Here is a 72,089-nt window from a genome sequence, read left to right on the forward strand (position 1 = left end):
CCAGATAAGGAATGCAGATGTCATCCCGGAGCCCTTCCAAACACTCCTCCATACACCGCTGAAAAGCTGCAGGAGCGTTCATGAGGCCGAATGGCATCCGTATCCACTCATAGAGTCCCCACGGAGTCACAAATGCTGTCAGTGGTCTGCTTTCTTCAGAGATGAACCCCTGGTGATAAGCTTTTCCCTGATCTAAGAGGGAGAACCAGGAATTACCACCTAAACTGTCCATGATGTCTTGGACCCGAGGGATGGGCTGGAGGTCGGGATGTGTCTTTCTGTTCAGGTCTCTGTAATCTATACACAACCGGAGGGTCCCATCCTTCTTACGAACGCACACGACAGGTGAAGAATATGAAGAGTTTGACTTCCTAACCCAGCCCTGGGCTATGACGTCATAAAGGTAACCCTTCATCTCCTGATACAGTGGCCTGGGCACTGACATGTATGTGCGCTTGACTGGTTCAGAGTCCTTTAGAGAAATAGTCATTTTCAATCGTTCAATGCAGCCAATGTCATTGTCTGATCTGGAGAAGGAGTGACACTCTTCTCTAAGCATTTGCCTAACAACCTCTCTCTGCTCTTCGGTTAGGTGAGTTAAACCTACTGGTGGATCCCACTGTTCAGTAGCAGTACATGGGGTTCGAACGCTGGTGTGATTCACTGTGGCTGGGGTGACAGTTTTTTCAAAGACTTGGGCAGGTAACACAGTCATAATGGTTTGTACTGTACCGATTATTGTGCGTCCTAGCAGAGCAATGTCGTGGTCAGTAGGGTTAGAGACATCAAGCCTGATAACTGGAAAACCCCCTTTCCTGACTCTGACTAGTGTGTCAAAGAACTCAAGGTCGTCTGGCCACTGCGGGTTCAGGTCTGGCTGGAAAAGCATTGTCATGTCCTCTTTGAAAGGCTGGGAAGCTACACGGCACTCAATCTGAATGCTACTGTGTTTTGGTACAGCAACCTTCTCTTTCTTGGTTTTCACTGCGTATTCATCTGTCTGTTCTGCGCTAACAGCCTGTATAAAAGCTCTCACCTTGTTTCTTTTGAGGCTTGGGAAAGCTGTTTTTACTGTACTGTATTGTTTAGTCTTTTCGGTCATTGTCAGGATGTGCTCGATAACATTGAAACCTATGATGGGATGAGATAGGTGACAGCCTTTCATTACCAGCACTGGGATGATCAGTTCCTTTGTTTCGTCAGTTTCAGAGGCTAGCCGAAAAGTTGTTTCAATCCATCCCAGGTATGGCATTTCAGTCCCATTTGCTGCAGTCAACCTGAGATCAGCAGGTGAGTCCGGGATTTCTGAAACATCTCTCAGCCTTGCGTTTGGGAGAGATTCCTCTTTCCATCGTTCATCAATGACCGATACCTGAGAGCCTGTGTCCCATAGAGCTTGGAGGTGGTGGCGATTCAGGTGACACTCAATAAGGCACTGTCTGCCGGCTAGCGAGGTGACCTTACGGGGGTGGCGACCTTGAGCTAGGGATGGTAAGGAGTGGGTATTTTCCTCTGTGCAGGAAAACCTTTCACTGGTAGAGTTAATTTTCAGGTGAGTGCATTTTTTCTTATGTTTAATCCAATGTTGGTTTTGACATACTTTGGAACAGTACAGTGTCTCTTTACATGATGAACATTGTTTCAGGTTCTCAAATGAATCTTCTCTGGCACAATTTGTACATTTCTGGGACTTTTTGGTAGCTACGGTTAACACTCGTCCCTCAGCGGTAACCTTTGCCCGTTTAAAGGGGCCTCCCTTGAAGGTCTGACTCCCCGGATTTTACATCCAGCTTGAAAATGTTCTCCACTCCCACATCGGAAGCAGTGTGGGCAGCGTGCATCTGTTCTGGCCTGCTGGCAGACAAAACACCTCCTTGGAGCTTGAGCAGAGCGGTTGGCATACCGGTTAGGTGCATATTGATGCTGCACAGGGTCAGGTGCTTGGGACTGACTGTAGTTGCTGTAATACTGCTGCTGGGACACCGGTGGCTGGGGGCCCCAATCTGGCCTCCTAACTGGAGGTGGGGCATAGGCACAAGGCGGTGACTGAAACATAGGCTGCTGTAATGTCTCCTTAATCTGAGCAATCTCTGCACTGAGACCTTTTAGAGAAGCTACACCTGTCTTAAGTTCAGCTAACTCTGTTAACAGTTCTGCGGGTATCTTAACTTTGGCTTCCTTCACAGGACACTTTGTGGATGGCGTATCTTCTAACTGGACTACACTTACAGTTGTAGCAGGCTGTGGGGCATGAAACCGCTTTTTGTTTCGTCTTTCTATCTCATTAGCACAAGCAATGTTAAGCTTCTCTAGCAAAACCTCATCTGATGTTTCGCTATCTAGCAGGAGAGGCTGCATGTCTATCCTGATACTGTCACTCTGGAGACCTGTAAACACTGTGTGTAAACACATGCGCTGGACTAGAGCAGGGTCATACTTAAGCCCTGATTCTGACTCCTGGGATGCGAACAGTACTTTCTGCCTCAAATCTAAGACACGCATCAGGAAGCTTTGAGGGGTCTCCTTGCTATGCTGTGCTTCTGAAGCTAGCTGTTTGTAAAGCTCTGTGGCACTCTTCTCTTGGAAGTGGGAACGCAGGATACATCTAAGTGTGGGAAGAGTTAGCTGGGGTTTACCTTCCAAGTAACTGCGTAGCTGTGAGCCTGGAGAAATAGCCCTGACTACTGCGTCTACTATTTCTACCTCAGGATAGCCTCTGTTAAGTCCACCCTCGATCTGATGGGCAAGGCTGGAAAAAATAAGTTTATCTTTCTGGCCCGGTTCACCTATCTGACCAGAAATTTTTAACTCTTTGCGCCAGTATGAGCTGGGCTGTGCATTGGGTGAGAGCGGCACGCTCCCCTGAAGACTGGCATGGGGTTGGGGCTGGCGCAGAGAATCACTGGCTTTAGCTGCAGTAATCTGCTCAGTTCCCACCCTTTGTTGTGGGGTTACAGTTCTCAATTCCTCTATTCTGTGATGTATTCCGGCTGTTTCAATATCATGGTCAGTTTGCCATGTTTTGTTCTCTATGCCACTGATCATCTCAGTCATTTTGTCTTTAAGTAGCAACAATTCCGACATGCCGCCATCTTCTAACTCTGCAATTTCCTCTCTTTCAAGGAACATCATAATGTGAGTCATCAATGATATGCGGGATTTGTCTTTAACATCTCTTCTCTGTTCGCCTGATATGTCAAGGAAATCACATATCTCTAGTAACTTGTCTTTAGTCAGGGTGCGCAATTCTCCTACTCGATCAATGGCCTCAGTTGACACGTACTTAACCACCAACTTCCAGCTCTCCTCGAACAGCAACACTTTCCTCACTGCAGCCTGCCTGAGTTATTATGTGGGGATTTAGCTGGCTCGGAATTCAGCAACCAGGATGTGGAAACTGAGCAGCTATCTCAGCGGAGCCTCCAAAAATGTTACACCCCTGAACAAGGGGGGAAAGAATCACAATTGTGATGCGGAATGTTTACTTATTGAACTTTTAGTGCAATGAGAAAAAGACCGCGAATTCTCTGTGAACTTGAGTGGAGACTAGAGCAATCGATCTCAGGCTCATAGATTAAGAGCATTTAGTAGAACACAGATTAACACTTTTACCCACGACAACATAAAGTAATCAACATAACGTTTACACATTCCCCTCACAATTCGTACCCTTTGTATGCTTGACGGATTTTAACACAATTATATAAATGTTATCAATCTATCAACTAATACTGAATGCTTGATCTTCTTAACCTTAGATGTTTTAAGATCCTCACATACTATGAATTTACTAATGCTGTTTAATGTATAACAGGCTATTAGTATTTCCTTTAACCTGTCACACAAGCACATTGAGTTAACCTCTAAGAGCGTTGTTGTTAGGACAATGTTTGCTTTTTCACGATTCTTTTGGGGGAGCTGTCCAGTTCCCTGGTGTTGAAATCGATGCAGCCTGCGTCATAATCAAACACCACTAAAAGTAATTTTATGCTTGATCTGAAAATGTGGTCAGATGCGTCGTATGGATGGCGTGACGCAATCGCGGAGCCTCTGGAGGCATGCAGAGGCCAAATTGAGCTCTGTACCGCATCACTGTGCGCCGCCCACATTTTGTAACAATGCGGGGGCTCCATATAGCTCCCCATTGACATGATTTGTTTGACGGTAGGTAAGGGCGGAAGATCCAGTATAAACACAATCTCACTTCCTTGAAAACTTCCTTTGCAACAGCTCTGCCACTGCAGAGCCTTTAATAGCCCACATTTCACGTGAAACGTAGTCTAGGCCTATATATTTCGCAGACTCGTTTTTATGAATAACACCATAATCTCCAAACAAACCATTTTCGTTATGTAATGTTGATTTGATTTGCACACTGCATCACAATGTTTAGACTTCTGTGTTACGTCCTGATCTGTTTTTTGTTGTTTTGTTTAACTGTATGATGTGTTTCTGTTTTGTATATAATGTTTCCATGTCTAGATGTAACCCCGTGTCTTGATGTTTTAGGGATTACACATGGAAATGAGCTATTAGCTAAATCTGTTGCGACACATGTTTTCTCAGTCATCTGAGACTTAGCCTTGGTTTCTGTTGCGCAGTGTTTCGGACAAATAAATTAATAATAAAATAAATATCTCCTCTCAGATAGTTTGGTTTTAGCCCACAGCTATATACAGTAGCCTAACTGAACCTCTACTGCACACGTTGTTTTTTTCCATAAAAAAAAAATCTGAGGATGTATCCATCCAAGGATTTGGCGAAAACTCCCCACTGCGTAAACGCAGAGCAACAATCTGCTGAATAGCAGCCATATGTTTTGGCCAAACCATTGCCGCTGACATCTGGCAATGGTTTGGCGTTTCCAGTGTTCCCAATTTGAACCGGATAAGATTCAGCTTGGGATGTTACAACAACATTTTTTTAATATTACATTTGATCCAATATATTACCCAAATAAAACATGTATCATTGTATGATCATGCCCATTTACACAAAACTCTTATAAATGGTTTTAGAATTATATATTGTGAGTTAAGGCAGAAAATAAGCCTAATGGTGCACTTTGGCTGCTCTATGCGTGGTCTGGATCAGTCATAGATCTACAAGGGTTTCAGAGCCACATTAGTAACGAAGACTATGGGAAACACCTCGACTACTAAAGATACATCGTAAAATGGTTCTAACGGTGATTTTTACACTATATGAAGGCTCTGGGAAATGAGGCCTAGGCCTCGATTTTCCAAAAGCATCTTAAGGCTAAGTTCATCATAAGAACCATCGGATCATATGGTTCCAACGATGAACCAAAATGATTTTGGGAAACAGGGCCTTGGTCTTTACCCATGGTTGTGCATTAGCGAGTTTCAAATTATGTGTCATATGCTATAGGTCAATTGACAGAGCTCTTTAAAAAAAATATAATACCTTGTTATTGATGTACCTTATAGGCTCATCACAAATGGCCAGATTCTGACATAGACCAAACTAAAAACTGTTTTCTATTGGTCATGACAGGCACATTTAATCGGACTGACTGCCCATGTGGTTATGTCGTCTATTCTCATAGGCACTGAATCTTGTAGTGATCGGTGGCATGCTATAGAGCGGGGTACTTAACTCTTACCCTACGAGGTCCGGGGCCTGATGGTTTTCTGTTCTACCTGATAATTGATTGCACACACCTGGCACACACCTAAATCAGTCCCTCATTAGAGCGGAACAATTTGAAAGTGAGATTTTTGGGGGACTCAGGACATGTCACATGATCCACTACAGCAGGGGTGTCAAACTCATTCCACGGAGGGCCTTGTGTCTGCAGGTTTTTGGTCTTTCCTTTCAATAAAGCCCTAGACAACCAGGTGTGGGGAGTTCCTAACTAATTAGTGATGTTAATTCATCAATCAAGTACAAGGGTGGAGCGAAAACCCGCAGACACTCGGCCCTCCATGGAATGAGTTTGACACCTGTGCACTACAGTGCACTGTCAACCATCAAATCATAGGAATCATACATTAAAAAAATATCTAAATAACGTTTAATTGTTTATTCGATTGCATATGCAGATCAAAAACATGAAGACCCATTTATCATTTTCTGTGTTGTCAAGAAACCACGATTATTCATTGACCAAAACGAATGGTGCAGGGGTCGAATCAAAACCGTTAATTAAAAACACAACATTTGAATAATCAAATAATTATTCAATTTCTCGTTATTTAATATTTCCTTTAGACAATAAAAACCAAAAACATAACCGTTTATGCGTTGTTTGATTTCTGATTCAAATCAAATAAACGAGGAATTACATTTTTTTTACTAGTTTTTTATCTTGTCATCTGATAGGAAATATTAATTGGACAAAAATTACCCGGACCCATTAACTCAAATCTAGGTTATGATTTCGAGAAAATGAACAACTAAGGAAGAATTTTTCGAGTCTCTCATTGACTTCTCATTCAAATCCCGGTCTGCTTGGTCTGTTTCGCAAGCGTCCCCGGAAGTCTCGCGATGTTGCGCCAGTGTTTCGATTTACGGTGAGTATAGAAAGCAGTGACAGGAAGAAACGAAAGTGAAAATGTGAACATATTATTCGAATCCGAATGCAAGATATCGTGGTGGCTCTCGTCATTTAGTTAATCATAAAATTAATATTTGTTACCTTGGAACATTTTGTATAGACTACGGCGTAGTCCTACATCATTATCTTGTGCGCAGCTCCGGAGTTAGTGGGCTTCTAATGATAATAGGAACAGGTCTGCGAGCAGCGCTAAAATTGCTAAATTGAGACGACATGTCTAGGATGTTTCCCGGGATTAAACGGTTTAGGCACAAACGCACTTTATTACTGGTTCCAGTTCTCGCTTACATGGGCCTGCGCTGGAAGTCGTTCATACCAAATTGTTGGCCTTGGCTGGAACGCATCTGGAGATTTATCATGCCAAGTTATCCTAGTCCGAATTCCCTTCCCAGAGATGAAGTGGAGAGTCAAGAGTCTCAAGTAAGTGTAGTAGTGGAGCCTTCTGATTCCCTTCCCAGAGATGAAGTGGAGAGTCAAGAGTCTCTAGTAAGTGTAGTAGTGGAGCCTTCTGATTCCCTTCCCAGAGATGAAGTGGAGAGTCAAAAGTCTCTAGTAAGTGTAGTAGTGGAGCCTTCTGATTCCCTTCCCAGAGATGAAGTGGAGAGTCAAGAGTCTCAAGTAAGTGTAGTAGTGGAGCCTTCTGATTCCCTTCCCAGAGATGAAGTGGAGAGTCAAAAGTCTCTAGTAAGTGTAGTAGTGGAGCCTTCTGATTCCCTTCCCAGAGATGAAGTGGAGAGTCAAGAGTCTCAAGTAAGTGTAGTAGTGGAGCCTTCTGATTCCCTTCCCAGAGATGAAGTGGAGAGTCAAGAGTCTCAAGTAAGTGTAGTAGTGGAGCCTTCTGATTCCCTCTCCAGAGATGAAGTGGAGAGTCAAGAGTCTCAAGTAAGTGTAGTAGTGGAGCCTTCTGATTCCCTTCCCAGAGATGAAGTGGAGAGTCAAAAGTCTCTAGTAAGTGTAGTAGTGGAGCCTTCTGATTCCCTTCCCAGAGATGAAGTGGAGAGTCAAGAGTCTCAAGTAAGTGTAGTAGTGGAGCCTTCTGATTCCCTTCCCAGAGATGAAGTGGAGAGTCAAGAGTCTCAAGTAAGTGTAGTAGTGGAGCCTTCTGATTCCCTCTCCAGAGATGAAGTGGAGAGTCAAGAGTCTCAAGTAAGTGTAGTAGTGGAGCCTTCTGATTCCCTTCCCAGAGATGAAGTGGAGAGTCAAAAGTCTCTAGTAAGTGTAGTAGTGGAGCCTTCTGATTCCCTTCCCAGAGATGAAGTGGAGAGTCAAGAGTCTCAAGTAAGTGTAGTAGTGGAGCCTTCTGATTCCCTTCCCAGAGATGAAGTGGAGAGTCAAGAGTCTCAAGTAAGTGTAGTAGTGGAGCCTTCTGATTCCCTTCCCAGAGATGAAGTGGAGAGTCAAGAGTCTCTAGTAAGTGTAGTAGTGGAGCCTGAATCCATTCCCAGTGGAGAAGTGGAGGTTCCGGTTCTCAGGTCATTTGATATTGAAGACACCGATGAATACTCCTGCATGTATGACTCGACATGGGAGGATCATCCAAATGAAGAAACAAGTGAAAGAAGGACCAAACATGTACGTATGCACTATGCAGGCCCTTGGGCCCTGATAACGTTTTTTGGTGAGGTCTCTCAACAGATGAGTTTCAGAATACTGTAGCTCACAGGTGTCAAACTCATTCCACGTGGGGCCGAGTGTCTGCGGGTTTTCGCTCCTCCCTTGTACTTGATTGATGAATTAACATCACTAATTAGTTAGGAACTCCCCACACCTGGTTGTCTAGGGCTTTATTGAAAGGAAAAACCAAAAACCTGCAGACACTAGGCCCTCCTTGGAATGAGTTTGACACCCCTGCTGTAGCTCATCATCAAACATCTCTTATTGGCACCATAAAATACAACTGGCATATTTCATTTCCCCCCCAAAACATTTCAATTTAAAACAAAATTCCCCAATCTATAACTCAATCTTTCAGAATTTTCAGATAGATATGTATTATATAAAATGCGTGCTTCAATGGCTCATACATTTGCTCTCTCATACAGTGCCTTCAGAAAGTATTCACGCCCCTTAACCTTTTCCACATTTTGTTGCGTTACAGCCTGAAGTTAAAATAGATTACATTTAGATTGTGTCACTGGCCTACACACAATACCCCTTAATGTCAAAGTGGAATTATGTTTTTAGAAATGTTTAGAAATTAATTAAAAATGAAAAGTTGAAATCTCTTGTGTCAATAAGTATTTAATCCCTTTGTTATACCAAGCCTAAATAAGTTCAGGAGTCAACATTTGCTTAACAAGTCACATAAGTTGCATGGACTCATTATGTGTGCAATAATAGTGTTTAACATGATTTTTAATGACAAGTTAATCTCTGTACCCCACACATACAATTATCTGTAATGTCCCTCAGTCGAGCAGTGGATTTCAAACACAGATTATATCACAACAACCAGGGAGGTTTTCCAGTGCCTTTCAAAGAGAGGCACATATTGGTAGATGGGTAAACATAAAAAAGAAGCAGACATTGAATAGTGCTTTGAGCATGGTGAAGTAATTAATTACACTTTGGATGGTGTATCAATACACCCAGCCACTACAAAGACACAGGCGTCATTCCTAACTCAGCTTCCGGAGAGGAAGGAAACTGCTCAGGGATCTCACACTGAGGCCAATGGTGACTTTAAAACAGTTAGAGTTTAATGGCTGTGATAGGAGAAAACTGAGGGTGGATCAACAACATTGTAGTTACTCCAAAAAAATGAAAGTAAATTACAGAGTGAAAAGAAGCTTGTACATAAAAATATTACAAAATATGCATCCTGTTTGCAATAAGGGACTAAAGTAAAACTGAAAAAAAAATGTGCCAGAGAAATAAACTTTAAGTTCAGAATACAAAGCTTTATGTTTGGGGCAAATCCAACACAACACATCACTGAGTACCACTCTTCGAATTTTCAACCATGGTGGTGACTGCATCATGTGCATCATGTCATCAGCTAGGACTAGGGAGTTTTAGGATGAAAATAAACGTAATAGAGCTAAGCACAGACAAAATCCTAGAGGAAAACCTGGTTCAGTCTGCTTTCCAACAGAAACTGGGAGACAAATTAATCTTTCAGCAGGACAATAACCTTTAACACAAGGCCAAATATACTGAAAATGCTTACCAAGATGACATTGAATGTTCCTGAGTGGCCTAGTTACAGTTGTGCATTAAATTGTCTTCAAAATCAATGGCAAGACTTAAAAATGGCTGACTAGCAATGATCAACATGACAGGGCTTGAATAATTTTTTTCAAGAATAATGTGCACATTTTTGGGGTCACTAAGAAAAGTCCTTGTTTTTGAAAGAAAAGCTATTTTTTTGTCCATTAAAATAACATAAAATTTATCAGAAATACAGTGTAGACATTGTTAATGTTGTAAATGACTATTGTAGCTGGAAACGGCAGATAGATTTTTAATGGAATATCTACATAGGTGTACAGAGGCCCATTATCCGCAACCATCTGTATTCCAATGGCACGTTATGTTTGCTAATCCAAGTTGATCATTTTGGAAGGCTAAGTGATCATTAGAAAACCCTTTTGCAATTATGTTAGCACACCTGAAAGCTGTTGCTCTGATTGAAGAATCAATAAATTGGGCCTTCTTTAGACTAGTTGAGTATCTGGAGCATCAGCATTTGGGGGTTCGATTACAGGCTCAAAATGGCCAGAAACAAAGAACTTTCTTCTGAAACGCATGTCTATTCTTGTTCTGAGAAATGAGGGCTATTCCATGCGAGAAATTGGCAAGAAACTGAATATCCCATACAACGCTGTGCACTACTACCTTCACAGAACAGCGCAAACTGGCTCTAACCAGAATAGAAAGAGGAGTGGGAGGCCCTGGTGCACAACTGAGCAAGAGGACAAGTACATTAGATTGTCTAGTTTGAGAAACAGACGCCTCACAAGTCCTCAACTGGCAGCTTCATTAAATAGTACACGCCAGTCGCAACGTCAACAGTGAAGAAGTGACTCCGGGATGCTAGCCTTCTAGGCAGAGTTCCTCTGTCCAGGGTCTGTGTTTTTTTGCCCATCTTAATATTTTCTTTTTATTGGCCATTCTGAGATATGGCTTTTTCTTTGCAACTCTGCCTAGAAGGCCAGCATCCCGGATTCACTGTTGACGTTGAGACTGTGGTTTTGTGGGTACTATTTAATGCCAGTTGAGGACTTGTGAGGCGTCTGTCCACCATGCAAAGCTTTAGTCAAGGGTTTAAGACTTCTGATGTTTTTATTACGTCTGTCTATGTGATCTAATAACTTCCAGATACATAAAATGGATATGACTAATAAAGTCTGCTAGGCCCGTCAGTAGCCAAGTAGAATACAAGCCGGCCTTTGCAGCTAGTAAAAGTTTCCCTCCAAGTTTGTTTTACTTTATATAGCTCAGACACGTGGGCGTATCAGTATTGTATCAGGTGTTTCCAGTATCTGCCATTTTGTGATCTCATGGAGTGAATGTGTTTTCAGTCAAATAAGTTTAACAGATTCAGAAGTGCAGCAAGGGATATGCAGAAGTACAGGCATGATTATCCAGTAAGTCATTATTCTCTTCACACAATCTTACACACTTTCTGCTATAAAATATATCCACCTCAATCATAGTATGTTACTGCTGCTGACTATCAATCAATCAATAGTTTGTACATAGTCTTTAGACCTTTGTTCTTGTTTCCACAGGGGCAAGGATCAAAGTTGTACTTTGGCGGGCAACAAGTAAGCAAGTCCTCATCTCTTTATGTAGTACATGGAAAAGCGGGATGATTTTAGTCATTTTACTGGCCAATTCCTCTGAGATTATTGTACTGTTTTAATACAGCTCTCTGAAATATCCTCATTTCTGAATTTGCATTACTCCCCCCCCCCCCCAGGATGAAATGCCTAATTTACAGTTCTACTGTGGACAAATACCCTCCTCCCCTGATGGTAATCTCTTTACTGTTTCTTTAAGCGCAGTTTCAATTTGACAAGACATGGACATGTTTAACTGTAAACTTTGTTCTGATTAGGTGTCTTCATTGAGGACTTTCACAATAAATGGCACAGGAAATATTCAAAACTGGAACAAGTTCACTCATACATCCAATGGTCAGTTTCCTTTACATTTCTAAGTTAAATTGTTTAAAATATTTGTTTAATACACAAACATTTTGTTTAGGTTGTTCCCACTTCAAGAACCAGGAATGAATTATCAAGCCAAGGAACTCACCAAGAAGGAAATTGAGGTACTTCTAGTAGTTTCTTTGAGCAAGGAAAGTGTTCTCTGCATACTGCATTTACATGTCATACATTATCTACTGACTGGGGGCATAGAAACAAATGAAAATATGTGTTCATAATCGTTCTGAATGACAATCCGTTTCCTCCTCAGGCTTTCCTTGAAGATGGCACAGCAAAGCAGAGGCTGGTCGCATCCTACAAGCTCATGCTGGACTTCTACGGCATAGAGCTGTCAAATGACATAACAGGGGAAGTGAAACTTGCGAATAACTGGCGTGAGAGATTTGACAATCTGGAAAGGTTAGAAATTTCTTCATTTGGTTATTTAACTTTTTATTTTAGTGATTGCAATACATAATAGCTCAGATTTCAGTTTTCAAATTAAACTTCTGAGAATAACAGTGCTTTTGAGGTTAACAGTACCCTTGTATTTTTGTTCATGGCAGAAACACACACAACAACCTGCGCATCACCCGCATCCTGAAGTGCCTGGGCACTCTGGGGTTCCCCCACTACCAGGCCCCACTGGTCCACTTCTTCCTAGAGCAGACTCTTGTCAAAGACAAGCTGTACAATGTGAAGGAAAGTGCCCTCAACTACTTCATCTTTGCTGTCATTGATAAGCAAGAGCGCAGGAATTTAGTTAAGTATGCCTACGCGCACTATGAGCCCAAACATGAGTTTGTGTGGTGCCCCAAGACAATCCAGAGTATATTTAGGGAAGAGACATTCCCAGATTATAAAAACTCAATTGATCTTAAACAGGTTAACATTGACAACACTGCCAGTTATCGGCAAAACGATAATGCACAATCCAGTTATGGAGCTTCTGATAGAGGTAGCTCTATAACTACCTCCAACCCTAGTCAACACCCCACCATCGATTCTCCGAAGCAATCAGATTATCAACCTAGCAGTGGACATCTAGAGGGAAATACTAATAATTGGAGAAAGAGAGCTGCAGATAAGCCAACAGAGCATGAACTTCCCAAACGTATCAACGTTTCAGAGGGAATGACTAATGTTGATCATGATGAAAGAAAAAATAAGGGAGCAGATAGTGAACCAAGCAATGATGTTTCAGAGGGAATGACTAACACCAATGGTCATGAGAGTACAGATGAGCAACCAGAGAGAGACAGTGGAGATTTTGAGGGAACCACAGACAGCAAAGATGATGGTGCTGGGGAGAATAAGGGAGCTGCAAGTAAGCATTTAGAGAGCGAACCATGCCCTGACGTTTCAGAGGGCAATATTAGCACATCCCGTGATAGTTAATTGATACCAAAAGGAAATATTCAGTGTTTGACGTAATGGTGACGATTGATTAGAGTATTCAACCATGTCATGCACTAATAAAGGAACATTATGTATGCCATCTATTCTAATCATTTCCATTTATATGAACAAATGTTAGTAAATCAATTTATTACTTCTGATTACATGTATAATATATCAGTGGGTTGTTATCCACATTTTTCAAAGCAACACCAATGTTATACTATTGATTACTGTTTTCAAACCAGCAATGATTATATTAGTGGTTTATTTTGTAATAGCATATTTTTAGTTTTGGGAATTTGTTATATGGAGTTTTGGGTAAATGTTCAGCTTTGAATGACTATGCTTGCCTCAGAAGGCATTTCAAAATACTTTCTACTGCTTAAAATATTGAAAATATCTTTAGTGCCTAACCACCAGGGGTGCCCTAATGATTTGTATACATTTGATTTTAATAAAATAATAGATAAACAGAGTCTATGTGGTGTTTATTACAGTCTTTGAACATGACATTTTTTAAGTCTGAGAAGTAATGGAAAGAACGAACCCATTAATGACAAAGATTGCCATAAAGAAGGTTTAATTGGCCAAGTTTGAACAAAATTAATGTCAACTGTAATTAGCAATACTATAGGTACATCCATTCAGTGGTAACTGCTGAACATACAAGCACATACTGTCCAATGACTTCAGACTATAGCAATCAATGTTTCCTAAATTCTTACATTATCCATTCCAGATATATGGCTTATAATTTCTCTACTTAGAAAAATGTGATTAAAAACATACCGGTATATACACAAATACATTCATATTTACATTAAAGGTCAGGGAGTTAATCAGTTGCTTTCATGTGTTTCTTAGAAAAGGTACTTTGACAGGAGAAAGGTACTTGTATGTAAATGACATGGTATCATAGTCAGATGAACTTAAATGACCTCAATATTAGTTTCAAATGTGATAACATTCATAAAATATGAAGTGGGGGGGGGGGGGGGGGAAATCAGACCTTTCGAACTACAAGAGTATTGTACCATGAAATAATTTGCCATGTAGAAACAGATTCCCAATGTCTATTTACATTTAGTTATGGTGCTGAAAGTAAAAGTTACAGGGTGATTGATTTACTACAGTGAAAAGTCCTCAAAAGTAAGACATTACAATGTGTTTTTAGCAGTTTCAACCTCTGCAGGTTTATCGCTCTCTTTTGGGACATCAGATTTGTTTGTTTCTTTTTTGTCTTCTCTCTTTTCTTTGCTCTTGCTCCTGTCGCGCCGGTTCCGGTCTTTATCCCTCTCTCTATCTCGGTCTCGTGCTCTGTCTCGGTCGTTGTCTCTCCTGTCAGGCTCTCTTTCCTTGCCTCTGTCCCGGTCTCTGCTCCTGGACCTTCTCCTGTCGCGGTCTCTCTCCCGGTCTCTGATCCTGGGTCTGTCTCGGTCGTAGTCTCTCCTGTCAGGCTCTTTCTCCCTGCCCCTGTCTCGGTCTCTCTCCCTGTCCCTTCTTTTGTCCCCCTCCGGCGCCCTGTGTCTGTCCCCCTCCGGCGCCCTGTGCCTGTCCCCCTCTGGCGCCCTGTGCCTGTCCCCCTCCGGCGCCCTGTGCCTGTCCCCCTCCGGCGCCCTGTGCCTGTCCCCCTCCGGCGCCCTGTGCCTGTCCCCCTCCGGCGCCCTGTGCCTGTCCCCCTCCGGCGCCCTGTGCCTGTCCCCCTCCGGCGCCCTGCGTCTGTCACCCTCCGGCGCCCTGCGTTTGTCACCCTCCGGCGCCCTGCGTTTGTCACCCTCCGGCGCCCTGCGTTTGTCACCCTCTGGTTCCCCATGTCGCTCTCCCTCCCTCCCTCTGCTGCGCTCCCTCTCCCGGCTTCGTTCTCTCTCTCCCCTGTCTCTCTCCCTGCCTCTGTCCCACTCTCTCTCCCGGCTCCAGGGCTTGCCCTGGCCCCTGTCCCATGGCCTGGCTCCATGGGGCCCCTCTCTGTCCCGCTCCCTCCTGCGGTCCTCAGACAGGTCCCTTTGCCTTTCCTCAGACAACCGAGAGGAGCCAGGGATTGGCTCCCGGTCTCTGTGGCCCCCTTCAAATCGACTGGGCCTGTCTCCACCGCAAGGTTCTGAGCCCTCTCTGGTGGAGCTGCTCCTTCTCATATCAGGCGAGTGTCGTCGCCAGTGGTCATCCCTGTGGGACTCTGGGCTGTGACCCCCCATGCGGTTTGGTAGAGGTATGGGGCCCTCTGGTGGGGTCGGGAGCAGAGGCCCACTGTGGCGAACTGGCCTTAAGTCCCCTGGACTGTCAAGGTGATACTGATCAGGTCCTCCAAAATGCTGTGGTGGGGCCCCACGGTGGTCCTGAGGGGGTCTCTGGTCATCATAAGACCCCCTGTGTGGTGGTGGGGAGGGTGCTATTGAGCCCCGAAACTGGTTAGGTGGATGGAAGCGCTGTCCACCCATATCTCCACTGGGAGGCGGGCCTCTCCGCCCCTCATACTGGTTGTGTGGAGGTCCTCTGTAAGAGGGGCCTTGTGGGGGAGCCTGGTTGTCTTTGTACATGTGTGGAGGGGTCTGACCCTGGTGATGGTCCATGCCCTGCTGGTAGGACCCAACACTGACATTGTTGTACTGATCTACAGGGCCTCTTGGTGGGTCAATCATGTGGGCTTGTGACCCATGATCCCCAAAATGAGAAGGTGGACCTCTGGGCCCAGGGAAGTGGGATGGAGGAGGTCCTCTGTTGTCAAAGTGGCCTGGGGGAGGCCCTGTGAATGGTGGATGGGGTGCTCTGGGTCCAGGGAAGTTGAATGGAGGAGGGGGTCCACTGTTCCTTGGTGGAGCTAAACCGTTTTGCCCGTCAAAATTAGGTCTGGGCAGGCCATGGCCCTCCATGAACTGGCCTGGAGGGAGGCCTTGCTGCCCCATGTGCTGGGGAGGCATGGAGCCCATGGGGGCATTGAACATCTGGGGAGGTGGGGCTCTCGGGCCCATCGGCTGGAATGGAGGGGGTCCCCTGGGTGGCATCATGGTCTGGGGTGGAGGACCAGGGGGGGGCTCATACTGCTGCTGAGAGCCTCCCCATTGGTTCTGATAGGGAGGATAAGCAGCAGGAGGCGGCCCATATTGGGAGTACGGAGACTGGTTGCTCTCCACTTGCATGGGTGGAGGAACTTGAATGGGTGGAGGTGGTCTCTGCATAGGTAGAGGACCTGACAAGGAAGGAATACTCTGCATGGGTGGGGGAACTGACATGGGCGGTGGCCCGAGCATTGGGGGCGGACCCTGCATTGGTGGTGGTACAAGCTGGGGTGGGAAGGTGGTTGTTGGGAGAATGTCAGGAGCTCCATAGTCCATGTAGCTTGATGTTTCCATATGTGACATGTGGGAGGATTGAGTGTCCACCAGGGTGGAGCTATCCTGGGTGACATTCTGAGACAGTACATTAATTGTAGGTGAAGCTAAGGAGTTGTTGTTTGTGGATATGTTGAAGTAGCCAGAGGAGGTAGGCTCTTGACGGTTCTTCTCAAAACTAGAGATCTCCCCTGTTTTTAAAATGCTGTCTGCATTTGGCCAAATACTGTATTTGTCCAAGTCACTCTTGGTTGGGTCGACTTCCTCAGATTCAACAGTTTGTTCCTCCATGTAATTGACCTCCGTAGCAGGTTCTACATGCTCACCTAACAGGGGAATGGAAACCTCTGTTGCGTCTGATTCCAGAAAGGGAAGAGAATCTGTTATAACCTCTTCTTGGGGCAGTGGTGTTTCTGGTTCTTGGACATCAGTCTGTGGTGGTGGCGTGGTGTCTTTGGCAGGAGGTATCTCCACTTTTTCTATTGAGTCTGAGGTTAGCCTCCTGGGATCCCTACTCTGCCTTGGGTCCCTTCTCTGGTTAATCAAAGGAGCAGCAGCAGAAGATTTCACTAACTCTTCAACTTTTTTGCCCAGCTGCAAGAGCCGACTGTTGGCCAGTAGGGATGGCTGTGAGATCAAACTGTCTGTGACTGAGAACGAGGCAGCTGATGTCCCTGTGGTTGACTTTTTTTCGTGGATGGATTCCTCCTGCTCCTCCAGCTGCTGTTTCTGCTCCTCAATCTGTTTGTTGAGATCCTCCACCATTTTCTGCTGTTTGGTCAGATCCCCGGTGGCCTTGGCTTGACCAGGAACCTCAGTCTTGACCTCCTCGAAGATGGTGTCATCCTCCGGGTCATAAGCCACATCATCCACATCCGTAGCCTCTGGCTGCTTGATGACCTCAGGTTCTTTAACCGACTTCTGGGGTGCTCCATAGCCCATGCTTGGGTCATATTCCTCCTCTGGGTCGTATGGTCTGTCATCCTCATCTTCCTCCACCTGCTTCTCCTTAGAAATCTGTCCAAATTGCTGAACAATGGGATCTAGCAGAGTAGCAGGCACGGCTGAGACGTCAACAGCACCATGCTCTGAGGGAGACATGGAGGCCTCAGAGTCTTGCCTCTTGTTCCCAAACAAGGTCTTCAAGATGGTCTGAAGGGGAGTGGCATTGGCAGCAGATGATGCAGCAGAGCTTGAGGCAGGTGACTCTTTGTCTGTAGCAGGGGCTTTGACAGAGGACAGGAAGGACAGCACTGATAAGGCTGCCATGGACGTGGAGGTCTCTGAGGAGCTGAGAGGGGGAGGAGTACCTGGGGGGGTTGTGCTGAAGGGAAGATCCTGGGTGTACCGCAAGGCTTTCTCGGCTTTGGCTTCAGCTTTGATGGTGGTGGTTGGTTTTGGAAGGCCAGTATCATCTAGGTCTCGGATTTGGATCTTGGAACGCTTCTCCTCAGTCTCCAAAGAGGCTCCAGCACGCTTCTTGTCCTTCTGGCAAATCACCAACCCAAGCAGGAGGTTAGGACGCGCTGGTTCAAGTCCTACAAGACAAAGTTAAAACAATTAGTGATAATTGAATAAAATGCATTCTAGAACATATCCTTATCCACTTACATACTTGTATACTGTATATCTCCGATAGATTCATCTGCTAAATGACAAATTTCCAGAGATACAATTTATTTGAAGTGAATCTGAAATGAGAGCTTGTTTCAAACGCCCGAAGCTATGGACGACAACAGACAAGAGGATTTCACAGAGACCGGGAATCACACAGATCACAACAAACCAAAACTGATCACAAAAAGGTTTGTTGATTTAAAGCCACAAGCTGTGGTCTTCACTTTCCATTTCGAATTGTTCCAACAACAAAAAATATGAGCACAAAAAGCCACCTGTATAATCAGCTTCAAGTATACAATTAAATTAAAATATTCATGTGTCAAAAGAATACAAACAAGAATTGTAAGCTACAGACAATCTTTAAGAGTGCTTAGTCACACTGCTGAGCAGTCTTAAACTCCCCATGATACTTTGAGAACTGTGACTGTCTGTGCACTGCATTAGACTGCATGTTTCTGTTGATCTAACATCACACCTTGCAGGTACAGAAAAACGCAACATTCGCCACTTTCACTAAGCTTCTCATCTTGCTAGATTGTGACTTCATGAGAATGCATGCTAATGACATGTCAATATTAGTAGACATTTCCATATTCTTTCCTATTCTATATAAAAACAGACAATATGTGTTGTACAGTGCATTCCACTGAACTTATATGCAACTTTTTTAATTATGACACTACTTATCCAACCTCTGCTGACAACTAATTATATGGATGGTTAAGTGTTTGTTTCTTCAATTCAGTGAGTGTTTGAGATCCATAGATTCTTCTCTTGTCCATCTTCTTTAAAACCCCAACATGAGTAGAACCATCTGTCCAAGGCTCTCCAAGCTGGACCTCTCATAATAACTTACCATGGCTTTCCAGGCATTGTTGGCGGTATGGGATGGACTAGGTGTAGGTCAGGTGCTGCCCATTCAGTTATGATGTGTGGGTACTGGAGATGCAGGTAGATCCACTAACACAGTACACCAAGTTGCAGTGAGGAGTAATTTAAATGTAACATTGTGGCAGTTGTCATTTTCAGAAACACCATCATTACCCAAACATTTCACACGAGTATCTACAGAATAAAAGCTGAGCCTTAAAAACAACAGGCTGAGACTGACGTCTAAGGCCGCACCAACCTGTGATGCACAACATCCTTTATTTAAGACAGACGTGTGATACAAGGTAATATACACACAGAGTACACACTGAGGGCATAGAACAAGTACAGAGGGATGTTTATGGAGGAAGGCAACAGCAGAAATACATGCTCGCCCCCTACAATGTATATCATAAACCAACTTCATGAAACAAGCTCTCCTTTCACACAGAGGAAAACTAAGTAAATGAACAAAATCCTGAACATAGTGACCACTCTGGACAAAACTATCGACTGACATTATGCCTAACTTAATTGTCTTGAGGTATAGAGACTTTGGCACATTATATTCAATCCAGTGTTTGGGTGTTAGGGTTATCGGAGGCCTCTGTGCGTCTCCCTGCAGATGCTTACCTGGCCCATCAAAAGGTAACAGTTTGGAGGGCAGGGGGTCCTTGGAGCTCAGGGGGATGAGGTACAGGTCTTTGATGCGGCGGTTGTTGTTGGCGACCACTCCAAAACGCTTCCTACTGCTGAAATAAGAGAAGAGAGAGACGTAGGCAACCTCTTCTTCCTCTGTGGCTGGATGGAACCGGATTAGACACAGCTCCTGGAGATGAGGCAAAAACAAAGAGAGGGGTGTGACTTTAGGATCCTCAACCAGGAAGTAGGTTATGTATAAATACCTCACATTATTAGATTGTGGTGGAAGCTTTACCTTGGACAGAGATGTCTTCAGTTTTCCCACATAGTCCCACACAGTGCTGGGAGAGATTCGGCCTCCAATGTGGATGGTGTCAGGCAGATCCTGTACAGGATTAACAATGTCACCTTTGTGTTAAATTCGGATGACACTACCATATATTCACAACCAATTCAAACAAGTACAGTGCCTTTGGAAAGTATTCATAACCCTAGACTTATTCCACATTTTGTTATTACAGCCTGAATTCAAAATTGATTAAATCTTTATTTTCATCTACACACAATACCCTGTATGGCAAAGTGAAAACATGCGTAGAAATTGTAGCTAATTTATTGAAAATAAGTCTATGAGCTTTGCACACCTGGATTGTACAATATGAGCTAACAATTCTTTGCAAAATTCATCAAGCTGTCAAGTTGATTGTTGATCATTGCTAGACAGCCATTTTCAAGTCTTGCCATAGATTTAAGACGATTTAAGACAAAACTGTAACTAGGCCACTCAGGAACATTCAATGACATCTTGGTAAGCAAAAGTGTATATTTGGCCTTGTGTTCAAAGTTACTGTCCTGCTGAAAGGTGAATTTGTCACCTAGTGTTTGTTGGAAAGCAAACTGAACCAGGTTTTCCTCTAGGATTTGCCTGTGATTAGCGCCATTCTGTTTCTTTTTATTCTAAAAAAACTCCCTAGTCCTTGACAATGACAAGCATACCCATAACATGATGCTGCCACCACCATGGTTGAAAATATGAAGGGTGGTACTCAGTGATGTGTTGGACTTGCCCCAACCATAATGCGTTGTATTCAGGAAATAAAGTGAATTTCTTTGTCACATTTCTTGCAGTTTTACTTCAGTGCCTTATTGGGGCGGCAGGTAGCCTAGTGGTTAGAGCGTTGGGCCAGTAACCGAAAGGTTGCTAGATAAAATCCCCGAGCTGACAAGGTAAAAATCTGTCATTCTGCCCCTGAACAATGGAGTTAACCCACTGTTCCCAGGCCGTCATTGTAAATAAGAATTTGTTCTTAACCTGTTTGGGCTGCAGGGACAGTATTGAGTAGCCAGATAAAAGGTGCCCATTTCAAACGGCCTCGTACTCAATTCTTGCTCGTACAATATGCATATTATTATTACTATTGGATAGAAAACACTCTCTAGTTTCTAAAACCGTTTGAATTATATCTGTGAGTCAAACAGAACTCATTTGGCACAAACTTCCTGACCAGGAAGTGGAAAGTCTGAAATCGAGGCTCTGTTCTACTTCCTGCCTATGAATGGGCATGATACGTATTAGTATACGTGCACTTCATAGACCTTCCCCTGGATGTCAAGAGGCGGTGAGAGAAGAAATGTAGTGTTTATCTTGGTCTGAAGTGGAATACAAGCTCTTTGTATGACGTGTCCGCCCATTTCCTGTTTTCTGGAGAGCGCGAAGGGGGACCTGGATTTGCCTTCTGTTTAGCTGCCGTTATAGGCGACTAATATCTCCGGCTTTGATTTTATTTGATACATGTGACCATATCATCGTAAAGTAACTAGTAGTCCAAAACTCTTGAACGTGCCGTCCTTGGCCAGCTCTCCTGCTATCTCTCTCAGAATGACCTTCTTGATCCAAATCAGTCAGGTTTCAAGACTAGTCACTCAACTGAGACTGCTCTTCTCTGTATCACGGAGGCGCTCCGCACTGCTAAAGCTAACTCTCTCTCCTCTGCTCTCATCCTTCTAGACCTATCGGCTGCCTTCGATACTGTGAACCATCAGATCCTCCTCTCCACCCTCTCCGAGTTGGGCATCTCCGGCGCGGCCCACGCTTGGATTGCGTCCTACCTGACAGGTCGCTCCTACCAGGTGGCGTGGCGAGAATCTGTCTCCTCACCACGCGCTCTCACCACTGGTGTCCCCCAGGGCTCTGTTCTAGGCCCTCTCCTATTCTCGCTATACACCAAGTCACTTGGCTCTGTCATAACCTCACATGGTCTCTCCTATCATTGCTATGCAGACGACACACAATTAATCTTCTCCTTTCCCCCTTCTGATGACCAGGTGGCGAATCGCATCTCTGCATGTCTGGCAGACATATCAGTGTGGATGACGGATCACCACCTCAAGCTGAACCTCGGCAAGACGGAGCTGCTCTTCCTCCCGGGGAAGGACTGCCCGTTCCATGATCTCGCCATCACGGTTGACAACTCCATTGTGTCCTCCTCCCAGAGCGCTAAGAACCTTGGCGTGATCGTGGACAACACCCTGTCGTTCTCAACTAACATCAAGGCGGTGGCCCGTTCCTGTAGGTTCATGCTCTACAACATCCGCAGAGTACGACCCTGCCTCACACAGGAAGCGGCGCAGGTCCTAATCCAGGCACTTGTCATCTCCCGTCTGGATTACTGCAACTCGCTGTTGGCTGGGCTCCCTGCCTGTGCCATTAAACCCCTACAACTCATCCAGAACGCCGCAGCCCTTCCCAAGTTCTCTCACGTCACCCCGCTCCTCCGCTCTCTCCACTGGCTTCCAGTTGAAGCTCGCATCCGCTACAAGACCATGGTGCTTGCCTACGGAGCTGTGAGGGGAACGGCACCTCAGTACCTTCAGGCTCTGATCCGGCCCTACACCCAAACAAGGGCACTGCGTTCATCCACCTCTGGCCTGCTCGCCTCCCTACCACTGAGGAAGTACAGTTCCCGCTCAGCCCAGTCAAAACTGTTCGCTGCTCTGGCACCCCAATGGTGGAACAAACTCCCTCACGACGCCAGGACAGCGGAGTCAATCACCACCTTCCGGAGACACCTGAAACCCCACCTCTTCAAGGAATACCTAGGATAGGATAAAGCAATCCTTCTGCCCCCCCCCCCCCTTAAAAGATTTAGATGCACTATTGTAAAGTGGCTGTTCCACTGGATGGCATAAGGTGAATGCACCAATTTGTAAGTCGCTCTGGATAAGAGCGTCTGCTAAATGACTTAAATGTAATGTAAATGTAAGTATGTTTTTTCAATATAGTTTCATCAGATCACTGAAAAATTTTCGGGAGTTTTGCCGTGTTCCGTTCTCTTCCGTTTGTTGACATGGAGAGCTTCGAGCCACTTGGCTAGTGCGCTTGCTAATTCAAGAGGGAAAATGGACGTTCTAAATCCAAACAATGATTGTTCTTGACAAAGGACACCGTGTCCAACATTCTGATGGAAGATCAGCAAAAGTAAGAAACATTTTATCATGCTATTTCATATATCTGTCGTGCATGTGAACTAGTCGCCGGCGCCCAACTTTGGGGTACTCTAGCTATACGAAGCTGGATGTCGTAATTAAGTTATTTTTTAGAATTCTAACACTGCGATTTCATTAAGAACTAATGGATCTATCATTTCCTATACAACATGTATTTTTTTGTTATGTTTATGAATAGCTATTTGGTCAGAATATGTGTGTCAGAAAAAGTGTCAGAAAAATATCGTTGCTGTTTAGACGTTGTGGAAAAAGTAGCTACGATAGCAACATGTATAACCACTGATTTCAGCTCTAAATATGCACATTTTCGAAACAAAACATAAGTGTATGTATAACCTGATGTTATAGGAATGTCATCTGATGAAGAATATCAAGGTTAGTCAAAAAATATATATCTTTTACTGGTTTGTTACGATCGCTAACTTTTGCTACTGGGAAATGGCTTGTCTTTCTGGCTATTGTGGTAAGCTAATATAACGCTATATTGTGTTTTTGCTGTAAAACACTTAATAAATCGGAAATATTGGCTGGAATCACAAGATGCCTGTCTTTCATTTGCTGTACACTATGTATTTTTCAAAAATGTTTTATGATGAGTAATTAGGTATTTGACGTTGGTGTCTGTAATTATTATGGCTGCTTTCGGTGCAATTTCTGATTGTAGCTGCAATGTAAACTATGATTTATACCTGAAATATGCAAATTTTTCGAACAAAACAGATTTATTGTATAACATGTTATAAGACTGTCATCTGATGAAGTTTTTGTTGGTTAGTTCTTGGTTAGTTAGGTTGGCTTTGTGCATGCTACCTGTGCTGTGAAAAATGTCTGTCCTTTTTTGTATTTGGTGGTGAGCTAACATAAATATACGGGCTGTTTTCGCTGTAAAACATTTTAAAAAATCGGACATGTTGGCTGGATTCACAAGATGTGTACCTTTCATTTGCTGTATTGGACTTGTTAATGTGTGAAAGTTAAATATCTAAAAAAAATATCTTTTGAATTTCGCGCCCTGCACTTGAGCTGGCTGTTGTCATATTGTGGGCGGCCTCAGGCTTGCAGCCATAAGAAGTTAACTGACTTGCCAAGTTAAATATTTTTTTCATCCATTTTCAGTTCTCTCCTACCACAGCCATTAAATTCACCATTGGCCTCACGGTGAAATCCCTGAGCGGTTTCCTTCCTCTCCGGCAACTGAGTTAGGAAGGATGCCTGTATCTTTGTAGTGACTGGGTGTATTAAGTGTAATTAGTAACAGCACTTCACCCATGTTCAAAAGGGGGTATTCAATGTCAGCTTTTTATAAAAAATTGACCCATCTACCAATAGGTGCTCTTCTTTGCGAGGCATTGGAAAACCTCCCTGGTCTATGTGGTTGAAATTCCACTGCTCCGCTGAGGGACCTTACAGATAATTGTATGTGTGTGATACAGAGATGAGGTAGTCATTCAAAAATCTAGTTAAACACTATTATTGCATACAGAGTGAGTCCATGCAATGTATGTGACTCCTGAACTTAGACTTCAAATAACAAATGGGTTGAATACTTACTCAAAACATTTCAGCTCTTCATTTTTAATTAATTTGTAAAAATGTCTAAAAACATAATTCCACTATGACATTATGGGGTACTGTGTAGGCCAGTGACACACAATCTCAATTTATTCAATTTTAAATTGAGGCTGTAACACAACAAAATGTTGAAAAGTCAAAGGGTGTGAATACTTTCTGAAGGCACTATAAGTAATACATGTATTCTGGCCAAAATGTAGTGAGACTTTCACTATGATCAAATATAACAGTTATCTTAGCAGTTATGTTGTCTTCGTTGTGGTTTTTCTTAGCTCACGTTAAAAAAAACTGCAACTACCAGTGATGTAATCTTTTCTAACAAATTAATAACCAACCTCTTTCAGGTGCTCAAAGGATCCTGAGACCAGGTATGCCTTAGTGACAAACTTGGCCACGGTGTGCATGTTGACTAATCCTTTCCACATCATCTCCTGGCCATGGAGGAAGATGGCGGTCTCGCCCTCTGGAGGAGGCTCTGACGAGGCAGCTTTCTGCATGATGGGCCTGGGGATGGAAGGTGGAGGAGCCGGGGGCATGGGCAGAGGCCCCTTGGGCACCACCTCCATCACTGCAACCGGAGCGGGCTCTACTGAAACGGCTGGTCTTGAATAAGTATCTGCTGGGAAAGGTCTTGAATAGGACTCTGTTGGAATGGGTCTTGAATAGGTATCTGTTGAGATGGGTGCTACCATGGATGTGTCTGGGGCAGAGTGGGTGACCGTCACTCCAGAGCTGTGTCTTGCCATGCGGGGATCTCTGCGGGTGATGCTGACAGAGGAGACGGCTGGTGCGGTGACAGGGGTCTGGGGCGGAGGAAAATGGATGCTTGTGTCCTCCTGGTAGGGCAGGGGCTCAGGGACTGGCGTCTCACTGCCAGGATAAGAGACCGGGGCACCTTCACCTGAGGAGGACCTGGACAAGCGCCTCACCTCTTGCCTCATTTCAGGCTTCTTGGAAAGTTTGGCCTTCTTGGCTGCTGGTTCATCATCTGCAGACTTCTGGCCTGGAAGAGGGGAGACAGATGTTACTTAAACCTCCTAAACCATCAAATCCACTAATCAAAGTTAAGCATGGAGTAATAAGAATGAAGATATGAGGGACATATGTGAGGGGAATTCTAAGTACGCTCAAAGTTTTTATGCCACCGTTTCTTGCATAATTTATTTTTTTACCTGTGCAGATTTTGCAGTTGAGGTCAAAGAGGTGGGCCCTGTGTTCGGCTGTGGTGTCCCGCATCATGCTGAAGATGTCTGGCAGGGAACTGCCACTTTTCACCCCCACCTGAACAGAGCCAGAAGAGGGAGCGGAGCTAGCTTCCTCTAGTTCCTGAACACATTGTAAAACGAAAACAGAAAGACAGTCAACACTACAAACTGACAATGGAATCTCAAATAGCACATCAAACCATAGCCAAATCTGATGAGGTCCTGAATGGAGGAAATATTCTGATCACATGAATCATTAGATCATCTCTAAAACGATAGCTACACTGATGCACAGTGGGTGTGAAACGTGATTTGAGTGATGCACGGGGCGGGTGGCAGTGAGCTTCAGTAGGACAAAGGGACAGTTTAAAGAGGTATGGGACAGGTTGGCAAGAGACTTAAACTGTAAAACCACAATATGTTACCCACATGTTAACACCCAGGACAACATGGTTCTTGTCTTATGCAAGGAAAATGAAGATGAAAGACAAGCGGAAGTGAAAGAAAGGGTGAGAAAGCCACCACTTACTGCAGAAAAAGCCATGCGAGGAGATGGAGAGGTGCCAGAGTTACATACATCTCCATCAGACATTGGAGGAGCGTCCTCCATGTCCACATCAAGGGGGCCAGAATCAAGCCTACGGCCCGATTTGGACTGCCCTGTCTGGGATCTAGCACTGGGAGCCTATGAGATACAACAGAGGTCATCAACTTGGATGTAGGCCTTATTGAACATATAGTGTCTAGCAATATACGAAAATTAGGCTAATTATATGGTCTCTTTAGTAGTGATATTTAGTTGCACAATAAATACCATTCCTAGTACTGCTCTGTCTATAGAATTATTGGTTTCATTATCATGATCTCTAATAGGTCAACAGAGGAGTTCCTTTTTACCTCAGTGGTGTCAGGCTTCCTCCACTCTGAGATCTCTTTGGAGAGCAGCTCATCTGCACTCAGCCTCACCAGCCTGAAGGGACTGACCTCTCCCCAGATCACGCGGTAGAACAGGCCCTGAGACAAGCACAACATACCATTTACTCACCTGGCACATATGGCTTGTGAACATAAAACATTTCAGTAATATCATTTAAATTGAATTCATGACTCACGATCAATTCACCCACATACCAACAACGCAATACTATAATATAGAAATACTAATTCAAATGTACAGGTTACTGCCAAAATAAAAGGAAACAATTGAGTGATTGAGGGATATATTGAAAGCAGGTGCTTCCACAGTTATGGTTCCTGAGCAATTCCTAAGCAATTAAATGTCCCATCATGCTTAGAGTCATGTATAAATGTTGGGCAGGCCCAGTTATTTTGGCTACCATGGTTACACCACCACAGGATGACAATGCCCCCATCCACAGGGCACGAGTGATCACAATGGTTTGATGAGCATGAAAACGATGTAAACCATATGCCATCTCAATTACCAAATCTCAACCCAATTGAACACTTATAGGAGACTCTGGAGTGGTGCCTGAGACAGCGTTCTCCACCAACAACAACAAAACACCAAAAGGAATTTTCGCATCCCACCAATAGAGTTCCAGATGCTTGTAGAATCTATGCACATTGAAGCTGTTCTGGCTCACGGTGGCCCAACGCCCTATTAAGAGACTTTATGTTGGTATTTACGTTGTTTTGGCATTTACATGTACATGGCTCTCCAACATTTACCATATTTGGTTTAACCTACACAACTTATCGCTTGACTAGTCACTTCTGCAGACACCTGTGGACTCACCTTGTTTTTGGGGTCTTTCAGGTTAAACATGAGGGATCTGTACTTGTTCTTGTACTTGCTGTCCGTGCAAAGGCACAGGTTGAACATCTCCTTCTCAATGCTGACCGCCAGTTTTCCCACCTCGTTCTCAGACATGTTCAAATCATCACTGTCACTCACCCTGGTCGGACAATAAATCAAATCGCATTGGTCACATACACATTTTAGAGCTATACATTCTAGACAACGTAGTTATAAAGATGTGGGGAACATGTGCAGTTGAAGTCAGAAGTTTACATACACTTTAGCCAAATACATTTACACTCAGTTTCACAATTCCTGACATTTAATCCAACAAAAAATTCCCTGTCTTATGTCAGTTAGGATCACCACTTTAATTTTAAGAACGTGAAATGTCAGAATAGTAGAGTGATTTATTTCAGCTTTTATTTCTTTCATCACATTCCCAGTGGGTCAGAAGTTTACATACACTCAATTAGTATTGGGTAGCATTTCCTTTAAATTGTTTAACTTGGGTCAAACGTTTCAGGTATCCTTCCACAAGCTTTCCACAATAAGTTGGGTGAATTTTTGCCCATTCCTCCTGACAGAGCTGGTGTAACTGAGTAAGGTTTGTAGGCCTCCTTGCTCGCACACGCTTTTTCAGTTCTGCCCACAAATTTTCAATAGGATTGAGGTCAGGGCTTTGTGATGGCCACTCCCAATACCTTGACTTTGTTGTCCTTAAGCCATTTTGCCACAACTTTGGAAGTATGCATAGGGTCATTGTCCAGTTGGAAGACCCATTTGTGACAAAGCTTTAACTTCCTGACTGATGTCTTGAGATGTTGCTTCAATATATCCACATCATTTTCCTGCCTCATGATGCTATCTATTTTGTGAAGTGCACCAGTCCCTCCTGCAGCAAAGCAACACCACAACATGATGCTGCCACCCCCGTGCTTCACGGTTGGGATGGTGTTTTTCGGCTTGCAAACCTCCCCCTTTTCCCTCCAAACAAAACGATGGTCATTATGACCAAACAGTTATTTTTTTGTTTCATCAGACCAGAGGACATTCCTCAAAAAAGTACAACCTTTGTCCCCACGTGCAGTTGCAAATCGTAGTCTGGCTTTTTTATGGCGGTTTTGGAGCAGTGGCTTCTTCCATGCTGAGCGGCCTTTCAGGTTATGTCGATATAGGACTCGTTTTACCTTTGTGCCCATTTCCTCCAGCATCTTCACAAGGTCCTTTGCTGCTGTTCTGGGATTGATTTGCACTTTTCACACCAAAGTACGTTCATCTCTAGGAGACAGAACACGTCTCCTTCCTGAGCGGTATGACGGCTGCGTGGTCCCATGGTGTTTATACTTGCGTACTATTGTTTGTACAAATGAATGTGGTACCTTCAGGCGTTTGGACATTTCTCCCAAGGATGAACCAGACTGGTGGAGGTCTACAATTGTTTTTCTGAGGTCTTGGCTGATTTCTTTAGACTTTTCCATGATGTCAAGCAAAGATGCACTGAGTTTGAAAGTAGGCCATTAAATACATCCACAGGTACACCTCCAATTGACTCAAATGATGTCAATTAGCCGATCAGAAGCTTCTAAAGCCATGACATAATTTTCTGGAATTTTCCAACCTGTTTAAAGGCACAGTCAACTTAGTGATGTAAACTTTTGACCCACTGGAATTGTGATACAGTGAATAAGTGAAACTATCTGTCTGTAAACAAGTGTTGGAAAAATTACTTGTGTCACGCACAAAGTAGATGTCCCAACCGATTTGCCAAAACTATAGTTTGTTAACAAGAAATTTGTGTAGTGGTTGAAAAATTTGTTTTAATGACTCCAACCTAAGTGTATGTAAACTTCCAACTTCAACTGTATTTTCCATTGGCCTACAACAACTTCTTAGTATTCTCAAAAATAATCTACATTAAAACCATAAATCAGATGAATGACCTTGCATGAAGTTCAAGAGACAATGTAAGCCATTCTCTAGAAACGTGGATCAGTCTAGGTCTAACTTCTGGGATACTCACCTCTTGTAGAGGATGTCTGTGAGTGAGCGGCGTATGTTCTGTCTCATCTGGTTGTTGGGCGGAGCTGTCGGGCACATCATGGAAGGTGCAGAAGCGCCTGGCTCATGGTGTCGGGTGGAAGGGGCTGAGGATGCGACTCTGGACGGACTACGACCCGAGGAGTCCCTTTGCTGGGGCTGGGCCTGCTTCTTAGGGATGGTAAAGCTGGACTTGCCAACCCTCAGGGCTCCTGTGACGTGATGTCGTGGTGCATCTAAAGAACCAGGGGCAGAAGGGGTCAGGACAGCAGGCGGTGGAGGTGGTTTCTTGGATTTGGTTTTGTTAGGAGGGGGGGGTGGTTGTTTCTTTGGTGCCTTAGCACGGCTGCCTGGAGTTGCTGGTTTATTGCGCCTGGTGTATGTCTTTAATAATTTGGGGCCGGTGGACTTCTTTCCTCCTTTGAGCGGCGCTGTAGAAGCAGGTGACTTCTTCTCAGAAGGGGTTGATTCCTTCTCACTCTGGTCCTCTTCACTCTCCTTCTCTACAGGAGCTGTGGAGCGTAAAACAATTTGCATTAAACACAAGTAGAAACAGTTTATGACCCATCATGAAAACATATGACAGGTAAATTGAATTCAGGGGGGAAAAGGTAAAACATTGAAATAGCAAATCAGTTAAGAACACATTCTTATTTACAATGATGGCATATGTAATGTGACCTTAGATTAACTTAATGACAGGCTACCAGACATGACCAGAATGCATACAAAGAACACAAAATATTGAAGATGGGTCCTCCTCCCTTTGTTGGATCTAATGATAAATACCTTGACAAACACAAAATAAACCTGTTTAAAATACATCTTCCCACACACGGCGAAAGCCAACCATAAGCATGCACATAAAATGGGTTAAATAAATATAAAACAGAATTTGGAAATCTCTTTTATTCTCTGGCTAAAAATGATGTAAAATGAATTTGTATAAAAGGACCCATTTTTGGGGTGCTGCAATTCCAATCTTCTCAACATTAGTTCAAATGGTGGTGATCCTCTTCATGAAGAATGTAGGTGAGACACCACTTCAGTGTTATCAGAAGGGACCGACGTACTAAATGCTCCTAGGCCTGACTGTGTACTAAATGAGCAACAAAAAAATAACACAGTATGAATAGTTCCTGCAAACCATTTTACATCCGTTCCTGAGCTACAGAACTAGACCCCAATCAACAACCCATCAGATATTAAGCCCTAAAAACATAACTGTCTGGAAAGTCACTGGGTACAGGGATCTTCACAAAACTACAATTAGATTCTATTAGGATGTGAATCTCCCTTTGTCTGGTCTTTGAAGATCTCACTAGTTGACCCACTGTATCAAGTGGCCAGAAACTTAACTTGGAACTTACCATGTTTGGGCAAAGAATGTCTGAACGTTCACCTTCTACATATCTTCATACATCCCACACCAAATCTGATATTTTCACCACTGAAAATTCATATTGCTGTGAGGCCAGCACAGGGTTCTTCTAACAATACCGTCTACCTTCAGCTGTACACACATCTAATGAGCGTTCAATAAAGACAAAATATTTGTCAAGGAATATTAAGCTGAACAATTCAAGATCAATGCAACATCTTTCCCCAGAGGCACTGGTTGTGCGTGACAAGTATACTAGTACCAATTGCTTTTGTATGACTTGATATGTAAAAATGTGGATATCGATATTAGTCATAGCTTTGTTAAAGCAGATATTTTGCCACGTCGGTGTTGCTCATTACCAAAGTATGAGAAATCTGTCTGTACATTAAAAACAGCAAATACATGTGAGTGCCATCAGCAGAAAATGCTACTGCCATATCCAATTACACAATTGCTCATTGAGCCAAAGGCACACATCATTCACCTCCAGCTTTAACTACTAAACCTGTTCTTACCTGTACAACAATTATCACTTGCATCCTTTTAAAATCACCAATATGTTCATATACAGATTTCAAACAGGCAGCAATTGAAATTTCAATGTGACTGATTTGCTCACAAAAACACATGGCAAACTATCAATCAGAATGTATGTGCACAAAATAATATATTGGAGATCTGAGTATATAGACATGCAAGCAGGTCATGAGTGCGGCATCCCCCCCCCATACATCTGAAGAACAGGCAGCTGTAATTACATGGCTAAGCGGATTCCTGAAGTCATGAACTACCAATGCAATACACACATTTAAAATACTTGCATCCCAACCTGTCTAATTACTCCCCATAAAATTAGAAACCTGGGTAAAGCGTTGAAACGAAGCAGATTTCATAGCAAAAAATACTAAATTGTCCCTAAATGTCTCAGTAATTTCATATCAGTAAAACAGAAGTGTGGTAGAACTTAGGTAATAATGGTCTGCCACCCTGCTCTTTATGTTTAGTTGATGACGACTCGTGTTCTTCTCCTAGTCATCTAATACTTGTGTGCGTGTCTTCAGCAGGTCTTGTCTCAGTAGAAGTAATAGATTTCCTGTTCCAGCTGTCCGAGTCAGTCCGCTTCAGACTTTCACTTCCTCTCGTGGCGTGTAGATCTGTGGCACATGCTGTCCGAGAGCAACTGGTCAGGACATCCTAAGTAATCCGAGACCCCTCATTTAATCAATCAAGGCATCCAAAAAAATCTGTCTTAACACCTTTTATTTTATCGCCAGTGCCCCAGAAGGAGTTTGGATGCATGACATTCAATAAACAGCACACCATTCACAAAGCTAATCGTGAATACTTCCTTGGTTGCACCGAATACTTATAGTTCAATTCATCAGCAGTGTGAGCTGTATTTCTGTATAGTTCCCTGTATAAATCCAGGAATTAAAAAAACTAACCCTGAGACCTACCTGCTCGAGAGGGACTGTCTCTAGATGAACAGCAGTTTGGAGGAGCACATGGAGATTTTCACACGCACCACACGAGTGCCAACACACACACGGGTGCCAACACACATTCGCACTGCATACAGTAAGTAACCTTTGATTCATTTATCATAAATTATCCCCAATCATGGCTCTGTTCATGGTTACCGTTTAAAAAAACACGGCTTTAGAAATAAGTCCTAAAATAGTCATGTTTGTATCCATTCATAGCAATGTGTACTTACCCACTCAGCAACTCTGTATACCTGACTAAGTAACCATGACCGTGTAACACACTTTCAAACTCCACATACATTTGGGGACCCATTCTCATTAGTGCTTTCTCCAAAGATCTGGGTCATTAATCTAAGGCACGTGTGTCAATCTCATTCCACGGAGGCCGGGTGTCTGCGGGTTTTCGCTCCTCCCTTGTACTTGATTGATGAACTAAAGCTAGGCCCTCCATGAAATAAATGTGACACCACTGATCTTAGGCATTACGTTGCCATGACAGCAACTACATTTATCAATGGGGAAATAATGTGGTTTTGTTTCTAAGAACCCGTAATAGAGCGATGCAAATACATTGATGGCTCACTTGACAACCCCTATAGTGTGAGACAACAAAATGTTTAAAAGGGGATTATTAAGACCTTCAAAGAGATACATACACGTTTTGTTTAACACTGTTGGTGGTGCTATGGGTGTAGTCTTTTCTGGCGTTACTGCATTGTAATTATGGTCGCTGGACCAGGACGACATGGTGGGTGGTGGTGGCTGATACTCTGCATTCTGCTCTTCATCACCATCCTTCTTGTCATCCTCACTGTCAGACTCCTCCTCCTCTGTGGACTTCTTGCTGGTCTTCCTTCCTGAGGTGGAACTCTTCTGCATGAACAGACATTCAATCAACAATCAATAACAGGGCACAGGAAAGGTTCCATAGCAAAACTTGTGTAATGCAGGATGTATACTGAACAAAAATATCTAAACTGTTGGTCCCATCAGCTGAAACAAAAGATCCTAGAAATGTCCCATTCGCATAAGTTTTTTTTGTTTTACTTCTCAAATTGTGGACAAATTTGTTTACATCCCCTTTAGTGAAAATATCTCCTTTGCCAAGATAATCCATCCACCTGACAGGTGTGGCATATCAGCATGATTGGTACATAGGTGCACCTTGTACGGGAGACAAAAAAGGCCACGCCTAAATGTGCAGTTCTGTCAACACAATGCCACAGATGTCTCAAGTTGAGGGAGCGTGCAATTGGCATGCTGACTGCAGGAATGTCCACCAGAGCTGTTGGCAGAGAATTTAAATGCAATTTCTCTACCATAAGCCGCCTCAAACGTTATTGTGTTTAGACTTTGGTAGTACGTCCAACCGGCCTCACAACAGCAGACCACGTGTAACCATGCCAGCCCAGGACCTCCACATCCGGCTTCTTCACCTGCGGGGTGGTCAGAGACTAGCCAGCCGGAGAGCTGATGAAACTATAGGTTTGCACAAACAAAGAATATCTGCCAGAAATCATCTCAGGGAAGCTCATGTGTGTGCACGTCATCCTCACCAGGGTTTTGATCTGACTTCAGAGTGCAAATTCTCACCGGTACGCTGGAGAAGTGTGCTCTTCAAGGACGAATCCCGGTTTCAACTTTACCGGGATGATGGAAGACTCCGTAAAGAGTGCCCCATGGTGGCGGTGGGTTTATGATATGGGCAGGCATAAGCTACAGACAACGAACAATTGCATTTTATCGATGGCAATTTGAATGCAAGATAGTGACGAGATCCTGAGACCCATTGTCATGCCATTCCTCTGCTGCCATCACCTCACAGCATGATAATGCACAGCTCCCAAGGATCTGAACACAATTCCTGGAAGCTGAAAATGTCCCAGTTCTTCCAAGGGACATCATTTGGAAAGGCACACCTGTCTAAATAAAGGTCCCACAGTTGACAGTGCATGTCAGAGCTAAAACCAAGCCATGAGGTCGAATGAACTGTCCGTAGAGCTCCGAGACAGGATTGTGTCGATGATGCACAGATCTAGGGAAGGGTACCAAAAGATTCTGCATCATTGAAGGTCCCCAAGAACACCGCGGCCTCTATCATTTGGAACCGCCAAGACCCTTCCTAGAGCTGGCCGCCCGTCCAAACGGCGCAATCGGGGGAGAAGGGCCTTGGTCAGGGCCTTTATGGTTGAGTGGCAAGATGAAAGGCCTGTTTTTCAGGAGCAGGGACTGGGAGACTAGTCAGGACCGAGGCAAAGATGAACAGAGCAGGAGTGGCTTCGGGACAAATCTCTGAATGTCCTTGAGTGGCCCAGCCAGAAACCAGACTTGAACCCGATCGAACATCTCTGGAGAGACCTGAAAATAGCTGTGAACCGACGCTCCCCATCCAACCTGACAGAGCTTGAGATGATCTGCAGAGAATGGGAGAAACTCCCCAAATACAGGTGTGCTAAGCTTGTAACGAAGACACGAGGGTGTAATTGCTGTCAACGGTTCTTCAACAAAGTACTGAGTAAAGGGTCTGAATACCGACATAAATGTGATCAGTTTATTTGCAATACATTTGCTAAAATTTCTAAAACCTGCTTCGTCATTGTGGGGGTATTGTGTATAAATCGATGAGGGGGAAAAAACTATTTTATCCATTTTAGAATAAAACTGTAAAGTAACAAAATGTGGATAAAGTCAAGGGGTCTGAATACTTTCCAAATGCACTGTATGTGACCAACCAATGCATATCCGTATTCCCAGGTCATGTGAAATCCATAGATTAGGGCCTAATGAGTTTATTTGAATTGACCGATTTCCTTATATGAACTGTAACTAAACTGCCACCACCATACTTCACAGTAGGGATTGTGTTAGACAGGTGATGAGCTGTGCTCCTCTCCAGACATAGCCCTTTGCATTCAGAGTAAAATGTGTCTCATCACACCAGACTCGTTTGCCTTACGTTACAAGTCTTTATCATGCCTTTTTCCAAACTCCAGGCATGCAGTCATGTGCCTATTTCACAGGAGTGGCTTCCGTCTGGCCACTAACCCATAGAGCCCAGATTACAGCACTTCACCAGAGACTGTTGTCCTTCTGCCAGGTTATCCCATCTCAGCCAAGGCACTCTCTATTTATGTCAGTGTTCATTGTGTTCTTGGTCACCTCCTTGACCAAGGTCCTTCTTGCCTGGTTACAGTTTGGTCGGACGGGCAACTCTAGGCAGAGTCTGGGTAGTTCCAAATTTTCCCCATTTCCTAACGATGGAGACCACTACTCTTGGAAACGTTCAACAATCTAGAAATTGTTTTATACCCTTCCCCAGAAAGCAGGAAAAAAAATAGTGTATGGTGTATGTCCTTGTTAGTCATTGGTAATGAGTCACAATTTCACAGAAATAAATATAAGAATTTCATATAAGAAATTGGTGTACAATTTTGGGGCAGATTTAGAAAACTTATTTCAAAACATTGGAATACATATTGCGCTTAATTTATGCTCCACTCATTGTATTAATAACCAGAGCACTGGTTCCAATAAGCTCAGTGAAAGGTTTCTCAACTCTCCAGAACAAGAGGTGAAAATATAAAAATCTTTGTTATCTAATGAACCCTTTGTTTACCTTGGTCGTTGTCCTGGCACCAGGTGTTTTTTTCTGTCCCTTAGCCTTGTCTTGCTCTTTCTGCTTGGGTTCAGAAATTGACTTGGCTGCCATGGCTGCGGCGGCGTGTCTCAGGATGCACTCGCTGCCGCAGTAGACAGAGTCCTTCAGGGCGGTCTTCTCACAGCCTGGCCCGATGCATTTGGGCAGCTTAGACTCCTCCGCCGCCTGTTGAAATTCAAACAGGTCACACAGGTGCACAGTGTAACACAGACAATGCCACAGACAGATTCTTGTACAGGCAAAAGTTTCAGGGATTACAATATACAAATTGTCATAAGGAGTAGGGATGGTCATTTCAAAGAAAGTCTGTTCGTATACTCCATTATTTAACTTCTTTGGGATAGGGGGCAGCATTTCACTTTTGGATGAATATCGTGCCCAGAGTGAACTGCCTCCTACTCAGTCCCAGATGCTAATATATGCATATTATTATTCGTATTGGATAGAAAACACGCAAGTTTCTAAAACTGTTTGAATTATGTCTGAGTATAACAGTACTCATATGGCAGGCAAAAACCCGAGAAAAAATCCAAACAAGAAGTGGGAAATCTGAGGGTTAAAGTTTTTAACTCAGCCCCTATCGAATTCAGTGGGATATGGGTTATGTTGCACTTCCTAAGGCTTCCACTAGATGGCAACCGTCTTTAGAATGTTGTTTCAGGCTTCTAGAGTGAAGGGGGGCCGGATGGGAGTTGTTTGACTAAGGGGTCTGCCAGCAGCCCCGTTCTCAGTCACGCGCATTTCACATGAGGTAGCTCTCGTTCCATTGCTTTTCTACGGACAATGGAATTCTCCGGTTGGAACATTTATGATAAAAACATCCTAAAGATTGATTCTATACTTATTACAGGTCGTAGAAACTTGTCAAACTAACTTTTTGAACTTTTCGTCCGACTGGACCTGAACGCGCATTTGGATTTGTTTACCAAATGCCCTAACAAAAGAAGCTCTTTGGACATAATTGATGGACTTAATGGAACAAATCAAACATTTGTCGAACTGGGATTCCTGGGAGTGCATTGATGAAGATCAAAGGTAAGTGAATATTTATAATGCTATTTCAGACTAATGTTGATGGCGCAACATGGTGGATATTTCTTTTGGCTGTTTAAGGCTCTGAGCGCCGTACTCAGATTATGCTTTTTCTGAAGAAAAAAAATTGAAATCTAACACAGGGGTTGCATTAAGGAGAAGTGTATCTATATTTCCATGTATAACACGTGTATTTATCAACATTTATAACGAGTATTTCTGTAAATTCATGTGGCTCAATGCAAATTCACTGCATGTTTTGGAACTACTGATTGTAACACGCCAATGTAAAATGAGATTTTTGGATATAAATATGAACTTTATCGAACAAAACATACACGCATTGTGTAACATGAAGTCCTATGAGTGTCAACTGATGAAGATCAAAGGTTAGTGATTCATTTTATCTCTATTTGTGCTTTTTGTGACTCCTCTCTTTGGCGGGAAAAATGGCTGGGTTTTTCTGTGACTTGGTGGTGACCTAACATAATCGTTTGTGGAGCTTTCGCTGTAAAGCATTTTTGAAATCAGACACTTTGGCTGGATTAATGAGAATTTTATCTTTAAAATGGTGCCTAATACTTGTATGTTTGAGAAATTTGATTTATGTTGATTTGTATTTGGCGCCCTGCAATTTCATTGGCTGTTGGCGAGGGGTTCCGCTAACCTAGACAGGTTAAGGGGCTGATGGAAATACAGTTTGCGGTACGCCATTGGTTGTTCCAATTACTGGTTGTTCTGATACACAAGTAAAATGGAAACAACCTATTTTCACTACACTTGACATTCTCTACATCTGTGCGTATACATTGAGTGCTTGTACTCAATTATTAGTAATTAAAGACAGACCTTGAATCGAGTACTCACGCCCATCCCTAACATGGTGCTCTCAGACATCTTTAAGTAAGCTATTATGGACATGACATTATAAACCGGAATAGGTCATTTGTTGAGTTCATCCACTGGGGTTGTGAGAAAAGTAACAGAAACCTACCGCCTGAAAGATCTTGATCTTCTTTTTCCCACTGGGGTTGGTGGTCTTCTCTATCCTCCCTTTGATCCCCAAGTCGTCACCCTTTTCTTCCGTCCCAGCTGAGGCTGTAGGTGAGGGAGCCGCCACAGAGGGGCTCTGCTCGGCCTTGATGGCACCGGGGGCAGCTGCTTTGGGTTTGCCATTGGGCTTGGCCGTCTGGCTCTTCTTGGTGGTGCAGTTGGGGCAGACGTAGTCCTCCCCGTTCCTCTCCATCAGACGTCCACGAGCCTCAGTGATGCCCACACAGTCTCCATGGAACCACTCCTCACAGCGGTCGCAGCAGATCATGAACCTGGGTGCACACAGAACACTTAGCAGAGCACAGAGACAGATATGCAAAAACAAGTAGCCAGAGAAAGTGCGTTAACAACGTGTAACAAAGTCGCTGCTAAAGCATAGAATACAAGTCAAGCGCATCACTCCGGCCAAGTAATAACTAACCACTCTTCCCCTTGTAGGTGGGCAACGGAGGTTAATTTGACCACATTCTGTAATCCATGAAAAATCAGACAGAGCATTTGTAAGAACTAGATGCACTGGATTTCCAATTGAATGACATCCAAATGCATACCGTTTGTTGTGTTTCTGTCGACAGATGCAATACAGTGCATTAGGGTCGTATCCTTCATCATCGCCGGAGTCACTGGATGATGAGGATGACGATGGGGATTCATCTTCCTCCTGGTCATTGCGGGGCTTTATCCCTCCTCTGGACTTAGTGTCTCTCTTGTTGGGGGTGGTTCCCCTACTAGCTGCCTTAGCAGGACTCCTGGACCTGTCGGCACACTCGCCACTGGCGTCTATGGGCTTCTCCACACTCCCCCTTTTTTCTTTCTCCTCCTGCTCTTCCTCATTCTTCACAGAGTCCTGCTCTGGCTGCACTGTGTCATCCTTCACTCCCTCCCCAGAGCTGGTTGTCTTCTTGTCCTGCTGCTCCTTCTCCTCAGGCTGTGGCTCTTTGGGTGCATCTCCGCTACCCGCTTCTTCGTGGAGCTCTTTGGGTGCATCTCCGCTACCCGCCTCTTCGTGGAGCTCTTTCGGTGCACTTCCGCTACCTGCCTCCTCCTGGAGCTCTTTGGGTGCATCTCCGCTACCCTCCTCTTCCTGGAGCTCTTTGGGTGCATCTCCACTACCCTCCTCTTCCTGGAGCTCTTTGGGTGCATCTCCACTACCCTCCTCCTCCTGGAGCTCTTTGAGTGCATCGCCACTACACTTCTCATTGTCAGAGCTTCCATCATCACTGACAGAGCCAACTCTACTTCTGCCACGGCCTTTAGCCTTCCGAGTTGTCTTCTTCCTGCTCCTCGTCTTCCTCACTGGAGAATCTGGCTTATCGTCCACAGACTTGGCCTCCGCGTTGCCGTCAAAACTGGCCTCGGAGGCCGTCTCTGCATCTGTAGGGGTCTGGGAGGGAGGATCCCCAGCCTCTATGCTGCCAGGTGCACTCCTCCTCCCTACTGTGCGCACTCTCTTGGTGGTGAGCAGGAACTCCTCCAGCTTGTCAGTGCGTTTTGCCTGCCTCCCACTGCGACGCACAGGCCCTACATGGCCATCCTGGCTCTCAGCAGCAGTGTCTCCGGGCATTTCTCTCTTGGCTATGGTGGTCCGTCGGAATCCCCAGGTTTTCTTGAACTCGTTTGTGGTCTTAGCAGATTGCTCTGTGTTCTCTAGCTTTTCCTCAGTATCATTGTTACCATGCTCTTGGTCTTCTTTATCTTCTCCGTCCTCCTTCACGGCTTTATAGTCGTCTAGAATAGCTGTTGATGTAAATGACACATTAAGGGACAATACATTTACGTCAAGTAGCAGATTTCGCCAATCAAAAGACTGGAAAGCTAATTAGGTATTCAAAGCGTATAAGGGAATAGTGAAATCCCTTGTGCTGATAGTGAAATAGTGAAATCCCTTCTAGCAATCCTGACCCTATACCCTAATTAACCTACAAAAGATTTGCAGAGGATCCAGCAGTGCTGTGCCTATTAAAATGAGACAATCATGATGCCCCCCCCCCCCCCCCCTCACTGAAAAGGGGAAAAGAAGCTAATCCAAGGTACCTTGAGAGCTGCTATCCATGGGGTCCTGGCTCTGCTCTGGCTCAGGAGCTAGAGAGAGCTCAGGACTCACATTCTCCTCCATAGATGGAGTCACTCACTACTTTCAAACAGAATATCTACAATTAAGAGAAGAGCACAAAAGACGAACTGTGAGACAGCTACTCTACAACTCCATTTAACTGAAGTGCGTGGTTGTTATGGGGAGGGGGGTTGGAGCACCACTGTCATGTTCAACTACTTTCTTTATATCCATAGACAACCCTTTCCCCCAAAAATCCCAGAATTGTTTGTGTCAGCGAGTGCAGTCCTTTCATACCAATTTTCTTCCTTTCCACAAACTAGCTACAGCAGGCAGGCTGGATGCTGTAGTTATGATAACACTACAGTTGTTAGGCTAGATCAGGGTGGGCAATACATTTTGGCTCGAGGGCCACATCTGGATTTTGACAAAGATTTTTTTTATTGATTTGTTCGTCAAAATTAATTTGCGGGCAGTTCTTTAGAAATGGGCCCATTACAATTTCTATTTAAAAAATAAATAATAATCCCTCGCAGGACGCATTTCAAATCAGCTGGTGGGCAGGATATGGCCCGTAGTTTGCCCACCCCAGATGACCAAACGACAGCAGGAGCATTTTCATGTAACAAAGTTATGAATATTCTAAAACCCCTCCACAGAACAATATTAGTAAATGCACAGGTTTTGCAAAGCCATATTTTGGCACTTGCTGCTCATTGATACATCTTATCTCACTAACAAAATATTTACTATTGGAAATTATATTGGAAGCTCAGAAAATCTGAGGAAGTCCACTAATTAGGCAAAATACTCCAATGTCATAAAATTCTTACAAGAACAAAATAGAACACCACTACTTGGAAAAGTCTGTTGAAACCTCTACACTACAAATACTGTTTACAAAAGTCAAATGAGTACATGGCATTTGTCCTTTCACAAAATAAAAAATGAGCCAACCTGCTGATCTGTAGTGGTGGGACACTGATCGAGGGCTTATCTGATGATTTCAGATTCCGCACACAGCAGGTTCTGATCAGAAATCATCACAGGCCTGGTAGTGGGATCTTGGACCTGTAGATAAATCAGAATAGAACTGTTAAGTATTTGAGGGTATGGAAATTGCAACAGTATGCAGCCTTGAAAAGCACAATACATCACGACATATTGGAACCCAGACAACTCTTAACTTTGTTCAATGTCTGGGACTTCAGATCATAGGTCACTGACTAAAAATTCAAAAAGCTGCTTAAACAGTATGTCATCACTGACAATTTGCCTTAATCAGATTGACTTCCTTTAGTCTCATGATAGTTCACTTCAATCTGATAAATTTAAATAAAAGGGTTGCAAAATAATAGTTGCAACTGTAAATTATGTTCAATGTAAGGTACAGACAAAGTCAAATTGTCAGAAAAGATTTTGGGAGTACTCAAGAAAGAGGCTAGGTAATCATTATCAGCCCCACCTAACTTCATTCAGAGTAACACAAAATGTGTTCCAATCCCAACTAACCTAAATCCCATGTTGTAGTTTACACTATCAAATCACACAAAACACAACAAGTAGACCTACATGTTACATACAAGGCCTGCTCTTTCCCCTGAGTAACAGAATGCAGTATTTGTGACAAATGTTGCCCAAAAATAATATAATTCTGGCCTGCCTAAAAATCAGAGCAGTTGAACTGAAAACAGCTAACAGTAGCATTTCAATTATTATTTTGAGCACCTGAGCAAAACCTCTGTAGCATGATAAACAATGAGCTAAAGTGACAATCCACAGCTCAATAAAACATTCTTAGTAGTGTATCTAAAGTAACTTGCCAGAACATTATTTTTTTTACCTATTCGATTAACAATGTTGCCCACGATCAAAGCAGCTTGCTATACATGTACAATTTTCAGAAGAGTAGTCTGGCCTGAATTCCACTGACAACACCACAAACTTGAAAACATGTCTGAGAATAAATAGAACCAACTATGTTGCAATTGTAGAATTGTGGTGAGAAGAGTATGTTTGTAAAAATCCATGCCCAAAACATGGGTACTATCCTTCTACAGCAAGAGTGACAAATAAATCAATGCAGCATGATAATATCAATGAAAAGGGGAGATTGGGGATATACAAATACAGCAAGAAATTCAGACCATTTCTGCAGTTTTTGTTGGGGTTGTTTGGAATACAAGTAGGTCATATTTTTTATTTTGTGAATTGGTACATTAAGAAACATTGCACCCTAATGTGCACAATGACACCATGAACTAGATTGTAAAATCCTACTGAACTCTGTTCACACCAAATAAACACTTCACACCAAAAACATCAAGTCAAAACCCACTTGATTACATTAGTACAGCTCTTGGGATGGCTTTGGTTCTATAGAAGTAGCCTAATACACAGCAGTTCTTCAGTTTTAAATGGGTACCCTGATTCATGTTTCAATAACAGACAAACACACATCCAGGGAAACATTGACATGTACTTTCACTGAACATTCAATAACCCATTCATTGGTCTGATCGTTTTCCTAGTCACTGCTCATCTCAGAATAGAAACGATAACTTGTGCTCCAAAGCACCACATTGATGGTTTGCAAACGCAATGCAAACTGGCCCACCACATTATTACAACTCACCAATAGATGGAGCGCAAACAAAAGGCAGAGTGGTAACTTCAGGCCTTTATATAATTCCTACCGTCCATATCATTTGGAAACATCGTCATAAAAAAATAACACACAGAATAGATGGAATTTTAAATGTGTGAATTTGAAGTCAACATAAACGATTTAAGAAATACGATGCTGGGATGAGAGAATGAGAGGTTCACCACGGATTGTTCCCTGACTATGGTCACCGCACACAGGCACGTGAGAAAGGGGGGGAAACACTCCCAGAACCACCCCAGTTGTTGTGTGGGGGAGGGGTGGTCAATGCAACATGGTTAGTTAGTTAACGTTAGGTTAGCTACAATGTTATTCCAAAGCGTAGGGAATTGATATTGAAACAAATACCTGACGTCATTTCACTCCGACTGTGCTAACTAGATGCCGGATAGTTCTTCAGGCCGCACAGAATCCTGACAGTCGTAATGTGGCTGCCACACGGAAGAAACGACAAAACGTCGCAAGGAGTCTGCGTGCACTGAGAACTCCGACACGATAGATTGCGAGCTACTATAACTAGGTCACGGTGGGTAAATCATACGGCATGCTACCATGCTAGCTAACGACGAGACTCGTGTTGGATAGAGTAACTATTCAGAATCACACGGTAAATTAACCTAACGTTACCGTTAAACATTTGCTGGGATTAGGTAACTATCACCAGTGACCTCAACATTAACTCGTGCCACAAGACAATATCCGTTATTAATGCACACACACAATGCCTCGTTTAAAGCTAAATAATTTACGAACATATAGTTAATTAGCGTGCTGTATCACCCGTAACTGACGTCATTGCAAAACGCGTAACATTAACGAACAAGCTAGGCCACAACCATGCGCTTCGCCTAGCTAGCTAACGCTAGCTTTCAACTAGTTAGCTATCCAATACTTTCAAACAAACATTATTTAAACATAGCTAGTCATTTACAAAGAATGCTAACCAAGTATCGTTTGGAGAAATAACGTACAATTCGACCCACTTGTAAACCTCGACGATATGTTAGGTTCTTGCACGGTCCACGTTCAGTCCTCCATTTTCATTTAGTGTTGGTTGGCTCGCGCTAGTTCAAGTATGGGTAACTGCAGCCCAATGGCGAGTGGGTGTGTCGAAAAGGATGGGTGTATGTAAAGTGAATCAGCTAATTGGGTATGTTTCTTGCCACTCAAGACCGTTTCGCTTGACTGATTGGGCTTCACTATTGGTCGATAGTAAACGACCATTACCTCTGTTGTTGTGCCTGCCGACTTGAAGTGCTTCGTACTGTATATCATGGTCGTGTCGGCGATGGTAGTTACGTGGCCATTTTTTCCCTTACATTACTTTATTTCAAGTAGGATAGCAGCCTACACATTGATACATACATACAGTCTACCACTCAATGGGGAGGGCATGAACGGCAACAACGAGGACAAAGTGCCCTTAGCTCCCCGCTTGACAAGTAATACCAAGATATTGTAACGACCCTGGGTTTATAAGCGCGGATCGACTCTGCCGTTCGAGCATTCTTTTGCGACACAGTCGATAGTGAGCCGGACCTCGGGCTAGAAGGTCGAGGGTTCGAGACCTGCTGTTTCATTGCATTTGTGTCAGAAGTGGGATGTCTGGCCTTCACAAGAGAAGGTCACGGTTGGCTTTTGGGTTATCTTTCATGTATTTGGCGTGGGCTACGGCCAAACAGTAGCCTGTGTAAATTTGGGTTAATAAACCGTTAATTCTTAAACTCAATCCTCTGTCTGGACAATTGCTCCTTTATGATCTAGTCAGGTAATTACAATATGTTAATCTGTGACAACTGTCCAGCAAATGGCGTGGGAAGTAGCTACCTAATAGCCAATATCAGCGTGAGTCACAGCAAGCACACGCTTGAAGGAACCGTACACCCATCATCAATATATTTTTATAACTAAAAATGTACAATTAGTTGTGTAAAACTAACCGACTCAGACTCATCTTTAAAAACAGAAGTACAAACAATTTGGAACCCGAAATAAAACGAGGTGACTGGGAAACTCCCGGGTGGAGCAGCGGTCTAAGGCACTTAATTTCAGTGCAAGAGGCGTAACTGCACCGCCTGGATCATGATTGAGAGTCCCATAGGGCGGCGCACAATTGGCTCAGCGTCGTCAGGTTTTGGCCGTCATTGTAAATACGAGTTTGTTCTTAACTGAATCGGGCCTCTTTCTAGAGCTCCGACCTGAAGATCGCTGACGTCATGATTTGACCTTGTATCTTTCCGAGTTCCCAGTTTGTTTTGTACGCAGCAATAGCAACATTTTCCGGGGAAGAGATGGTGGAAGTAGATGATGAGTTCGAATTAAGCAGTGCGTCGAGCAAAGTTGGTTTAGATGAATGTCCTGAATGGATAACAGTAGTGTCGAAAACTGGATCAAAAAGAAAGCTGCCTAAAACTGGAGTGGAGGATACGTGAAGACAATTGTTTTGTGTTGGGATGCGTTGGTTGAGTAAGAATGCATATGTAGGAGACCCATTTGAGTTGTCAAATTGTGAAGTTGCCGATGAGCTGGGAAAAGTGTAGTCTGAAGTTTCGTGCTTTGCATTTAGGAGTAGAGCACCCGTAAAAGGAGTCATCTCAAAGGTGAAGACGGATGTTAAGGTTGAGTAGCCTACCTGAAGACAATTCCTGGTGTCTGACCCGCTGGGTGAATGGAGAAAAATAAGTCTGTCCTGTTGTTTTTTGTTTTAGAGAAACTACCTACGCATGTGAAACTTGGTTATGTAAGATACACTTTAAGTTCGTTTGTCCGCAAACCACTGTAAGAAATGTAAAATATTTATCCATGTTTCAAGTGTGTGCAGACAGTGGGGCTCATGATTCCGAGTGCCCTGTATCCAGCCAGCTGAAACCACCAAACAGCCTACCCGACGGCTCTGAGGTGTCCGCATGGTCCTAAAACACACCGACGCTAAATATTCGTATTCAATGAGGTTTAACGGCTATAGGCATCCAATACATTTTGCATTACCGCCACCTACTAGACTGGAGTATAGCTCCCTTATACTTTGCTTGAAAAATAAATAAACAAATACCCTACCATTTAACACTACACTCACAAAATATATATATAATAATAAATAAACATCACCCTTCTCCACTATTTACATCTATTCAGTCCTACCTCAGGCCAACAACTTGAAAGGATGGGACACCACCACTTAACACACCCTGCTACTCTTCTGACGTAAAGTCTCACACACCCAATACCTCTCTGCAGCTGCCATCACAATCAAAAAAAAATGCGACTTATGTTCCATCCCTGCAGTACAGTCTAATCTTACTGAAACATATATAACTTGCTGGTTTATCTCTCACACCATTATATCACTTGCTGATCTACTACTCACGCCATTCCTCTCAGGATCCCTCCCCCTTGACCCATCTTCCTCTACTTTCTTCACTGTCTCAGCATATGACAACTTCTGCACTATAACTCTGGAAACCTCAACCTGCCTCTCTCTTATAGAACATTTCCGATCCCCAGCCCCATGAGCACCCCTACAATTAACACATACCACTTCTTTCCCCAATGCTACACATTATTTTGTCTCATGCCCTTCTGCACACTTCTCACACCTAGTAACCTCCCTCTTCCACACTGCTGCACAATCTCCGTACAATCAGCACAAACCCCTCGCCCCAGATACCACATTTTGTATCACAGTAGTGATAAAACTGGGGAGGGGGAGGACAACAAATAAATAGAAAATTGCACCCCTGTTCAAATTACCCTACATCACTACAGTTTACAGCCTATGAACAATAATGGTGACCTCACTTGATAACAATAATACATTCCTCATTGCACTGCGTTGTTGTAGCTGAGGGATAATCATTTTCTTGTCTAAAAATGTAGGCCTAATCAATAGTGGAGCTTTGCGTGCCCGGGGACCACAAAGTGCACCCTGGAGGAACGAACTACATAATCTATAAACTTTGACAGGTAAATATTTAGCCTACAGCGAAAATACTTAGCTAATGAATGGCGTAATATCGCGCTAATATTTAGCTTCTTACTTCTGCTACACATCACTAGCCTCTCTCTTCCCAGTTTTTCACGTGCACAACAGGCAACCATTTTTTTTAGACGAGGCCTAATAGCCTATTCGAGGAAAGAAGCATAGAAAATGCATGTCCGGTAATGTTGTGGAGAAAAAGTGCATTGGTGTTATCACTTTTGGCTGGTTATGATCACATTATTGCACTGATGCATTGCAAATAGTTGCACAGGACAGACAGAAAGATGAGCACAGTGAAAACAAATACCCATAGGAATTGACAACCATTACAAAAATGGAAATCACTTGTAAACCACTTGAGCAAGGAGCCAATGACATGTTGTAACAGATGCACAGACTAAACAGCGTTTGTTGTTTAATTGCTACCTTTAAATATTAGTTATTATATTATTTTTCATGAGGCCTACATGTAGCCTACATGTAAGTATTATTTGCAGTTGTGACTATGACAATGAACACTCTGAAAGCACTGAATGGCAGAGGTGTGGACAAAGAGGAAGAGAGAAGCCCAACTCAGCGGAAAATCTGTCTCCTTCCAGCAGGTGACGTTTTTTCCTTGTTTTGCAAAGGAAGGACTTTTTGTATGGAGGTCAATGAGAGTGGTCAACCAAAAAATGGGTTATTGATCAAATAGAAGTTTCGTAATGCCTCAGTTGTTATTTGTGTACGGATATAATGTCTATCCAGGTAACTTTGAGAAAAAAAACCTTTTAATATAGGAGTTGTCTCGAGGTTTTTGGCCAGGATAGGCCGTCATTGTAAATAAGAATTCGTTCTTAACTGACTTGCCTAGTTAAATAAAAAAAGATGGCTAATCATATTCACGAAGACTTAACTTGATAGAAAATTAAATAACTTGAGACTTGACTTGAAATTGGAGCCTCAAAACTTGAGACTCGACTTTAACTTACGACTGATGACTTTAAATGATCTGGCTAGGTTTTGTAACATTGTCACTCATTTTGTGGAACAGACTCCATGATTACTCTTCACGTAGCCAGACACTAGCTGCAGAATCGACTTGCAAAAAAATGTGCAACAGATTGGCTAGTGAAACGCACACTTGGCCCTCTGATTGGACCAGTAAACTGTCAATCAACCCAGGTCATGTGAGCTAGCGTAGTGGTTCTTTTGTGGGGTCGCATGTGTGAAAATTAATGTTTTTCTTAGATATTTTAATAGGCTACATATAGCCTACCATTTGTATTTTATCTATATACCTTTGTCTCAAAAACATCTCATCTGTGCTTCAGATCCAAAAAGTTGATTGTCTTGATTGTTGACCAATGACCAGTCATCAGCATTTGCGCGCAAAGGCCAACGCGCGTATTGAAAGATTTGTGACCAGAAAGCACTTGCGAACAGATTGCAGATTTGTTGTACATCTATAGCATCGGGTGCAGGGCAATCGTCAAAGTGCAGGGAGAGAGGATTGCCATAAATAAATATCTAGCTCCCCAAAAATGTTGGTGATCAAGAATATTAACTGATAACTTTTCAAACTCACCAGCAATGGCGCTTCAATCAACAATTGCTTGCATAGTCCTAGTACTGGTCTTTTGGTGTAAAAATTGCTTGAAATTGATAATTTACTTATGAAGCTTGCATTTGGAATTTGTTGTTAAAATTAATTATTACATAATCAAAATGTGTTATAGTAAAAAATTAAAAAAGGTCTTTCTGGTATCCTCAAAAAACAAATATTTGTAGTTGAACAAGTCATGGCATGTATAGAAATAAAGCGGAAGTAGAATCCATCACTTCTGTTGTTTGGCTGTTCCTATAGCAACGTTAGAAAATTAGGTGGATAGAAAGGACAAAGATTTTTATAACTAACCCAAGATAGACCAGATCATGTCTTTCCAAATGGAGCAAATTATTCATAGTAGGCAGAACAAGCAGGAAGGTGGGCAGAGCCAAGCACAAGCAAGTGAGATCCTATTGGCGCGTTCTAGCATTTATTAGCATGTTTCCGTTAGGGAACACCTACTCTGTAAAGTGCGCTGTGCAATAACTCAATTCACACTTTCACTCCTCTAAACACACCATTTTTAGAAAATTTGGCAAAGGGTGAAGTCTACAAAACGCAGTCCACTCTGTTTCTTAGAAATTTTTAGTTTTGGAAACAGAAAACTGTATGGAGATCAATTGTTCCATTGATGAGAAAATGTGCAGAATGTTGGCCAAAATCCATCTCACTCCATCTTCTCCCACTTGCCAGCCACTGGGCTTCCTCTCATCACCATCATCGCCAACGGGATGCTTCACATTTATAAATCCGCTGAAATCTGTCTCATTGTTTTATTTCAGGTAAGGCCAAAGACAGTACAGTATGAAGATAGGCTAAAACTGCTACTCCAATAGAAATCAGCTAGCTAAGGTCATGCGTAGGAACACGTCATCAGGTCTAATAGTCGTCTTGAGCCGAACTGCGCAAATACAGGCCGTCAAATCAAAGGCACTCCTTTGATATACAGTGCATTCGGAAAGTATTCAGACCACTTGACCTTTTCCACATTTTGTTATGTTACAGCCTTATTCTAAAATGGATTAAATACTTTTCCCCCTCATCAAAATAAACACAATGCAAACATAACATAACAAACATAATGACAAAGTGAAAACTGGGTTTTAGAAATGTTTACACATTTATATATAAAAAAAATTAAAATACTTATTTACATAAGTATTCAGACCATTGGCTATGAGACTTGAAATTAAACTCAGGTGCATTCTGTTTCCATTGATCATCCTTGAAACGTTTTCTACAACTTGATTGGAGTCCACCTGTGGTAAATTCAATTGATTGGACATGATTTGAAAAGGCATACACCTGTCTATATAAGGTCCCACAGTTGAAAGTGATTGTCAGAGCAAAAACCAGGGCATGAGGTAGAAGGAATTGTCTGTAGAGCTCCAAGACAGGATTGTGCCAAGGCACAGATCTGGAGTAGGGTACCAAAAAATGTCTGCAGCATTGAAGGTCCCCAAGAACACAGTGGCCTCCATCATTCTTAAATGTAAGAAGTTTGGAACCGCCAAGACTCTTCCTAGAGCTGGCCGCCTGGCCAAACTGAGCAGTTGGGGGAGAAGGCCTTGGTCAGGGAGGTGACCAAGAACCCGATGGTCACTCTGACAGAACTCCAGAGTTCCTCTGTGGAGATGGGAGAACTTTCCAGAAGGACAACCATCTCGGCAGCACTAATCAGGCCTTTCTGGTAGAGTGGCCAGACGGAAGCCTCTTCTCAGTAAATGGCACATGACAGCCCACTTGGAGTTTGCCAAAAGGCACAGAAAGGACTCTCATAACATGAGGAACAAGATTCTCTGGTCTGATGAAACCAAGATTTAACTCTTTGGCCTGAATGCCAAGCGTCACTTCTGGGGGAAACTTGGCACCATCCCTGCGGTGAAGCATGGTGGTGGCAGCATCATGCTGTAGGGATGTTTTTCAGAGGCTGGGACTGAGAGACTAGTCAGGATCGAGGCAAAGATGAACGGAGCAAAGTACAGAGAGATCCTTGATGAAAACCTGCTCCAGAGTCCTCAGGACCTCAGACTGGGGCGAAGGTTCACCTTCCAACAGGACAACGACACTAAGCACACAGCCAGGACAACACAGCAGTGGCTTCAGGACAAATCTCTGAATGTCCTTGAGTGGCCCAGCCAGAGTCTTGACTTGAACCCAATCGAACATCTATGGAGAGACCTGAAAATAGCTGTGCAGCGACGCTCCCCATCCAACCTGACAGAGCTTGAAAGGATCTGCGGAGAAGAATGGGAGAAACTCCCCAAATATAGGTATGCCAAGCTTGTAGCATCATACCCAAGAAGACTTGAGGCTGTTATCGCTGTCAAAGGAGTTTCAACAAAGTCTTGAGTAAAGGGTCTGAATACTTAAGTAAATGTGATATTTTTTTATTTTTTATAAATTAGCAAAAAATTCTACAAACCTGTTTTTGCTTAGTCATTATGGGAAATTGTGTGTAGATTGATGAGGAAAAAAATCTATTTAATCAATTTTAGAATACGGCTGTAACGTAACAAAATGTGGAAAAATTAAACGGGTCTGAATACTTTCCGAATGCACTGCAAAGTTGTTTTTTAGTTAAATGAAAAGGTGTCAGTTGTCACTTTCACGAGATTGGAGTAATAACATGTTCAACTACTTAAGACGTTCGCTTCAAATCTAGGTTGTGCCTTTAGATTTCGAGAAAATGAACATTTAGGGATGCATTTTTCACTTCTCCCATTGACTTCTCAAACCCCAAACCCCGGTCTGGTCTGTGTCACAAATATTCCCAGAAGTCTTGTGATGTTGCGCCTCTGGGTTTAGAAACTCTGTGATAAGGCATTGTGGTGTTACCACTTAGCACATCTAGAAGGTAATACCGAACCCCTCCCTTGAGGTGACATAGAGGCACCTTTTCAATGGTAGTGTTGAACCGCTAGGGGCAAAAAGAGCTAGATTTACTACTAAAAGACCAAAATACACTGAGAACACCTGCTCTTTCCATGATATACATAAACTACCCAGGTGAAAGCTATGATCCCTTATTGATGTCACCTGTTAAATCCACTTCAATCAGTGTAGAGCAGGTATTCCCAAACGGGTACGCGTTCCCCCAGGGGTACACGCAATGCCGGGGTACGCCAAATGTACTTTTCTTCACATTTTCAAACAGTCCATTTCTATTTCCAATGGGGCTATACATTTGGGTGAGGTTTTTTTCTCGTCTGAGTAGCCTCGTTTCACTGTCTATAATTAATCTAGAGTTCAGCGAAATAACAACACAATGTCAAATACAGGTAACCTAATCAAATAATTAACATCCAATCACATTAACCGTTACTCTCTCACGGGAATACCACTGGCAGTCCGTATGGAGCCAAACGTAGCTGCTGCTCATGTTGGTATCTGTACTGATGGCGCAAAAGCCATGACAGAGAGACATAGTGGAGTGGTAATGTAGCGTGCAAGCAGTTGCTCCCGTCGCCACTTGGTACACTGCAGCATCCACCGAGAGGCTCTTGCTGCCAAGGGAATGTCAGACAGCTTGAAAGACGTTTTGGACACTACAGTGAAAATGGTTACTTTGTTAAAGCAAGGTTCCTGAACTCTCGTGTATTTTCTGCACTATGCAATGATATGGGCAGAGACCATGTAACACTTTTACAACATACAGAAGCACTGGTTATCAAGGGGCAAAGTATTGACACGTTTTTTTTAATTGAAAGACGAGCTTAAAGTGTTCTTTACTGACTATAATTTTCACTTGTCTGACTGCTTGCATGATGACGAGTTTCTCACATGACTGACCTACCTGGGTGATGTTTTTCCTTGCCTGAATGACCTGAATCTAGGATTACAGGGACTCTCCGTAACTATATTCAATGTGTGAGACAAAATTGAGGCTATTTTGAGAAGTTGAAGCACTTCTCTGTCTGCATTAACAAGGACAACACACAGGTCTTTCCATCAGTGTATGATTGTTTGTGTGCAAATTAACTCAAGCTTATGGACAATGTCAAATATGATATAGCGAAGCACCTGAGTGAGTTGCGTGCGCAATTACACAAGTACTTCCGAAACGGATGACACGAACAACTGGATTCATTATACCTTTCATGCCCTGCCTCCAGTCCACTTACCGATATCTGAACAAGAGAGCCTCATCAAAATTGCAACAAGTGCTTCTGTGAAAATTGAATTTAATCAGAAGCCATTGCCAGATTTCTGGATTGGGCTGCGCTCAGAGTATCTTGCATTGGCAAATCACGCTGTTAAGACACTGATGCCCTTTGCAACCATTTTCTTATGTGAGAGTGGATTCTCGGCCCTCACTAGCATGAAAACTAAATGCAGGCACAGACTGTATGTGGAAAGGATTTAAGACTGAGACTCTCTCCAATACAATCCAACATTGCAGAGGTATGTGCATACTTTCAAGCACACCCTTCTCATTAACCTACGGTGAGATATTCACCATTTTTGATGAACAAATAAGGTTTTATATGTAAGATGGTTAAATAAAGAGCAAAATTATTGATTATTATTATATTATTATTTGTGCCCTGGTCCTATAAGAGCTCTTTGTCACTTCCCACGAGCCGGGTTGTGACAAAAACTCACACTCATGGGCCTCCCGGGTGGGGCAGTGGTCTAGAGCACTGCATCGCAGTGCTAGCCGCGCCACCAGAGTCTCTGGGTTCACGCCCAGGCTCTGTCGCAGCCGGCCGCGACCAGAAGGTCCGTGGGGCGACGCACAATTGGCATAGCGTCGTCCGGGTTAGGGAGGGTTTGGCCGGTAGGGATATCCTTGTCTCATTGCTCCAGCGACTCCTGTGGCGGGCCGGGCGCAGTGCGCGCTAACCGAGGGGGGCGGGTGCACGGTGTTTCCTCCGACACATTGGTGCGGCTGGCTTCCGGGTTGGAGGCGCGCTGTGTTAAGAAGCAGTGCGGCTTGGTTGGGTTGTGCTTTGGAGGACGCATGGCTTTCGACATTCGTCTCTCCCGAGCCCGTACGGGAGTTGGAGCGATGAGACAAGATAGTAATTACTAGCGATTGGATACCACAAAAATTGGGGAGAAAAGGGGATAACATTAAAAAAAAATTTTTTTTAAACTCACTCATTCTTATGTTCAAAAAATGTATTGTATAGTGTGTGTATGTGGCAGGCTTACAATGGGGGCACAAAACAACATTTGAAAGTGTACTGACCCTGGTGGTAGAGGGGTTACACAGCTGGAGGTTGAATGTTTGAAGGTGTACGGGCTATAAAAAGTTTGGGAACCACTGGTTTAGAGGAAAGGAAGGAAACAGGTTAAAGAAGGATTTTTAAGCCTTGAGACATTTGAGACATTAATTGTGTATGTGTGCCATTCAGAAGGTGAATGGGCAAGACACTCAACAGTTTCCCGTGTGTATCAAGAATGGTCCAACACCCAAAGGACATCCAGCCAACTTGACACAACTGTGAGAAGCTTTGGAGTCAACATGGACCAGCATCCCTGTTGAAAGTTTTTGACACCTTGAAGAGTCCATCCCCCGACAAATGTAGGCTGTTCTTAAGGCAAAAGGGGGTGCAACTCAATATTAGGAAGGTGTTCCTAATGTTTTGTACACTCAGTGTATATCACTTTTGCAACGAACTGTCAAAATTAAGACCAGAATTGACGTGTTTCACTATAACTAATCTATAACATTATTTTTTTTAAATGAACTTTTATTCTTCATGAAAGTTACTCATACATTTTATTTGAAACCTAAACTTATCCCTAAACTTAACCACACTGCTAACATTATGACTAACTCTAACCTTAAATTAAGACCAATTTAATTAGTAAGTAATATATGGCCATATATGAGAATGTGGACACCTGTTCGTCGAACATCTCATTCCAAAATCATGGGTAATAATATGGAGTTGGTCCCCCTTTGGTGTTATAACAACCCTACTCTTCTGGGACGGCTTTCCAATAGATGTTGGAACATTGCTTCGGGGACTTGATTCCATTCAGACACTAGAGAATTAGTGAGGTCAGGCACTGATGTTAGGCAATTAGGCCTGGCTCGCAGTAGGCATTCCAATTCATCCTGAAGGTGTTTCGATGGGGTTGAGGTCAGGGCTCTGTCAAGTTATTCCACACCAACCTCAACAAACCATTTCTGTATGGACTTTGCTTTGTGCACAGGGGAATTCTCAGACTGAAACAGGAAATGGTCTTCCCCAAACTCACCAGCATTACGACCGGGAATACGACTTTACCGAATTGGATCCTTTGTTCGTATCCAGGGCAATTGAATTGATTCCAGAGGCTGATACAAAACACCGCCGGCGGAGAAGAGGTATTTGGAATGGACTTGTAGTTGTAATTCTCTTCGGTTATAGTCACAGCCGTGTATATTCCCCCCCAAGCAGATACCATGACTAATTTGAGAACAAGGTTACCCAAATTCTACCAGTGCATTGATTGTTGCACCCGCTCAAGCAAAACATTGGACCACTGCTACTCCAACTTCCGCTATGCATACAAGGCCCTCCCCCGCCCTCCCTTCGGCAAATCTGACCATGACTCCATCTTGTTGCTCCCCTTCTATAGGCAGAAACAAAAGCCCTACTTAGGTCTGTCCAACGCTGTCTGACCAATCGGATTCCATGCTTCAAGATTGCTTCGATCACGTGGACTGGGATATGTTTTCCTGGTAGCCTCAGACAATAAAATTGACGTATACATCGACTCGGTGAGTGAGTTTATTAGGAAGTGCATTGGAGATGTTGCACCCACTGTGACTATTAAAACCTTCCCTAACCAGAAACCGTGGATTGATGGCAGCACTCGTGCAAAACTGAAAGCGCGAACCACCGCATTTAATCATGGCAAGGTGACTGGAAACATGACCGGATACAAAAAGTGTAGCTATTCCCTCCGCAAGGCAATCAAACAAGCAAAGCGTCAGTATAGAGACAAAGTAGAGTCACAATTCAACGGCTCAAACACGAGACGTATGTGGCAGGGTCTACAGACAATCACAGATTACAAAAAGAAAACCAGCCCTGTCGCGAACATCGAAGTCTCGCTCAAAGACAATTTATACCCTCGCAAGGCTACCGGCCCAGACGGCATCCCTGGCCGTGTCCTCAGAGCATGCGCTTACCAGCTGGCTGGTGTGTTTACGGACATATTCAATCAATTCCTATCCCAGTCTGCTGTCCCCACATGCTTCAAGATGGCCACCATTGTTCCTGTTTCCAAGAAAGCTAAGGTAACTGAACTAAATGACTATCGTCCCGTAGCACTCACTTCTGTCATCATGAAGTGCTTTGAGAGACTAGTCAAAGACCACTCCAATTTGCTTACCGGCCCAATAGGTCCACAGACGATGCAATTGCCATCACACTGCACACTGCCCTATCCCAACTGGATAAGAGGATTCAAAACCATAGTACCCTTCAAACTCATCATTAAGCTTGAGACCCTGGGTCTCGACCCCGCCCTGTGCAACTGGGTCCTGGACTTTCTGACGGGCCACCCCCAGGTGGTGAAGGTAGAAAACAACATCCCCACCTGCTGATCCTCAACACCGGGGCCCCACAAGGGTGCATTCTCAGCCCTCTCCTGTACTCCCTGTTCACCCAAACTCAATCATCAAGTTTGCAGACAACACTACAGTGGTAGGCTTGATTACCAACAACAACGAGACAGCCTACAGGGAGGAGGTGAGGGCCCTCGGAGTGTGGTGTCAGGAAAATAACCTCTCACTCAACATCAACAAAACAAAGGAGATGGTCGTGGACCTCAGGAAATAGCAGAGGGAGCACCCCCCTATCCACATTGACAGGACAGTAGAGGAAAAGGTGGAAAGTTTTAAGTTCGGCATACACATCATGGACAAACTGAAATGGTCCAACCACACAGACAGCGTGGTGAAGAAGGCACAACAGTGCCTACTCAACCTCAGGAGGCTGAAGAAATGTGGCTTGTCACCAAAACCCTCACAAACTTCTACAGATGCACAATCGAGAGCATCCTGTCGGGATGTATAACCGCCTGGTACTGCAACTGCACCGCCCTCAACCAGAGGGTAGTGCGGTCTGCAGAACGTATCACCGGGGGCAAACTACCTGCCCTCCAGGACACCTACACCACTCGATGTCACAGGAAGGCCAAAAAGATCATCAAGGACAACAACCACCCGAGCCACTGCCTGTTCACCCCGCTATCATCCAGAAGGCGAGGTCAGTACAGGTGCATCAAAGCTGGGACTGAGAGACTGAAAAACAGCTTCTTTCTCAATGCCATCAGACTGTTAAACAGCAATCACTAACATAGAGAGGCTGCTGACAACATACAGACTCAAATCACTGGCCACTTTAATTAATGGATTTAATAATGGTATCACTAGTCACTTTAAATAATGCCACTTTAAAAATGTTTACACATCCTACATTACTCATCTCATATGTATATACTGTATTTTATACCATCTATTGCATCTTTCCTATGCATCTTTCCTACGCATCCATATATTTATATATACAAATTCTTATTCCATCCCCTTACATTGGTAGTCGTTGTGAATTTGTTAGATTACTTGTTAGATATTACTGCACTGTCGGACTAGAAGCACAAGCATTTCGCTACACTCACATTAACATCTGTTAACCATGTGTATGTGACCAATAACATTTGATTTCAATTTGATTTGATTAAAGATGAAAACCTTTCCTACCAGTATTATATTATTTATTGACTGACTATGGATTTCCAAATTGCCCAATATGGCTATTTGTAAGGTTAATTTTAAGCGTATGTTGTGATTTTTTTTTACCATTCCTGAACCTGTGACTAGAAACAAGCTACATAGGGGCAAGACCAGAATAAATGATCTGTTGATTCTATCTCCGCAGCAAAATCTACAGAGCTGAATTGGTTGTATGCCCCATATATATAGCACTCTGTTGGTGGCAAGAATTGTATATAATAATTTAAATAGAAAAACTATATGTATTGAATCAAGTGTTTTTTTTTTATACCAGTTCATAAACCATGTGCCATGGAATCGGTACATCGAAAATCTCTTCCCAGCGCAGCTGTCAACATTTTTGTCCTCAAATGAAACTGGTATATTTGCCAATTCCTTTCAGCCAATTTGTATCTTTAATATGTGGCAGGAAAACATGTTCCCTACCTTCTCCCTTTTCCGCTTGCCTCCTGCAATGTTGTGGTTTTGCTGCAATCAGTTGGTTGTAAGTTTGGATTGAGCAGATATTGACATATTTTTTCGATAGTTGCAAATCCGTTTCTATTCATAATATCATTAATACATATAATACCATTTTTTTTAATACATAAAGAATGTTTTTTTATTAATCAGTATATTTGAGTTTAAACCATAACATTTGTTGTAATATTTGTTCTATCTTTTCTGGAGGATAAAACTGTAATTGTATCCAGTTTTGTATGGCTTGTTTAAAACTTCTTTGGGGTACCCCCCCTTCTCAACTTCCGTCTAAAGACATACCCTAATCTAATTATCTGTCGCTCAGAAGCAAGGATATGCATATTCTTAGTATCATTTGAAAGGAAACACTCTGAATTTTGTGGAAATGTGAATTGAATGTCGGAGAATATAACACAATAGATCTGGTAGAAGAAAATACAAGGAAATAAACATACGTTTTCTGTCTTTTATTGTTGCTGCATCATCTTTCAAATGACCAAGAACAGCCAAACATACTGTCACGATCGTCTTTATGTAAGGGGCAGCTCTGGCTGCTCATGACTGGCGGACGGCTCTAGCGGCTCCTGACTGACGGACGGCTCTGAAGGCTCAGGACAGACGGGCGGTTTTGAAGGCTCAGGACAGACGGGCAGTTCAGGCGGCGCTTGGCAGACGGACAGCTCAGACGGCGTTGGGCGGATGGGCAGTGCAGGCGACGCTGGGCAGACGGGCAGCGCAGACGGCGCTGGACAGACGGCAGACTCTGGCCGGCTGAGGCACACAGTAGGCCTGGTCCAAGATGCCGGAACCGGTGGTACCGGGCTAAGGACACATACCTCAAGGCTAGTGCGTGGAGCAGCAACAGGACGCACAGGACTCTGGAGACGCACTGGAAGCTTGGTGCGTGGTGTAGGCACTGGTGGTACTGGGCTGGGGTGGGGAGGTGGCGCCGGATATACCGGACCGTGCAGGCGTACTGGCTCCCTTGAGCACCGAGCCTGCCCAACCTTACCTGGTTGAATGCTCCCCGTAGCCCGACCAGTGCGGGGAGGTGGAATAACCCGCACTGGGCTGTGTTGGCGAACCGGGGACACCATGCGTAAGGCTGGTGCCATAGGGCGAGTGAGTGGAGGAGGAACAGGGCTCTGGAGACACACTGGAAGCCTGGTGCGTGGTGTAGGCACTGGTGGTACTGGGCTGGGGTGGGGAGGTGGCGCCGGATATACCGGACCGTGCAGGCGTACTGGCTCCCTTGAGCACCGAGCCTGCCCAACCGTACCTGGTTGAATGCTCCCCATAGCCCGACCAGTGCGGGGAGGTGGAATAACCCGCACTGGGCTGTGTTGGCGAACCGGGGACACCATGTGTAAGGCTGGTGCCATGTATGCCGGCCCGAGGAGACGTACTGGAGACCAGACGCGTTGAGCCGGCTTCATGGCACCTGGCTCAATGCCCAATCTAGCCCGGCCGATACGAGGAGCTGGAATGTACCGCACCGGGCTATGCACACGTACAGGAGACACCGTGCGCTCTACCGCATAACATGGCGTCTGCCCGTTCTCTCGCTTCCCACTGTAAGCACGGGGAGTTGGCGCTCCTACCTGACTTCGCCACACTCCCTTGAAGCCCCCCCCCCCCGTGCTGCCTCCTCATATCGCCTCCTCTCAGCTTTAGCTGCCTCCAGCTCTTCACGAGGGAGGTGATATTCTCCCGGTTGTGCCCAAGGTCCCTTACCGTCCAGTATTTCCTCCCAAGTCCATGAATCCTGTGTATGTTGCTCCTGTTGCTGCTAACCTGTTGAGGATGGGGGCGCTGTTGTGACTATTTATGCTAATCGTGTAATTTTTGAAACGGCTTCCCACAAAATCCTTGATCGTACAATATGCATATTATTATTATTATTGGATAGAAAACAGTCTATAGTTTCTATAGGAGTTGAAATTTTGTCTCTAAGTGGAACAGAGCCCATTCTACAGCAATTTCCCTGACATGGAGTCAGATTTCAGAAATTTTGGCCCCTGATCTGGAGTCAGTTAAAAGGGCACTGTTATTGCTATGAGTATACAGACACTGCTTACGTCTTCCCCTGGATGCCTTTACGTGATGACGATTTGAATGGGGTCGATTGCGCGTTCACAGGCACTACAAATTAAAAAACCCTGAGGCTAGTCACTCTTTTGGAGCTGCGTCATGCGCCTAGAGGACACCGACCCGCACCTGTTCCAAGCATTAGTGGAGGGAGTAATATTACTCGGGTCATGTTTCTACTCGTTATGGGAGTTAAAAACATCATAAGGTAGTTAATTTAAAGCGTTTTATAGCAATTTATATCCGTTTAGTGCGATTTTGGGACATTTATTTCTGAAACGCTGTGAATTGCTGGGCACGCTTCCAGTTCATCCCGAACGCAGTTGGCATTTCCACATGGCAAGAGGACAGCTTTCCACCAAAAGACGATTACTCCCAAGAAAGGATCCTTTGCCCAAGATACTGATGGAAGAACAGCTCAAAGTAGGACATTTTTATTATGATAAATCGTGTTTCTGTCGAAAAATGTTAGTGGCTTAGGACGCCATGTTTTTTGACGTAGCTTCGCTTGGCGCAAACTGTATTGAAAAGTAAGGATAAATTAAAAAATGTAATTCCGCGATTGTATTAAGAATTAAATTGTCTATCAATCCCTGTCCACCCTATATTTTTTAGTCACGTTTATGAGTATTTATGTATAAGAGTAGATCACTGTCTAAGTGGCGCACGGACATTCTCTCACCAGCTTGGCTACATTTCACATTGTCTAACCATGATTTTGGTGGCTAAATATAAACATTTTCGATCAAACTCTATATGGATTGTGTAATATGATGTTACAGGAGTGTCATCTGAAGAATTCTGAGAAGGTTAGTGAAAAATTTTAATATATTTTGGCGATGTTGACTTTTATCGCTCACTTTGGCTAGAATCAATGCTGGGCTGCTATGTGCTATGTGCTATGCTAATATAACGATTTATTGTGTTTTCGCTGTAAGACACTTAGAAAATCTGAAATATTGTCTGTATTCACAGGATCTGTGTCTTTCGATTAGTGTATGCTGTGTATTTTTACGAAATGTTTGATGATTAGTAAGTAGGTAAACACGTTGCTCAATGTAGTTTTTCTAGTCCATTTGTGACGGTGGGTGCAATTGTAACCTATGCCATCTACCTGAAATATGCACTTTTTTCTAACAAAACCTATCCCATACCATAAATATGTTATCAGACTGTCATCTGATGAGTTTTTTTCTTGGTTAGGGGCTATAAATATCTTAGTTTAGCCGAATTGGTGATAGCTACTGGTGTTGGTGGACAAATAAAATATGGTGGATTATGCTAATGTGTTTTTAGGTAATAGATGTACATCTTTACATATTGTGTCTTCCCTGTAAAACATTTTAAAAATCGGACATGTTGGCTGGATTCACAAGATCTGTGTCTTTCATTAGCTGTATTGGACTTTAATGTGTGAAAGTTAAATATTTAAAAAAAATATTTTTTTTGAATTTCGCGGCTCTGCCTTTTCAGTGGGGGGGGGGGGGGGGGGGGGGAGTGCCGCTAGCGGCACCCTCATCCTAGACAGGTTAACACGCTGCTTGGTCCTTTTGTGTTGGGTAATTCTGTCACGATCGTCTTTATGTAGAAGAGAGGACCAAGGCGCAGCGTGATACAAATACATCTTCCTTTTTATTGTGAGAAGATGAACACGAAACGAAACACTTTTACAAACTAACAACAAACGACCGTGAAGCTACAAAACGAAAGTGCAGACACAAGCTACTAACGTTTAGACGTAGACAATTACCCACAACCTGCTTAATGCTTATGGCTGCCTTAAATATGGCTCCCAATCAGAGACAACGATAGACAGCTGTCTCTGATTGAGAACCACTCAGGCAACCATAGACATACCTAAACACCTACACTGAACACAGCCCCATCAACTCTACCAAAACCCCCTAGACAATACAAACACCCTTGACTAGACAAAAACACACAAACATCCCCCATGTCACACCCTGACCTAACTAAAATAATAAAGAAAACAAAGATAACTAAGGCCAGAACACAGCCCCATCAACTCTACCAAAACCCCCTAGACAATACAAACACCCTTGACTAGACAAAAACACACAAACATCCCCCATGTCACACCCTGACCTAACTAAAATAATAAAGAAAACAAAGATAACTAAGGCCAGGGCGTGACACATACAGATAGGATGCTGTGGATGATTTGAATGAAGAACATAAGATGGCAACAATAGCTGAGCAAAGTTTTAGACAGATAACTTTAAAAAATTAGCGAGCTACATGACATTGAGCATGAAGTCACCCAGGTGTCCCACACAAATGTACCCAATGATAATTACAGTGAACACCACTGGTTGGAGCAGAAGGGACAGAAGGTGATGCAGTGGACTTGCTGTAGCTAGCAAGCTCCTGGATGAGCAGCTCCCTGAAGGCTAGCTGTGAGATGGGGGGCTGTCCACAGATCTTGGCCATTTCCTTCTTGAGGATGAAGGAATTCACCACAGCAATGTCAATGAAATGATAGAAAAATGTCTTGTACCATTTCATGGTCTTGTGGAGAACATTGTAGTATCCTATCAGTGCATCTGACAGGTCCACACCTCCCATGCCCTTGTTGTAGTCCTTCACAGCAGCTGGAATGGCGAAATGTTTTGTGGTCCATGCCCCGGCACCGTCCTTCACACGCCTGACGACGTGATCGCCACTGAAGGACTTGTGGATAGTTGTGCACATGACCACCTCTCTGGTATCCATCCACTTTACAAAGAGCAGGCCATCTTCACGAATCCATCGCATGGTACCCTGCTCAGCCCACTTAGGCATGTCGTTCACCTTTGTTTTTGGAAAGCCCACTCTGTTGGTCCGAATGGTGCCACAAGCCCACACATCCCGCTTCCTAAGGTCTGCAAACAGGCTAGTGCTTGTGTAGAAGTTGTCCACAAACAGTTTGTAGCCCTTCCCCAGCAGTTTAAAATCCAATAACTCCATAACGGAATCATTCAGTTCATTACCAGTAGCAAAACTGTTTTCCCCCTCATAAACAAAAAAATTGCAAGTGAAGGCACACACAGAATCAGCCAAAACAAACACTTTGTAACCCCATTTGGTTGGTTTGTTACGCGTGTATTGTTTGAGGCTGATTCTGGCCTTTGAGGCTACCATCCTCTCATCGATGGACAGGTTCTGGGCAGGCTGAAAATAGGTATTGCAGGCCTCAACGATGTTGTGGTAGAGAGGTTTGATTTTGCAGAACCTATCAAACCTTGGTGTGCCTCTCTTCTTGTCATTCTCCCCATCAACTTCTGGGTCACTGATGTGAAGCGCCCTTGAGATAGTCAGAAACATTTTACAAGACATGACAGTCATGGGGAAAGGCAGTTGATAGAGAGCTGATGTTTTCCAGTAGTCCCTTAGAGTTTTCAACTTCACCAGCCCCATGTAAATGACCATTTAAAAGTAGCAGAAAAGGACTGACATGGAAATGATCTTCCATGCCTCTTTCTTTCCTGCCTGCTTCTTAGCCCCGTACTTATTGGTGTTCGCCACCAGGGAATCAACAACTGACGAAGTGAAAAACAGTTGAAAAAGTTGAAGGGGGCTGTACTTTGCAGTCATGTCTAGTTGAGGTCCTGGCTGCCTTTTGGGTCTAAAAACTGGTGGATTTGGTTCCACATCATCTTCTAACACAGAGTGCCAACGACCCTCTGGCCCTCTGTCTGCAGGTTTCTCTCTTCCCCACCTCCGCTTCTTTGTCACTGACTTCACACCTCTAGATGGCCGGGTAGGTGTGGAGCCGGAGACAGCGGGGGTCTGGCTGGATGAACCAGCTTCAGAGGGAGATGGACACCTAGACATTGGCGGCTCATAATCAGAATCACTGCCACTGTGAAAGATTGTAAAAATCAGTAACAAAACTTTCACGTATGAGCCCTGTATCAACACGTAAAATAAACATATATATATATAGAGTAAAGGGAACATAATCACTATAGTGAAGTGCTGTTCCATTCCATGTTTATGTAAAATAAATAAAAAATATATATCACACACACACACACACACACACACACACACACACACACACACACACACACACACACACACACACACACACACACACACACACACACACACACACACACACACACAGTATAGCCAATGTGTACTTTACACATTTCATTACAGATTATATTTTTTTATATTGCAAATAAAATAAGAAAATCAACAACAAAAATCTCAAGTGATTAATATTTGATATTATTTATTTCAAACAATGACATTAGCATTAGAACTCACCAATCCAGCATGGCAGAAACATGTCTTCCGCCTGGGAGTCAAAACTAGCTTCGCTGAAAGATTCATCTTCCTGAAGCAACTCGTTCTCGCTGTCTCTATCAATTTCCTCTATATTTGGGTTAAATCTGTATACCAAGACTTTGTTTTAGCTTTTCCTGATTTATTCACCATAATTTAAATACATAAACTTGTTGAAAATGCTATTGACTATGTACTGCTATGCATAACACTCGTGGCTCCGTCAAGTAGGATTTGCAATGGCAAATGAACCTCTTTTACGCCAGAGTTTACGACAAAGGCTGGTCTTCGAACGTATACCCATTACATATTGCCGTTTACCTCAGCTCATTGGCTATCTTCATAGATAGATTTCAAGATGATCAGTGGTCATTGGGCCAAAATACAGTCAATCAACGATAGACCGGTCCTACCATTGGTGCGCAATGAGGTCATTGATTGGTGTCTTCAAATCGGTTTGTTTCGGTCAATACGTCCCGGGAAAAGAACCATCAAGAATGGTTGTGTTAGTAACAACCAGAAGATTGCAATAAAACTAACCATGACTGGATAAACGTTTGTTTAGTGTGTGTAATTACCACGAACGCTTTGTCCAAAGTTGAATGAGACGGAAATCACGACGCAAGTGGTTTACAAATGTTTCGTGTTAGGCTATAAAATGTATTTTATCAAACAAAACGAACATTCACTGTGTAGGTAGGACACTTGGCATTGCCACCAGAGGAAGATCTTCAAAGGTAAGCGATTTATTTTATTGTTATTTCTGACTTTCATGACGCTAATGCTTGGTTGGAAAATTCTAGTAATACTTGTGTTTGCGAGGTGCCGTCCTCAGAAAATTGCATGGTTTGCTTTCGCAGTAAAGCCTTTTTGAAATCTGACACAGCGGCTAGATTAATAAAACGTTCATTTTTTAAATGATGTAAGATACATGTATTTACAAGAATGTTTAATATAACGAATGGTGTATTTAGAATGTAAGCTCTCTGCAGTTTCACCGGATGTTGGCCTGGTGGGACGTTAGCGTCCCACCCAATTATATGCTAGAATACGCATATAATTGACAGATTAGGATAGAAAACACTCTAAAGTTTCCAAAACTGTCAAAATATTGTCTGTGAGAATAACAGAACTGATTTTGCAGGACAAAACCTGAGGAAATCCAACCCTGAAGTGCCTCTTATTTTGAAAAATCCCTGTTCCATTGCCTGCCTTTCCTTCATTTAAAGGGATATCAACCAGCTTCCTTTTTCTATGGCTTCCTCAGGGTGTGAAACAGACATAGTTTCAAGCTTTTATTCTGAAAAATGAGCGAGATTTATCAAATCGCGTCAGTGTCTTTGATTAGTTCTTGCCTGCGAAAGTGGTAGCTCAACATTTTATTTCTGAATTGTATTGAATAGTTTACTCTCCGGTTTAAATATTATCGATTATTTATGTTAAAAACAACCTGAAGATTGATTATAAAAACTTTGACATGTTTCTACGAACTTTACGGATACTATTTTGAATTTTCATCTGCCCTTCATGACCGGCACAAGCCTGTGGATTACTAAACATAACGCGCAAACCAAATGGAGGTTTTTGGATATAAAAATCTTTATCGAACAAAAGGAACATTTATTGTGCAACTGGGAGTCTCGTGAGTGCAAACATCCGAAGATCATCAAAGGTAAGCGATTCATTTTATTGCTTTTCTGACTTTCGTGACCAATCTACATTGCTGCTAGCTGTTCGTAATGTTTTGTCTAGTGATCGATAAACTCACACAAACGCTTGGATTGCTTTCGCTGTAAAGCATATTTTCAAAATCTGACACGACAGGTGGATTAACAACAAGCTAAGCTGTGTTTTGCACTTGTGATTTTATGAGTATAAATATTTTTAGCAATTTCTTTGAATTTGGCGCTTTGCAATTCAGCGGTTGTTGATGAAAATTATACCGCGAAAGGGATTCGTGCGCCAAGAGGTTAACAAGATGTTTATCTTTCAATTGCTGTATTGCACTTGTTAATGTGTGAAAGTTACATATTTCCCAAAAATATTTTTGAATTTCCCGCACTGCCTTTTCAGCGGAATGTTAGTGGAACGTGTGTCCTAGAAAGGTTAACAAAGGGCGATACTTAAACAACATTTATTTTTCAATTGGTCGGAAATGAGAAGTCGTAATCTGTTGTCATGACGTTGCCCTCTTTGGGTACAGCGAGCACTACTCCCCCTCCCTCTGCACCAGCCCTTTTCTATGCACCATCCCCCTACTTCCCTGTCTCCTACACCCTTGCTGCTGTGATCAGAGAGGTTATACATTCCTGGAGGAGATTATCTCCTCATGGCCACAGTATATAGAGAGAGTGAGTTTTCATAGAGAGAACAAAGGACTTTCTTCCAACCCACAGAACTTGAGGTCCGAACAATATTTATGTTCTGGAGAATGTATAAAAGATCGGTGAAGAATCCAGCTCCGAACGGGTCCGTTTGGTACAATTTTGTGAAACTCATTAGAGACAACACGGCCACATTACCATAACGCTGTTTATACAATAGCCTAAGCTATGAGGCTTACATCTAATTGTTGTATAAGATGAATGAGTGAGGATGATACTGTTTGTGAAATTGTGTAATGTGATTTTGGACTGTTTAATGAAGGAAACTCCAATTCCCTTTGGAGTTTAACTAAATCAGAGGACCGCCCATGAGCACAGTTATGGTCTGGCGCCATGGGACAGGCCATTTTCTGCTCTTCCGAATAAAACCCCCACCCGGGTTTTCTATCACCAGACCAGCTTACCTCGATAACGAGAGGGCCAAGGTTTGAGAGAAGACCGAGCTTACCTCAATTACGAGATGGCTAAAGGTTGCAGACCAGCTTACCACAAGAGGGCCAAGGTTGGAGTAGATGGCTGAATCTTTTAACCATACCACGTGGTTAAACTCTTAGACTATCGATACCGACAGAATAAGAACAAGTCTTTGATATTAATTGCTAGTCTGCAGCTAGGAATTCGGTATCCTTGAACGCGAAGACCGACAACTGCCGAAACATCTATTCTATAACGACATGAATGAATGTCACTCTGAACTATTCATTCTAACCACGACAGAGAGAGAGAGAGAGAGGGAGGACAGACTCTCCAACAGAAATGAACTTTTCAACAGAGATCCCGACGACACACTGAGCGTAAATATATATATTGATTGCAATTGTTCCCGAATTAGTGAGCGTTCATGTGCAAAGGATTAGCATTTCAATTGTTATAATTATCACTCCGCCATACCGGTTTATAATTATCAAGCCACCATACCGGTTTAGCCCACTAGGGCACATCCCCCTATCATTTCTTTGTAAACATATCTATTTTGTTTGTTTGTGTGATGCATTTCTGTGAATTACTTAGTTAGTAAATAAATTATTTTAAGACAATTGATGTATGGATGACTCATAGTGAAGACTGGGTTCGTGCAGATAACCAACAATTTACGACGTTTTGGAATGAGACTAAAGTGAGGTAAATAATAATTAATTAATCAGAAGACTAAGTGATCAGATATTAAAATATCTGAAAGTTATATTAGGAAAATTATAACTTTGTAATCTGAATATTTTCCTTGGTGCCCCGACTTCCTAGTTAATTACCGTTACATGATTAAGTTAGTTTAATCACGTAATAATAATTACAGTGAATTTTTGATAAAAATAAGTCTTCAGTTTTAATGATGCCAAAGACACGACACCGTATAAAGGCAAAAAAGGCAATTTTTTAACAAAGGATGAGCCTTTATTAATAATCTACTGGAGAGCCATTTCGGGTTTAAGTATACTTTATGTATGAGTGAAGCTTTTAGTGAGAGGTTTAAAGCTTTAACATTTAATCATTTTTGCCACCCAAACTCATATTCATTATATAAATAGACACGCTTAATTTTGTCTGGCTTAGCATTCCAAATATGGAATGAAATATTTTTTGCTCATATGATTTCAAAAACGAGTCGTCTTGAGTAGGCAGTGCCATTAGAAAGTAAATAAACTGTAATAGGATCAAAGAGTTAATCAATGCGATTCTTCCATAAATAGACAAGTATTTACCTCTCCATGGTTGCAGTATCTTATCTATTTTTGCTAACTTTCTTTTGAAATTGATTGTGGTAAGTTCATTTATATTTTTTGAGATGTGAATACCAAGCATTGGCTCCTCAAGGGTGTGTACTTAGTCCCATCCTGTACTCCCTGTTCACCCACGACTGCATGGCCAAACACGACTCCAACACCATCATTAAGATTGCTGACGACACAACAGTGGTAGGACTGATCACCAACAACGACAAGACAGCCTACAAGGAGGTCAGAGAACTGTCAGTGTGGTGCCAGGACAACAACCTCTCCCTCAATGTGAGCAAGACAAAGGAGCTGATCGTGGACTACAGGAAACTGCGGGCCGAACAAGCCCTCATTAACATCGACAGGGCTGTAGTGGAGCGGGTCGAGAGTTTCAAGTTCCTTGGTGTACACATCACCAACGAACTATCATGGTCCAAACACACCAACCAAGACATTCGTAAAGAGAGCACGACAGAACCTTTTCCCCCTCAGGAGACTGAAAAGATTTGGCAAGGGTCCCCAGATCCTCAAAAAGTTATACAGCTGCACCATCGAGAGCATCCTAACCGGTTGCATCACCGCCTGGTATGGCAACTGCTCGGCATCTGACCGTAAGGTGCTACAGAGGGTAGTGCGTACAGCCCAATACATCACTGGGACCAAGCTTCCTGCCTTCCAGGACCTATATAATAGGCGGTGACAGAGGAAAGCCCATAAAACTGTCAGAGACTCCAGTCACCCAAGTCATAGACTGTTTTTTCTGCTACCGCACGGCAAATGGTACCGGAGCGCCAAGTCTAGGATCAAAAGGCTCCTTAACAGCTTCTACCCCCAAGCCATAAGACTGCTGAACAATTAATCAAATGGCCACCTATTTACATTTACACCCCCCTCCATTTGTTTTGTGCACTGCTGCTACTCGCTGTTTATTATATATGCATAGTCACTTCACCCCTACCTACATGTACAAATTACCTTAACTAACCTGTACCCCGCACACTGACTCGGTACCGGTACCCCCTGTATATAGCCTTGTTATTGTTATTTTATTGTGTTACTTCTTATTATTTTTTACTTTAGTTTATTTGGTAAATATTTTATTAACTCTTCTTGAACTGCACTGTTGGTTAAGGGCTTGCAAGTAAGTATTTCAAGGTAAGGTCTACACTTGTTGTATTCTGCACATGTGACAAATAAAGTCTGATTTGATTTGGAAGTATGTCTACTTCACCATCCGCCCATTTCATTGGTAAACTACAAAGTAGTGTAAACACTGTGTTTTTTAACGATCCAATACGTAATATGGTATATTTGTCATAATTAGGTTTTAGTACAAAGAGGCTTGAAAAGTGATCAAGATCTTCAATGTGCAGGGGATCCAGATTGCGGACTTTAAAAAAAACGATGACTCTTTGCGTGGCTTGACTTACCTTTTGCCTGCCCCTTGTACTATAATAAACTCTGAGACTCGTACTTTCCGCCTCCTGTGTCTGCATCTGGGTCTTAGCCTGAGACTTGATAGTACGAACTGGCTCAGCAGACTTGGACCAGCTCCACAACGCTGTCTCCTCCCAAGGAGCCATCATTGGAAGATGAGGAGTTACTGCAAAGCCTTAGGGAGGGACTCCATACCCTGGCAGAACGCCATGACCATGCATTCAATACATTGCACAACAGTAATCCCCCAGACTCTCAGCCACCCCGCCAAACAAGCGGCGCTTCTTCCCAGCCTACCCCGGTGTCCCAAGAACCTCGCTTACCTCCTCCGGAGAGCTACGCTGGAGATTCTGGAACCTGCCGGGCTTTTCTCTCCCAGTGCTCCCTCATCTTCGAGATGCAGCCTTCTTCATTCCCCTCATACCACTCGAAGATAGCGTACCACATAATGCTGATATCCGGGAGGGCACATGCCTGGGATACGGTGCTGTGGGAGCAACAGTCCACCGTTTGCCTCAGTCTCGAGGAGGTAATGGCAGAGGTACGAAAAGTGTTCGATTCTCTTTTGTCCGGGAGAGAGGCTGCTCGTAAGCTGCTCCAACTACGCCAAGACTCCCGTAGTGTGGCAGACTAAGCAGTGGATTTTCGCACGTTGGTGGCTGAGAGTGCCAGACACCCAGAAGCCCCTTTCAACACGTTCCTTCACGGATTCGATGAGCTCGCAGCCCGGGAGCTTCCCATGGACCTCGACTCCCTCATTGCCTTGACCGTATGGATCGATGGGCGGCTACGGGAACGTAGGAGGGAGAGGAGGTCTGTTCCCGGTCACACTCGCTCGTTCACTGCTCACCCCTCACCTATCAAGGAATCCCGGAAGTTCCTGATGTCTACCTTCCAGAGAGAATCCGAGGTCACCCGAGTGCCCACAGGAATCACAGAGGGTGGTCGACTCGCCTCCTCCAGAACCCAAGCTACTGGGAAGGGCTAGATTGTCTCCGGATGAACGTTTACACAGGTTGAGCACTAGGAGCTGTCTGTATTGCGGGACTACACAACATTTTATTTCTACCTGTCCATTAAAAAGACCAGGCTCACATGTAGGTACGAGTACTCTGGTGAGCATTTTCGGGGATTTTCCAATCTCCCATTACTCGTACCCCTCTCCAAACCACCCCGGTTTTGGGATTTTCACAGCCAGAAGCACAATCCTCCGATCGACTGGTCTACTGGTTCTGTCGTGGGTTGGACTGCGTTCTGCCATGCGCAGTGTCTTAAGTCGGCACAACCTGCCTCGGGACGTCTTCTTGCAGACTTGGGAGAAGCCTTGAATCTCTCCACCATTCCCGCAGAGTACCTGGACCTCCGGGTGGGTCTTCAACAAGGCCCGCGCTATGTCTCTCCCTCTGCATTGACCCTAAGACTGCGCCATTGACCTTCTCCCGGAAACTGCATCACCTCAGGAGCAGCTTTACTCCCTGTCGGGTCCGGAAACCGAGGCTATGGAGGAGTACATTGAGGACTTTCTAGTGTTCGTCCATCTGCCTCTTCAGCCGGAGCAGGGTTCTTCTTTGTGGAGAAGAAGGACAAAATCCTGTGCCCGTGTATCGACTACCAGGCATGAATTAAAAACCGTTACCCTCTACCACTCATCTCCTCGGCTTTCAAACCTCTTCAGGGAGCAACCATCTTCTCAAAGTTGGACCTTTGTAATGCCTACCATCTGGTTCGGATACGGGAAGGAAACGAGTGGAAGACAGCCTTTAATCTTGTCAATATGGGGGCGCTGTTTTCACTTTGTAAAAAATCGTGGCCAAATTAAACTGTCTCGTACTCTATTCTAGATCGTACAATATGCATATTATTATTACTATTGGATAGAAAACACTCACGTTTCTAAAACCGTTTGAATTATATCTGTGAGTAAAACAGAACTCATTTTGCAATCTGAAATCGAGGCTCTGTTCCAGGGCCTTCCTATTCATTTGCTTGAAATCTATGGATATACATGCACTTCATACGCCTTCCACTAGATGTCAACAGGCAGTGGGAGGTGGAATGGGGTGTCTAGCTTGATCCGAGGTCGAACAAGAGCTCTTGGAATGACGTGACCAAAATTTCATTGTCCTCGAAGGTGCGGGAAGGACATCAGCATTGGCTTCTGAAAAGCATTTGGTATAGACGGCTAATATCTCCGGCTTTGATTTTATTTGATACATGTGATAATATCACCGTAAAGTATGTTTTTTCAATATAGTTTTATCAGATTATTCAACGTTTATCGGGAGTTTTGGAGTTTTCCGTTCTCTGCGTTAGGTGAAGATGGACATCTTCACGCCACTTGGCTAGCTAAGGTTGCTAATTCGACAGGAGAAGAGGACATTCTAAAACCAAACAACGAT

The 72,089-nt window shown here is 43.5% G+C and overlaps 2 protein-coding genes across 7 annotated transcripts; one reads left to right on the forward strand and one right to left on the reverse strand.

Annotated features, from left to right (window-relative positions):
- Window positions 1–6,515: 6,515 nt before the first annotated feature.
- On the forward strand, window positions 6,516–13,610 carry LOC129815065 (uncharacterized). Its single transcript, XM_055868397.1, has 8 exons — window positions 6,516–8,152; window positions 11,104–11,169; window positions 11,314–11,349; window positions 11,505–11,559; window positions 11,643–11,721; window positions 11,792–11,858; window positions 12,005–12,153; window positions 12,300–13,610. The coding sequence occupies exons 1-8, from the start codon at window positions 6,794–6,796 to the stop codon at window positions 13,129–13,131; spliced, it is 2,643 nt and encodes an 880-aa protein (XP_055724372.1). The 5' UTR covers window positions 6,516–6,793; the 3' UTR covers window positions 13,132–13,610.
- An 87-nt stretch (window positions 13,611–13,697) lies between these two features.
- Window positions 13,698–45,865, reverse strand: LOC129815064 (death-inducer obliterator 1-like). 6 transcript variants are annotated; one of them, XM_055868394.1, is made up of 16 exons: window positions 45,643–45,865; window positions 41,303–41,416; window positions 40,327–40,442; window positions 38,844–40,029; window positions 38,234–38,564; window positions 36,166–36,372; window positions 33,206–33,422; window positions 29,662–30,190; window positions 27,636–27,795; window positions 26,774–26,890; window positions 26,406–26,561; window positions 25,844–25,997; window positions 25,007–25,674; window positions 19,888–19,977; window positions 19,584–19,779; window positions 13,698–17,998 (listed from the first exon to the last, which is right to left on the reverse strand). In XM_055868394.1, the coding sequence occupies exons 3-16, from the start codon at window positions 40,406–40,408 to the stop codon at window positions 14,292–14,294; spliced, it is 7,800 nt and encodes a 2,599-aa protein (XP_055724369.1). In that variant the 5' UTR covers window positions 40,409–40,442; window positions 41,303–41,416; window positions 45,643–45,865; the 3' UTR covers window positions 13,698–14,291. The 6 variants fall into 6 exon arrangements, with proteins under 6 accessions (XP_055724369.1, XP_055724367.1, XP_055724371.1 ...); XM_055868392.1 differs by lacking the exon at window positions 45,643–45,865 and adding an exon at window positions 43,994–44,117; XM_055868396.1 differs by lacking the exon at window positions 45,643–45,865 and adding an exon at window positions 43,982–44,117 and having other exon boundaries at window positions 26,454–26,561.
- Window positions 45,866–72,089: the final 26,224 nt, after the last annotated feature.

The sequence above is a fragment of the Salvelinus fontinalis genome, chromosome 18, assembly GCF_029448725.1.
Source record: "Salvelinus fontinalis isolate EN_2023a chromosome 18, ASM2944872v1, whole genome shotgun sequence".
NCBI classification, from domain to species: domain Eukaryota; kingdom Metazoa; phylum Chordata; class Actinopteri; order Salmoniformes; family Salmonidae; genus Salvelinus; species Salvelinus fontinalis.

Bases quoted from the DNA above. Each gene is read 5' to 3' on its own strand.
- LOC129815065 (XM_055868397.1), top strand. From the start codon at position 6,794: ATGTCTAGGATGTTTCCCGGGATTAAACGGTTTAGGCACAAACGCACT. The intron at 11,560-11,642 runs GTAATCTCTTTA...TGTTCTGATTAG, and splicing joins AATACCCTCCTCCCCTGATG to GTGTCTTCATTGAGGACTTT. The intron at 11,859-12,004 runs GTACTTCTAGTA...TTTCCTCCTCAG, and splicing joins TCACCAAGAAGGAAATTGAG to GCTTTCCTTGAAGATGGCAC.
- LOC129815064 (XM_055868394.1), bottom strand. From the start codon at position 40,408: ATGGAGGAGAATGTGAGTCCTGAGCTCTCTCTAGCTCCTGAGCCAGAG. The intron at 25,675-25,843 runs GTAAAAAAATAA...CCCCTCTTCCAG, and splicing joins CAACTGCAAAATCTGCACAG to GCCAGAAGTCTGCAGATGAT. The intron at 17,999-19,583 runs GTAAGCATCTGC...TTTGTCTTGTAG, and splicing joins GTTACCTTTTGATGGGCCAG to GACTTGAACCAGCGCGTCCT.